Source organism: Pinus tabuliformis, chromosome 5_1, assembly GCF_031772625.1.
Source record: "Pinus tabuliformis cultivar Carrire ecotype Pingquan chromosome 5_1, CPIR1, whole genome shotgun sequence".
NCBI classification, from domain to species: domain Eukaryota; kingdom Viridiplantae; phylum Streptophyta; class Pinopsida; order Pinales; family Pinaceae; genus Pinus; species Pinus tabuliformis.
Genome location: NC_142305.1, coordinates 656,020,253 through 656,092,341, shown reverse-complemented (window position 1 = coordinate 656,092,341; position 72,089 = coordinate 656,020,253).

The following is a 72,089-nucleotide window of genomic DNA, read 5'->3' as shown; positions in this document are numbered from 1 at the left end:
CACGTTTGCATCCACATTTGCATCCTCTTTTGTGTTCAAGTTTGCATCAGATATTGTGTATGTTTTTGCATCCCCTATTGTATCCACTTTTGTTTCATCCATTTTTGCATCTACTTTTGTGTCCGTTGTTGCATCCACATTTGTTTCACCACAGTTTGTGCCAAGTTTTACACCTACCATTGGACCCATGTTTGCTTCCACTTTTGCCTTCATGTTTGCATCCAAGTTTGCATTGACAACTGCATCTAATTTTGCATCCACTTTTGTGTTAGGTTTTTCATGTTGTTGTGCATCTACTTATGTTGTATCCACTTTTCATCCAATTTTACTTCTATTGTTGCCCCCATTTCTATGTTCGCTTTTGCATCCCTTTTCCAACACTCATCATATTTTCTGCATTGATGATATTCCTTATGGCATTGACAATTATGAACAATTGATGACAATGTCAATAATATTGACAATGATGAAAATGAAGATGATGGCAATGACATGAATTGTGATTATGATGATAAAGACGATAGTGGTTACAATGACATTAGTGATAATGATGGCAATGATTATGATGATGACGATGCTAATGACCTTGGCGAATCTTCCCAATTTTAGATGTTGTCATTGTCATAATCATAAGCATTATCTTTGGTGTCATCATCATCATTTTTGTCTAGGTCATCATCAAAAACAATAATGGCATGAATGATGATGATGATTACAACAATGTTGATAGAAATTACATTAATGATGATGATGGGGATGATAAAAATGACAATGACGATGATAATGGTGGTGATGATGATGATCATCGATCATCTCTCAAAAATAGAGTTGTTATTTCTCTTACGTATATCAATGTGTCCTAAACAACCCTTTTCTAGCACTGATCACATTTTTTGGGTTGATGATATTTCTTACAACGTCTATAATTATAAACAATTGCAAACAATGTCCATAATGATGATGATGATGGAGCTGATGATGATGGCATGAATGGTGATTATGATGATAATGTAATGATGGCAATAACGATAACAAGGATGATGGTGATGATGATGACAATGATTATGATAATGAGAATGAACAATTACTAGTTTCACTACCATCTTTTGGATACATATTACTATCATACTTTTTAAATTTTCTGTCTCTCTTGAGGTATCTTATTATAATGGTGTTGTCAACACTAGAAAGATATCTTGTTGTAATGGTGGTTCTAATGTTAGCACTAGCAAAGTTTTTGTTAAATTTTTGTTAAAAAAAATCGATTTATGCAATTATTTTGACAATCTATGTAAAAAAGTAAATAACATCCAATTATTTTGACTGTAGTCCCATTGATTATCATGAATTCACCAGTCTGAAGACCATCTTCTACATACATATTATTATTAAACTTTTTGCATTATTTCCCTCTTATATCTTGTTGTAATGGCAGTATTAGCACTAAAAAAATATCTTGTTGTAATGGTGATGTTAGTATTAGCACTAAAAAAAATCACTAAATTTTGGTAAAAAAAAGTTTATCATTTATTTATTTTTAATTTGGGAAATTTTTGTTTTTATTTTTTTTGTTTTTAATTCTATTTTTATGCAGTAATATTTTTTTTGGTTGAATTTTGGTAGTAACTACTTTTTGGTCGAATCATATGTATTAACCATGTTTTTTATGCTACAAGTCTAATTGTTGGGACAAAATTGCTCTTTCAAATAAGTTGCAAAAGCTATTTTACATCCATTGTTGCACCCATGTTTACACCCACTTTGACATCCCTTTTTGCATCCTATTTTTCATCTTCATTTGCTTGTTTTTTTGCATCTATCATTACATCTACTTTTGTTGTGAAAAAAATTTGTTCCATGTTTTGCACATACTGTTGTACCCATGTTTGCTTCCAATTTTGCATCCATCTTCACATCCTCTTTTGCATAAAATATTTCATCTATTTTTGCATCCACTTTTGTGTTGGGTTTTGCATCTCATTTTGTATCTTCTTTTGCATGTACTTCCATTTCATCCATATTTTGCATCCAATTTTTTTTCTCATGTTGCACCCGTGTTTGCATCCACATTTACATCCCTTATAGCATCTTGTCTTGCATCTAAGTTTGCATTTTTTTTGTGTCTATTATTACATCCACCTTTTTTGTGCTATTATTTGTGCCATATCTTATGCCTATCATTGCAACCCACATTTTCTTCCACTATTGCATCCATATTTGCATCCTCTTTTGTGTCCAAGTTTGCATCAAATATTGTTTATGTTTTTTGCATCCCATTTCGAATTTACTTTTACATCCACTTTTGATTTATCTAGTTTTGCAACTAATTTTGTGTTCACTATTGCACCCATGTTTGGCCCATGTTTACATCCCTTTTTTCATCCAAGTTTTCCTCCTTTTTGCATTCAAGTTTGTGTCCCTTTTTTTTTACATTCATTGGAGTATCCACATTTGTTTCACCACAATTCATGCTAAGTTTTATGCCTACTATTGTGCCCATGTTTTCTTCCACTTTTTCATCCATGTTTGAGTCCTATTTTGTGTTCAAGTTTGTATGAACTATTGCATCTACTTGTTCATCCACTTTTGTTCAATTTTTCTGTCTTGTTCTGCATCTACTTATGTTGTGTCCACTCTTCATCCAAATTTACATCTATTTTTACCCCCATTTTTTTGTTTACTTTTGCATCCATTTTCCAACACACATCATATCTTTTGCATTGATTATATTTCTTATGACATTGAAAATTATGAACAACTGATGCAATGTCAATAATTATAACGATGATGATAATGAAGATGATGACGATGACATGAATTGCGATTGTTATGATAATGACAATGATGATAAAGACGATGGGAGTTACAATGACAATGATGATGATTCTAATGACCTTGGCCATTCCTCCCAATTTTTAAATTTTATCATGGTAAAAATCATAATAATTATCTTTGGCGTCATCTTCCAAGTCATCATCATCTGATCATCATTATCATTATTTTCATCTTGGTCATAATCAAGAACAATAATGGCATGAATGATGATTATGATGTTCATGATGAAGATGACAAAAATTATGATAAAACTTATATTAGTTATGATGATGGGGATGATGACAATTATAACGATGATGATAATGGTAGTGATGTTGATGATCATCAATCATTTCTAAAAAATAAAGTGGTTATTTTTCTTTCATATATCATGTGTCCTAAGGTTGGTGATATTTCTTATGATACCTATAATTATGAACAATTGACGACAATATACAAAATCATGATGATGATGATGATCATGAAGAAGACATGAATGGTGATTATGATGATAATCAAATGATGACAATAATGATCACATTGATGGTGGTGATGATGGCAATAATGAAGATGATGACCCTCCCTCTAAACTAGTGAGGTACTCATAATGAGACAAAAAAGTACTCTCAAGTTGAAATATTCATATAAGAAGGGATCTAGATTGATAAACATCAATGATGATTTACATCATCATAGCCAAAATTTTCAAAATAGTAAGGCCTTGACTAACAAGTTTATCTCTCCATTAGATCAGAGCACAATGTTGGGAGGCATAAATTTGGACACCACTGCCTTTCAAGGCACTTACCCCACCAAGATGTTTACCAGGTATGTCCTCACATGATCATTTCCTAATCCACTATCATAATATTTGACACCAGAAAATGTCAATCCTCATGACTATTCTTATCTTGGATTAATGTACTTGACTTATGGCGATTAGTCCTAGTCAATGTCCAAATTCTCAAAGAATATTGGTCCCAGATGTTTATCCAATCCACCATTATCCCTACTAGTGCCTTTACTAGGCTTACGATTGTTAATCCTAGCCATAGTACATGACACATGGATAACATGGTGTCTACCCTCACTCCCTCTCAACCAGGGAGGAAACATCCACAAGCATAAGATTTTCTCAAGAATACCCATCATTTTCGTAGAGAATAACATCATTAATTTGTTTTCATCACATGACGACTTTATGATTAACCATTCATAGATTTGTGGCAAAATATTTCCCCTTTTGTATTTGTGATGGAATACAATAAAAAAGTGAAAGCAAAAATCATTAAACATACACTATATTGATTTATCTAAGTCTAAACTCTAAGGTTGAAGTGAAAATTCATGTAAATCTTATATCTATGAGTTGTGCCAAACTTATGAAATCCTTATTCCCTAAGTCCTATATATAAGAAAATGAAAAAGAAAGAAAAATAAGGGCCAATAAATGGTAACTCATGTATTCACTCCCTCTTTGGAAAATATATGAATATATACACTCCTAGCCACACTTGATCACATGTATGTGATGGTTAAATCATGAATTCTTCTTTTCTCCTTGCATTTTCACTTCATCATTTAAGCACCTAATTGAGGATCTAAGGAATGTTTGTTTCCTAAGGCTTTCATGTATACTCTTGGTTTACTTATGTCACACTACTGTCAATTTATGTGACAGAGTGAAATACATAAGTTTGTGGAGTTATTATAGAGGTGTATTGAGTTCGTAACCACACACACACGTATTACATCTCATTGATCCACATGTGTGGGTTGGAGACTCATTCCTTGACAACTTTAATGGAGACTACTTTGTGGCTTTAATGGTATAGCTTACAAAATATCTTGTTAAACATTTCGATTCATTCTTTCTTTTCCTTGAGACACTTATAATATTGAAGTCACTCCCAACAATCCATGGAGATGGGGAGTATAAATTACTTCTGCTAGAAATAGAATTGAGAAATAGAGGTTTTCCATTTGCGATATTGGAGTCATAGACATTGGATACATGGTAGTAGTCCTCAATGTCAATTAACTAAAATTGTATTGTCATAATGCGAAAAGAGGTAAACATATTGGTAACCTTGATGTCTTAATCATTTCAAATAATAACCATTCCACCCAAGTATCTCTAAGCATCAATCACTACTACTTGGAAATTCCTCCCCCATTTTCTAATTATATGAGGTTGAACCTCACTTAATATTTTTGCTTCTTATATCAACATTATTTATGGGTTCTTTGCATACCATTTTCCTTTTAGGAGTTTGTTTTCACTTACTATTGACGCCCCTCATGTTCCAAGACTATTTTCATCAAAAATTTACATAGAAAGAAAGTATAAAGTGACTAAAAAGAAACATGTCTCAAGATTTAAGTGCTTGGACAATTCCACTTCATGACTCCTATATTTCCTTAACCTGGGACCAAATGGTGAACTTGATGGCCTTAAGGGAAATTGATCAATGAAAATCTAAAAAAGAGGTGATTTTTGACTTTATCACATACAATTTAATATACTAAAAAAAATATCCATAACAATTTCATCAATCAATGAATCATTAAAAAAAATATCCAAAACAATTTCATCAAGCAAAGAATAATTGCATTATAAAATACAATCTATAAACATTTTTGGAAAGTTTTGCTAAAACATGCTTAAAAATCAGCATATTTAATATTAATATTTAACAATAATATGGACAATAACACATTTTGATAAATTAAATAACATATTATCAAGCCTAAAAAATGTCACTGACTGAAAACTACAAAGCATGCAACTAATGGAAGTGACCACTCAAGGCCACCACAAGACAATTAATCTATTAATACCAAGATTAATGGGGACAAAGTGTTGGAAATAATACTGAGAGGGGGGTGAATCAGTATTATATAATTCTTTTAATAAATCTTCTTTATTTGTTCTTTGAATTATTTTTGCATGTCAGTACCATCAAATAATGAGCATGAACAAAAGAAAACAAATAGTCACACCAAAGAACACAAGATGTAAGGTGGAAACCTAATGTGGGTGAAAACCACCTGCTGCAATATGTCTCTATCTTCTTTCAAATTAGAAACTCCTTTTACAATGGTTTTGTACTGGTGTAGTCCTTTACCAGTACGCAGGCTACAACCTGCAGAGAGCTACAACTCTCTCTCGTTTTCCAGTCGTTTTCCAGTCTCTCCTGGAAGGGAGCTACAACCCCCTACTTCTTTTCATACAAGGACCACTTTTCATAAATTTTCAAACTGGATCCATAAGCATCAATTGATCATCAAGTGTAAGAGAATCACCCAATCAACTGTAGTAACCAGATCAACAATAATAGGACCAAACCCAGAACACAACAATGATAAACAAAGATTTTAAGAGAAGTAAGCACCCTGCTCAACTGCTTGCCTACTTACGTAAGCACGCTGCTCAACTGCTGGCCTGCTTACTGTACTCACCCTGCTCAACTGCTTGCCTGCTTACAGTACGCACCCTGCTCAACTGCTAGCCTGCGTCCCGGACGCACCCTGCTCAACTGCTAGCCTGCGTACCTCGCTCTGAGTCTATTGAACTGCCTGCGTATGTACGCACCTGCAGCCCTTCTGTGCCTGCGTACCCCGCACCTGCACCCCTTCTGTGCCTGTGTACCGGCGCACCTGAAACGCTTCGCTCCTGCGTACGTACGCACTTTTCTTTCACTGTACCTGCGTACCTTCGGGCATAGATGATTTCAAGGCTTTAGAAATAACCCAGACAGTCAGATCTACAGATCTGAACATGCGCCGAAGAGATCTCGGTCCATCAGTAGATTCGCCTTGTTTAGATCTAGACCAGATCTAGCCCTCATAAGATATTCAACCCAAAACATGCTCAAGCCAAATGATCTCCTTTGCTTTATATAGGCAAGCTCCTCCTAAAATCATGGAACAATACCACGAGCCGACACCATAATAACCCAAAACCGTCGGCTAAATACCAAGAGTAAAACATAAGAAACCCCAAGTGTGCTTTTCTCTGCCTTGAAATGTGTGCACTGGGGGGGCGCAGCTCCTGAACAGCTGGCCTGCGTATCTGGACGCGGTCCCTGCATGGTGTACCTGCGGGTACGCACCTTATGATCTGATTTCCTGCGTACTTCTATATTTTCAACAAAATGAGGGCCTTGCCACGGGAGTTGCCATCAAGTACAACATTTGTAACATATAGCCATACCAGAAACATAATGCCAACACAAAGATCTATAAAGGACAAAGGAAAACCTATTTTAACTTTATTGTTTTATTAGCCTGGTTCAAGATGAAGATTTCAAGATATCATGAAGAACATAATTAGTTTTATTGCATTAAGAAAACCCAAGCACATTCTATAACTTAGCAAGAAAGAGATGTATAACACCCATCTCAGCAACACGACACATGACATTAAGTTACTTTACTATATATAATTTAAACTCCTATCATAAAATCACAAATTTAGCATGAATGGAATGTTTAAAATCCATTTTTATAAAAACAAAATATAATTTTTCTTATAGAAAAATATACCAAAAACTAAACATATTTTCTAGAAAAAAAAATAAAAATACTAAAGCTAAATATATATTTAAAAAAGAACTAAAACATAAGCAAACTAGAATTTGAATTTGACATTCTTGGTCACTTTCGGAAACATATGGTGGAATTTAATCTCTTTATCCTCATCTTTAGCTTTTTCCTAAAAAATAAAAGCATACAAAAGTGGGAAAGAGCCATAAAGCATGGGGAAGCTTTTTCCTAAGCACAAAAGCATCTAAAAAGTGGAAAATTCCTTTTTTATATGAGGAAACATTATTCACCCAAAAGATTTTTCCCAAATTGAACTAATGAGGAATTTTGGAAATCTTCATAGCCTCCACTTTCCTATATATTAGAGGCTTGGCCATTGAAAATATGATGGGAATTTTGTATTGTCACGCTCTTGAGATCTGTCTTGAGAGGGAGAGTTTTGGAGCTATGAGTTGGGGGAGGTGATGTTGCAACTATATCTGATTGTTGTAACTTTCCTCCAACTCCTTTATTCATATAGATCAATTGTTCTTCCTTCCATATGTTTCTATTCATTCTTTACTTCTTCTATTTAACTAATGTATGCATGGTTTTTTGGTTTATATTTATTTATTCAATAATATTTATATGTTTTTTATAGTTTTGATTATTAAGATATTATGTTGTGAAGGTTGTTTTATTCTCTCTCTTATGTGTAGGACCAAGCTTTGGAGCTAGCTAGGAGCGCTTCTTGGCTATACGAAAAACTCCAAGAAGACCTGCATGCGAGGACTCACAAGAATTCATTCTCTTTTTCTTAATCTATACTCTACATCTTGATCTACTAAGAATCCTAAGCCTTAGAACAACCTTTCTCTTAATTGGTTTGTCCTAGGTTTCTAAGATAAACTGAGAGGGTTTTGTTTTCATCTAACCATGCATTAAATCCTACAACAAAATGATATTTAGAAAATTTAATATATTTCACTATGTAAATGAACTTAGTAAAATGAACCCATAGAGGTGGTCATAAATGGAAATAAAAGTAAAACTCTAAACAAGAAGCCAAAAGTGGATTTAACCATGGATGAAAAATTGGGAGTAGAATTGGATGTTAAACTAGCCATCAAAACAATATGCAAACAATGACACAAAAAGGTTTTTAAAGTAAAATTAAAAAAGGGTGCAACACTAGACACAAAGAAGGGAACAAAATAGGGCATATGAAAGGATACCGAATTGGGTGCAAACAAGGATGCAAAAATGGACACCAAGATGAGGATGCAAAGAATGGTGTAAAATTAGGATGCAAAAAGGATGTAAGAAAAGAAACAAAACAAGACGCAAAATGGGACTAAAACATGGTGAAACCAAGGATGTCAAAGATGATGCATAACTAGATGAAAAATCCAACTAAAATCTAGGTGCAAAATGAGATGCAAATGTGGACACAAAATGTGGCAGAAAAAAGGATGCAAATTTGGAAGCCAAAAAGGATGAAAAACTAGATACCAAAAAGGATGCAAATTTGGACATAAAAAATGGTGCAAAATTGGACACAAAAGAAGAAAAAATGGTGCAAAAATGGGCATAAAAATGGCTCAATTTTGGATGCAAATTGAGATGCAACATTGGATGTAAAATGATGCAACAAATCATTCAAAACTTGGTGCAAAAACAAATGCAAAAGTAGACGAAAAAATGTCTCAAAAGTGAATGTAACAATAGACACAGAATGGGATGCAAAGGTGGATGCAATATATGGTTCAACATAGGATGCAAATTTAGATGCTCAAAAGGATGAAAAATTGGATGCAAGAAATGGTGTTAAAAATGATGCTAAATTGGATGCAACAAATGATGCAAAATTAAATGCAAAATATGGTGCAAAATAGGATGCAAAAAAGGGAGATAAATAAAATGCAAAAGTGGATGCAAAAAATGGTGCAAAAATGCATGCAAAATTTGGCACTAAATCAGATTCAACATATGGTGCAAAATTGGATGGAAAAGATGGTGTAAAACAAGGCAGAAAAATTGGCACAAAAATAGATGTAAAAATAAGTACAAAATTAGAAGCAAAAGATGGCATAAGACCAGATGCAAAAATTGGCACAAATTGGATGTAAAAAAAGGCGCTAAATAAGATGTCAAAGATGGTGTAAAAATCGATGCAAATTATGACACAAAAATAGAAGCAAAGAATTCCACAAAAGAGGAAGCAAAAAATGATGCAAAAATAGATGCAAAAAAAGGCACAAAACTAGAAGCAAAACCTGTTGTAAAACCAAATGAAAATCTTGGTGCAAAATATGATGCAGAAAATGATGGAAAATTTGGCGTAAAAAAGATGAAAAATTTGGTGCAAAAAAGGACGCTTTAAAAATTGTACAATAGAGCCAGATTTAGCGCCAGGTTGCTCATCCCAATTGAGAAAAAAATGCACTAGAATCTGGTGCTAAATATGGCGCAAATTGCCTGTTTTGTTGTAGTGCATCTACTTATGTTGTGTCCACTCTTCATCCAATTTTACGTCTATTTTTACCCCCATTTTTTTTGTTCACTTTTGCATCCCTTTTCCAACGCACATCATATTTTTTGCGTTGATGATATTTCTTATGACATTGAAAATTATGAACAACTGATGACAATTTCAATAATTATGATGATGATGATAATGAAGATGATGACGATGACATGAATTGCGATTATTATGATAATGACAATGATGATAAAGATGATGGAGGTTACAATGACAATGATGATGACGATGTTAATGACCTTGGCCATTCTTCCCAATTTTTAAATGTTGTCATGGTCACAATCATAATAATTATCTTTGGTGTCATCTTCCAAATCATCATCATTTGATCATCATTATCATTATTTTCATCTTGGTCATCATCAACAACAATAATGACATGAATGATGATTATGATTTTCATGATGAAGATGACAACAATTATGATAAAAATTATAATAGTTATGATGATGGGGTTGATGACTATTATAACGATGATGATAATGGTAGTGATGATGATGATCATCGATCATCTCTAAAAAATAAAGTTGTTATTTTTCTTTCATATATCATGTGTCCTAACAACCCTTTTGGAGCACTCGTAACATTTTTTGGGTTGATGAAATTTCTTACGATACCTATAATTATGAACAATTGACGAAAATGTACATAATGATGATGATGATGATGATGATGAAGACATGAATGGTGATTATGATGATAATGAAATGATGACAATAATGGTGACGATGATGGTGTTGATGATGGCGATAATGAAGATGATGACCCTCCATCTAAACTAGGGAGGTACTCATAATGAGACAAAAAAGTACTCTCAAGTTGAAATATTCATATAAGAAAGGATCTGGATTGATAAGCATCAATGATGATTTACGTCATCATAGCCAACATTGTCAAAATCGCAAGGCCTTGACTAACAAGTTTGTCTATCCATTTGATCAGAGCACAATGTTGGGAGGCATAAATTTGGACACCAATGCCTCTCTAGGAACTTACCCCACGAGGATGTTCACCAGGTATGTCCTCACATGATCATTTTATAATCCACTATCATAATATTTGACACTAGTAAATGGCAACCGTCATGACTATTCTTATCTTAGATTAATTTACTTGACTTATGGTGGTTAGTCCTAGTCAAAGTACAAATTTTCAAAGAATATTGGTCCCAAATGTTTATCCAATCAAGCATTCTCCCTACTGGTGTCTTTACTAGGCTTATGACTATTAGTCATGTCCATAGTACATGACACGTGGATAATATGGTGTCTACCCTCACTCCCTCTCAACTAGAGAGGAGACAGCCACAAGAATAAGATTTTCTCAAGAATACACATCATTTTCATAGAGAATAACATCATTAATTTCTTTTCATCACATGACACTTTTATGATTAAGAATTCATAGATTTGTGGAAAAATATTTCCCATTTTGTCATTTGTGATGAAACAAAATCAAAAAGTGAAAGCCAAAATCATTAAAGATACGCTACAATGATTTATCTAAGTCTAAACTCTAAGGTTGAAGTGAAAATTCATGTAAATGTTATATCTATGAGTTGTGCCAAACTTGTGAAAACCTTATTCACTAAGTCCTATATATAAGAAAAAGAAAAATAAAGAAAACTAAGGCCCAATGAATGGTAACTCACGTATTCACTCCTTCTTTGGAAAATATATGAATATATACACTCTTAGTCACACTTGATCACATGTTTTTGATGGTTAAATCATGAAATCCTCTTTTCCCCTTACATTTTCACTTCATCATTTAAGCACCTAATTAAGGATCTAGGGAATGTTTGTTTCATAAGGGTTTAATGTCTACTCTTGTTTTACTTATGTCACACTACTGTCAATTTATGTGACGGAGTGAAATACATAAGTTTGTGGAGTTATTAGAATAGTGTATTAAGTTAGTCGCCAAACACACATGTATTACATCTCATTGATCCACATGTTTGTGTTGGAGACTCATTACTTGACAACTTTAATGGAGACTACTTTATGGCTTTAATGGTATAGCTTACAAAATATCTTTTTAAACATTGTGATTCATCCTTCCTTTTTCTCGAGACACTTGATAATATTGAAGTTACTCCCAATAATCAATGGAGATGGGGAGTATAAATTACTTCTGCTAGAAATAGAATTGAGAAATAGAGGTTTTCCATTTGCAATATTGGAGTCATAGACATTGGATACATGGTAGTAGTCCTCGATGTCAATTAACGAAAACTGCATTGTCATAATGCGAAATGAAGTAAACATATTGGTAACCTTGATGTCCTGATCATTTCGAATAATAACGATTCCACCCAAGTATCTTTAAGCATCAATCACTACTACTTCGAAATTCCTCCCCCATTTACTAATTATATGAGGTAGAACCTCATTTTTGTTTCTTATATCAACATTATTAATTGGTTCTTTTCATACCATTTTTCTTTTAGGAGTATTTGTTTTCCTTTACTGTTGAGGCCCCTCATGTTTTGTGAGACTATTTTCATCTAAAATTTACACAGAAAGGAAGTATAATGTGACTAAAAAAAACATGTCTCAAGATTTAAGTTCTTGGACAATTCCATTTCATGACTCCTATATTTCCCTAACCTGGGACTGAATGGTGAACATGATGGCCTTAAGGGAAATTGGCCAATGAAAATCTAAAAAAGAGGTGACTTTTGACTTTATCACCTACAATTTAATATACTAAAAAAAATATCCATAACAATTTCATCAATTAATGAATCGTTAAAAAAAATTATACAAAACAATTTCATCAAGCAATGAATCATTGCATTACAAAATACAATCTATACACCTTTTGGGAACCTTTTGCTAAACCATGCTCAAAAACAAACATATTTAATATTAATATCTAACAATAATATGGAAAATAACACATTTTGATAAATTAAATAACATATTATCAATCATAAAGAATGTCACTAATAGAAAACTATAAAGCATGCAACCAATGAAAGTGACCACTCAAGGCCACCATAAGAAAATTAATCTATTAAGACCAAGATTAATGGGGACAAAGATCTACAAAGGACAAAGGAAAACCTATTTTAACTTTATTGTTTTATTAGGTTCAAGATGAACATTTCAAGATATAATGAAGAACATAATTAGTTTTATTGCATTAAGAAAACCCAAGCACATTTTATAACTTAGCAAGGAAGAGATGTATAATACCCATCTCAGCAACACAACACATGGCATTAAGTTACCTTTTTATATATAATTTAAACTCCTATCATAAAATCACAAATTTAGCATGAATGAAATGTTTAAAATCCATTTTTATAAAAAAGAAAATATAATTTTTCTTATAGAAAAAAAATACCAAAAACTAAATATTTTTTTTTAGAAAATAAAAAAATACTAAAACTAAATATATATTAAAAAAAAAACTAAAACATAAGCAAACTAGAATTTGAATTTGACACTCTTGTTCACTTTCAAAAACTCATATGGTGGAATGTGATCTCTTTATCCTCATCTTTAGCTTTTTCCTAAAAAATAAAAGCATACAAAAGCGAGAAAGAGCCATAAAGCACGGGGAAGCTTTTTCCTAAGAACAAAAGCATCTAAAATGTGGAAAAGGCCATTTTTATATGAGGAAACATTATTCACCCAAAATATTTTGCCCAAATTGAACAAATGAGGAATTCGGGAAATCTTCATAGCCTTCACCGTCCTATATATTGGAGGCTTGGCCATTGAGAAAATGATGAGAATTCTTGTATTGTCACACTGCTGAGATCTATCTTGAGAGGGAGAGTTTCGGAGCTAGGAGGTGGGGGAGGTGCTGCTGGAACTACATTTAATTGTTGTAACTTTCGTCCAACTCCATTATTAATATAGATCAGTTGTTCTTCCTTCCATATATTTCTATTCATTCTTGACTTATTCTATTTAACTAATGAATGTATGGGATTTTGGTTTAAATTTATTTATTCAATGATATTTATATTTATTCTCTCTCTTGTGTGTAGGAGCAAGCTTTAGAGCCAGCTAGGAGCACTTCCTAGCTATAATAAAAACTCCAAGAAAGCCTGCATGTAAGGACTCACAAGAGTTCCTTCTCTTTTTCTTAATCTGTACTCTACATATTGATCTACTAAGAATCCTGAGCCTTAGAACAACCTTTCTCTTAATTGGTCTGTCCTAGGTTTCCGAGATAAACTGAGAGGGTTTTATGTTCTTCGAACCATGCATTAAATCCTACAACAAAATGATATCTAGAAACTTTAATATATTTCACTATGTAAATGAAATTAGTAAAATGAACCCATAGAGGGGGTCATAAATGGAAATAAAAGTAAAACTCTAAACAAGAAGCCAAAAGTGGATGTAGCCATGGATGCAAAATTGGGAGTAGAATTGGATGTTAAACTAGCCATCAAAACAAGATACAAACAATGACACAAAAGGGGTTTTAAAGTAAAATTAAAAAAGGGTGCAACACTAGACACAAAGAAGGGAACAAAATAAGGCATATGAAAGGATACCAAATTGGGCGCAAACAAGGATGCAAAAATTGACACCAAAATGAGGATGCAAATAATGGTGTAAAATTAGGACGCAAAATTGGGTGCAAAAAGGATGTAAGAAAAGACAAAACAAGATGCAAAATGGAACTAAAAAAGGGTGAAACCAAGGATGTAAAAAATGATGCATAACTAGATGAAAATTCAAACTGAAATATAAGTGCAAAATGAGATGCAAATGTGGACACAAAATATGGTAGAAGAAAAGGATGAAAATTTGGATACCAAAAAGGACACAAAATTAGATACCAAAAAGGATGCAAATTTGGACATAAAAATGGTGCAAAAGTGGACACAAAAGAAAAAAAAATGGTGCAACAATGGGCATAAAAATGGCTAAAGTTTGGATGCAAATTGAGATGCAACATTGGATGTAAAATGAGGTGCAATAAATCATTCAAAACTTGGTGCAAAAACAAATACAAAAGTAGACAAAAAAAATGGCTCAAAATTGAACGTAACAATAGACACAAAATGAGATGAAAAGGTGGATGCAACACATGGTTCAACATAGGATGCAAATTTAGATGCTCAAAAGGATGAAAAATTGAATGCAAGAAATGGTGTTAAAAATGATGCTAAATTTGATGCAACAAATGATGCAAAATTAGATGCAAAATATGGTGCAAAATAGGATGCAAAAAGGGAGATAAATAAAATGAAAAAAATGGTGCAAAAATGCATGCAAAATTTGGCACTAAATCAGATTCAACATATGGTGCAAAATTGGATGGAAAAAATGGTGTAAAAAAAGGCAGAAAAATTGGCGCAAAAATAGATGTAAAAATAAGTACAAAATTAGAAGCAAAAAATGGCATAAGACCAGATGCAAAAATTGGCACAAACTGGATGTAAAAAAAGGCACTAAATCAGATGACAAATATGGTGTAAAACGCGATGCAAATTATGACACAAAGCTAGAAGCAAATAATGCCACAAAAGAGGAATGGAAAATGATGGAAAAATAGATGCAAAAAATGGCACAAAACTAGAAGAAAATCTTGTTGTAAAACCAAATGAAAATCTTGACACAAAATATTATGCAAAAAATTATGGAAATTTTGGCGTTAAAAAACATGCAAAATTTGGTGCAAAAAAAGACACATTAAAAATTGTACAATAGAGCCAGATTTAGCGCCAGGCTGCTCATCCCAATTGAGAAAAAAATGCACTAAAATCTAGTGCTAAATATGATGCAAATTGCTTGTTTTGTTGTAGTGGAAGTATCTAATCATGGAGTATCATGTAAGAGGATTAACTAAACTATTTTACTTTTTAGATTTACACGTGATTAAAATAAATGAAATTATGGAAAAAAACAGTGAATGTATGACCAAAAATAGCATTTAAAAATAAAAATAGTTAAACAATTCCCTATCAAGGTTGATGAGAAGGTTCAACTAGTCATGAAAGTCACTTTAAACTACAATCTCCTCTCTGTTATTATTATTATTACTAGAGCCTCTCTATTTTTTTTATTATTATTAGAGGAAATCAATGGAAACTATTTAAGCACACAACAATGGAAGAGGATTACTCTTCCTCCTCTAGTGGCTTTGTTGTAGATGGATCAGTTGATTTCCATGGACACTCTGTTAGGAGAACTCCTAGTGGATGAAGGAAAGCATCACTATTCATAATTGTTATGAATTCATTTGAATTATATTCTTTGATACATTGAATTGTATTATAATAGCTGGTATGTTTGTTCCAAATGTTTTATCAACAACTTTATAATTATATTCTCTTATACATTGAATTAGGGGTATTCTAACTTATATATGGAATATCCCTTTTCAACAGAATTCACCAAAATTCGGCAATAAAATTTCAATATTTTTTTTGTTTAAAATATATTTTCGAATGCATAAATGGATTGAACATCTTGAAAAACCCCTTTGGCTCTTGAATTATGCATATCAAACAATTTAAACTCAAGTTTTATAAAAATATTTGTCAAATTTTGATTAAAATTAACAAGAAAAAATGTCGTGAAAAAGGCTATTTAGCCTATAAGCTAGACTATGCCCACTCCATTATATTCCAGTGGTTTTTTTTTGGCACATATGTTTTACCATCATCTTCTTGACAAGAGTGGAGATAGAAAAAATGTTAGCCTATGTAGGCATTCTTTCAAATTTGGTGACTTACCTCACAAATTTGACAACACCACTATTGCAAAGAATGTGAATGTATTGTCAGGTGTGGTCACCATGCTTCCTTTGCTTGGATATTTTGTTACAGATTCATATTTGGGTTGATATTGGACCATTTCTTTGTCTTCAGCCATCTGTTTTATGGTTAGTATTTTCTTTTCTTTTTCAAAGTGTTTCTATAAACATACCCCGAGAGGTAACTAGTTGGCCATAGCAATCTAGGATTTGCACCTAATCTAATTTCTTTGAAACATATTCTAAATAGCTAAGGTAGGAATTTCTTCCCCCTAGGTGATAGGTTTGAGAGGTAATGATTTATCTTAAACAATCTATATTTTCACCGAATTGATTACTTTGAAACTTGGACTAGATAGCTAGGCATATAGTAGTTAGACACGCGTTAGTAATTTATTTCTCACTTTTTTCTTTTCAGAAATGTCTAAGAAATGAGGAGTTTAAGAAATTTTTTCTGAAAACAACCCAATCTCAGTCTCCCATCATTACAAATTCACGCTACTCAACTAGGGAAGAGGGCAATTAAATGGAACTGGTGGACATGTTAACAGTTAGTGAACCACATCCATTAGGTGTAAAATAAATGGTGACAAAGTTTATGCTAAGGCACTTCCTATGTAAAAGTAGTCAGTTTGAAATCTCATAGATGAGCACAACACGTGAATTATCCAACCTACCACCCTAAAGACCAGTTACATGGAAGCTTATTTGATTGTCATAGGATTCAGTCAATTAAGAAAATATCACTAAAGTCAACATGGAAATGCATTCCACAAATAAATATTGAAGCACAGGTCCTTTTTTAGTGTCAAAGTTGATCACTACCTTATTATGTTGACTTTCCAATCTCTAGCACCCAACTGGCATTTTCTCTAATGTTGTAATATTATGAAATTGATAATTTTTTATCTATACAATTGATTGCCAATGAATTCGTGAAAATTTTTACAAGAAAACTTTACTATATATTTTGGGAAAATTAAACCCCTATTTAAAAGGACAGTATGGTTTGAAAATAATTGTTTGAATTATACTTTAACGTCATGAATGGAGACTGGGTAACAAACACTGCATGCAATCAGTTGTTACATCGATTAACTTTGGTCACTTTATCTTACTATTTTAGGAGTTTGAATTAGACTGGGATTTTATTTTTCTCAATATACCTGGTTGATATAGGGAAAGGAGGCCAAAATCCTGCTTTAGAAGAATTTGGTGCAAATCAGTTTGAAGAGGACGACCTAGTAGAGAAGAAGCATAAGAGTTGATTCTTCAACTATTGGAATTGTGGTATCTGCATTGGTAGTCTTATAGAAGTCACTGTAGTCTTTTATATTTAGGAAAATATCGGATGGGGCATAGGATTTGGCATTCCCATCGTGACCATGGAAATAAATTTGTTTATCTTCTTGTGTGGGACTAGATTTTACCGACATAAACTACCTAGTGGTAGTCCTCTCACTTGAATTATCCATGCTTTTGTTGCAATGTTTCACAAGTGGATTATTTCTACTTCTCATCAAGAAAAAAAAGAAATTAGTTGCCAATACAAAAAGGGAAGTTTTGAAGTTTGGGTCAAGAAGACAATATTCTCCTACTTATCAGGTTAGGTAAGCTCTCACTGGTCACAATTTCTGTGAAAATTGAATTTACTAGAGTCACATTTTATTTAACACGTGGCATGGTAATTGTTGAATAGTTGAAATAATCATACTGTAAGATGGGGTGTACTCATAATTTAGATTTTAGCGATATATCATAGAATATTTCTACATCCTTACCACAATTAAGGTTCAATGAGTCCCTAAGCCTAATTTCTAATTCATTTCAGTCTTGTTATTCTAGCTTTTGGTTTGTTGTTTTTTATAAATCATTCAAAACTCATTTTTACCTTACCTTTAAGGGATAAATTAGTGTCTCCACAAACATCTTTGTTCATATTGCTGCAATTTATTAAATGAACTTCAAAGAAAACTCTCAAGAAAATTATTTTGATATAAGTTTTGGCAAATAGAATTGAGCAAAGAGAGAAAACGGGGACATCATCATATTAAAGACAAAAGAAAGTCTCCATATAAACAATTGAAATTTGCAAAATATGGCCTCGGAGATCAATTGTAATTGAAGCAACCGCCATAATTACCAATCTAGTAGGAAAATGAAGAACCATTCCAAAGATTGTATTCATTTTCCCACATGCTATAAGTCAAGGTTGAAAAGCCATGAATAAACATGTCATTGAACAAGTTTTATGATTCATTTAGCTTTGCATGTTTTCATCAAGAAAATTTGAGAAGATACAAAATTTCCACAAGCTACAAACGTCTTAATCTGTAATGTACTATCTATGGCATGCTAGAACTTGTGCCAACAAAGATGGGGAAGAAATTTAGGGTCATTTCCTTTCAAATTTATCAAATTCACTTCAAAGAAAGCAGTCAACAAAATTATTTTGATATAATTTCAGCAAATAGAAGTGGGCAAATATAGAAAACAAGGACATCATCAAATCAAAGGCAAAAAAATACTCGACCTACAAAATTGCAATATGCAAAATCTCGAAGATCAACTGCAATTGAAGAAACTGCTATAACTGCGAATCCAGTAAGAAAAAAAGAATCATTTCAAGGATTGGACTTGTTTTCCCACATACTACAATTCAAGGTTGAAGACCCATGAATAAAGCTCATATAGAAAAATTTACAATACATCTTGTTCAAAAAATGAATATAACTTTCTCTACTTAGATAACATTACTCTACAGACTTGTTGGGTGTTCTTCAATAGATTAATAGATATTTAGAATACATATATGATTTTCCTTTATGAATCTTACATCCTGGTTTCTAGTTTATTATTAGAAGGCAAAGAACATATGTGAGGCCGATACTATCAAAAGAAAAGACATGGCTATGCAATGATACATTGATGATATTGCACAATGGAGATAAGTATTTTGAAACAAGTATCCAAATTCATTGAGCTAGGTGACCAACCACTATAAGCCAATGCACAAAGTTCAAATTTAACTCATCTAAGTCTTCTTTCACACCTTGAAAGCCTTCAATGGACATGAGTTGGTAAGATTCCAGTGACAAAACTTTGCATGTACATATGAGGTATCATAATATTATATATGAAAATTAAGAAGATACAAATTCAGAGTTCTTTGAAAATGACAAGTTTGAACACTCAATGAAAATGGTTACCAAACGGGGGAAAGTAGAACAAATATTATGAACTGTCATTTGCAGTGTCAACACTAGAATACATGCATGTGCCATAGTTCTCCCTCAATCATTACGCCCCTCATCATAATGAAACTAAGCACCCTAATCAAACATGCTAGACCATAGGTGCTTTACATAAAGCAAAACAATTAAAAGTTAACAACCACTTGCCAGCAAATCATAAACATCCCATCAGGCAAATATGTTGAAGTTTATGTGAGTCATCAAAAATTGAAAGTATGAATTGCCTTACAATCAACAACCATACAAAGTGAGGACAACACAACAACACTTTCTCTCTCACACATGCATACATTCCACCGAGAATACTATAAATGACAAAAAAGAGAGAACCAAAAAGAGAGAACCTGACACTATTGATACTCTTGTCATGCCAATGATGTAATTCTTGAGACCCCTTCTTTAACTAAGATCCAAAATTCTACTTACACCTTTTGGAAACATTTGGTGACACTTTCATTGTCATCATGGAAGAGTAACAATTTAAGGCTACTCTTTCTTACACTATTGCCTTACTGAGTTTCCTTTGCAACATCTGGTGCAATTACTAATTAAAAATATATGAATAAATAAAATACAATTTTAATCTGGACAATGTATGCAAAATCTACTAGATTTCTTTTATTAGAATCAGAAGTTTAATTTTTGCAATTTACCCAAAACAAATGTACAATTTAACCAATAAAAAACATTAATAGTAAAGAAGGACATATGTTGTGCAAAATAAAATTCAAGTTGTATAATTTAAAAGAGATTTGTAGTTCAAGAAATTTAGTCCCTCTCAATATTTGATAAACCAGTGATTAAAGTGATTGGTTATTGTGAAAATTAGCAATTTCCTTTATAATTGCTAAACTAAAAGATAAATACAGTTGTGAGGATTATTACACACTTTGTGAACATGAATTCAATATAATAGAAGTCTTTAGCATGCCTCGGTCTCATTTCTTGTATTTCAGTAACGTCGAAACATTTCAGTGAAGCATAAAAACACCCTACGCCTATCATGTTTTACAATGAAAGTTTATTTGCAGGAAATCAATTAAAGAAGCTGAGTTATCGATGTGTACGTAGCCGTCGTTAATACATACTATGTTCAATCTAAATAGCAAGAAGATGGATGGGAGGGGTTGGTTTAAATTGGAATTGCTCTTTTTTGAGTAATGACAAGAGAACTCACCACAATCAGAGTATGTGGGAAAAGATTTTACTAGCATTACATTACGATGTTACTTTATGGGGAAAATGACTAACAAAAGGAAAGAAAACACATATTAAATAATCACAAGTGAATATATTATGAAAATTTGTGTGTCTCTTCATATTCAAAAACGATATTTTATGTTAATTTTGGTTCAAATACAAAATCAATTTATGTGCTTCAAATAAGGCTCGTGAGGAGTAATGAGAACTTCAATTTCCATCCTAGTATTATTCACATAATCTCTATTAATACTTATAATTTATGCCAAGAATGTGATTTCTTCAAAATCATTAGTTAGTACGCCTATAGTTTGGTTAATTGAATTTCCCGCTTAGAATTATCTCTTTAATTTACTATATTTTACAACGATATATCTGCTCTAAATTAATTTGTTTGACTTTCGATTGCTATTGGAGATTAACCTTCAATGGTTGTTAGAGAAAACATCTTACAGAACAAGAAGATTGAAAGATGAAAATGTGCCATTACTCATTTACCATGAGATTCATTAGAGGTACAATTTGCAGTCCCAAGAACTAAATCAGTTTAACATGGTGACATTCTCAAAGCTAAAGAATCCATGGCCACCGGTAACGGTAACATCAAACCCTTATCAATCTATCAATCTTACATAGAGTAAGATTTTCGAATTTAAGGAGAAGTATCTTTGGAAGTATGATTTTTGGAATATCCGCATAAAGACAATATTTTATTACTAGGATTACGGGATCCAGTGGAAATTAGACCAAGTTTCTTAGGCTGCTGCATGGATGCAATCTTGAAGGGAGTAGTTGAAATACAACAAGGGAAAGGATTTAATGGTATTTTTTTTATATTTATTAATCCTGTTTGGAAATTGCAGGAAAGAAATATGAGATATAATTCAAAATGCATATCAAAACATGAACATGGTAAATATTGTCAAATTTCAAATGCTAAGGATAGATTTTAATCATTTATCAATGGAGTAAAAGTATGTGCATATTTTTTCATCAGTGTTATGGGGATTGTAAAAATCCAGTACGTTTTCATGAAAGAAATGATGATGAAGTACAAGATAGTTGAGAAAATATTAAGGCAACTAATTAGGTGATTTGGTGGAAAAATAATCGTGAGTGAGAATCTGAGGAACTCAATATTATTTTGTATTCAAAATCATAGGGAATCATTTCAAATACTAGCAATATATGAATAACTTTGTAAATTTTACTTCATTAAAATATCCATTTTGACCCAAATTAGCACTAATGATTTAATACGAAAAGAGAACGCCTCTTAAGGAGAATCTACATCAAATAAATCGAAAGGTATAGGAGGTTTTGGAGACGAGAGCATGTTGATACAAAGAGGCAGAAGGGGTCGTACTACTACTTATGGAAGTAATAATTTTTTTGATAAATCATATATTCAATTTCTTTATTGTAAAAAAATATGGGCATTATGAATGTTAGTGTAAGATAAAAAGATGTGAAATAAACAACGAGGGGAGGGGCTAGTTTTGATGAAGAAAATAAAGTGATTCCTTATATGTTTTTCACTTGTACTATGGCTAGACAATATTTAGAATATTTTGGGTTCCAAGAAAATAATTGCAACAACCATAAGTAACGTTATAAGGAGTAATTTCCAATCTCAATTACCACTTGGAAGCGATACTAAAATGTTACTTACAAATAGGTGAAGATCACGCTATCTAATTCATGACAAACCAATGTGAACAAAAAATTATCTTCAATTTTTATTATACATATAGTTTAAAACATAATTTCCTTGATGTTGGGTAGTTAGTTCAAAAATAACATTAAATTCTTCTTTAAAAATAACAAGTGTGTTATATGTGATAAAGTGTCAATAATGAATAATTGGTATTCTTAAAGTATTAACATTTATGTTAGAGCTAACAGCATGTAGCGACAAAGAAAACAAGGACAAAAAAACAACATATAAACTCATACACAAATGACACAGTGGTTTAACGTGGTTCACCCAACCAATCTGGGCTACATCCACCAAACATAGGCATCGGCAATCTTTATTATCAAACAGGAGATTACAAAATAATCAATTTCCTCACAAACTCTCACACACACCCCAATCTGTACAGACATCTATTTTATAGCTAAGAGAATCTAACTGACTCATAAATCCTCTTCAACAAATATAGGATGCATTAACTCTCTCCCAACAAAATAGAGCTAATATAGCAACAAAATCTTATTGTTGTCACCTATTGAGATTTTTGCCCAATTTACGAAAATCGAAAATCTCAACAATCTCCACCTTGACAATAATTAGCCTGATACCCTGTTCATTTATTATTTTATCTTTTCTGCAAGCCAAGAGAAGCCAAACACCAATGTAGCTTCTCTAACAAAACTAGTTTCGTGAACATGTCTGCACAGTTTTCTTTTGTATGCACCTTTTCAAGAGAGACTCCCCTTTCAGTGATAACTTATCTTACAAAATGGTACTTTATTGGTATATGCTTAGATTTACTATGATAGGCCGGATTTTTATCCAAATGTATTGCACTTTGACTATCACAAAGTAACTTGATGTTGTCCTGTAACCTACCAAACTCACCAAGCAAACCTTTCAGCCAAATCGCTTCTTTGCAAGCATGAGAAGCAGCAATGTATTCTGCTTCAGTAGTGGATAAAGCAACAATGTTTTGTAGCTTTGACATCCAGCTAATAGAGCCACCTGCAAGAGTGAAGACATACCCTGAAGTTGACCTTCTCTTATCCAAATCACCTGCAAAATCGGAATCAACATACCCGCAAACAAATTCACTACTCTTATTGTAAGTGATACAATAACTACTTGTGCCTCTCAAATACCGAAGCACCCATTTCATTGCTGACCAGTGTTCTTTACCCGGATTTTCCATATACCTGCTGACAACCCCAATTGCATGTGAAATATCTGGTCGAGTACAAACCATTGCATACATCAAACATCCTACTACATTGGCATATGGAATTCGAGACATATATTCCTTTTCTTCATCTGTATTAGGACATAAACTGGAAGAAAGCTTAAAATGGGAAGCTAAAGGGACTGACACAGGCTTCACATTGTTCATATCAAACCTCAAGAGTATTTTCTCAGTATACTAATGTTGTGATAGCCACAGCTTACCATTGCTCCTGTCTCTGAAAATCTCCATGCCCAAAATCTGTCTTGCTGCTCCTAGATCTTTCATATCAAATGTCCTTGCCATTTGAGTCTTTAACCTATTGATTTCTTCAATGCTTTTGCTTGCTAAAATCATATCTTCAACATACAACACTAAGATAATGAACATGCCATTACTTAATTGCTTAAAGTAAACATAATGATCATATTCACTTTTTATATATTTTTGACTCAACATGAAAGAATCAAATTTCTTGTACCACTATCGAGGCGACTGCTTCAGACCATACAATGATTTCTTGAGCCTGCAGACAAATTTCTTATTGCGATGTTGAACAAACCCTTTCGGTTGTTCCATATAAATTTCCTCATCTAAATCTCCATGTAAAAATGCAGTCTTAACATCTAGTTGCTGTAATTCTAAATCAAGCAAAGTGACTAATGCTAACACAATTCGAAATGAAACTATTTTAACAATTGGTGAAAAAATCTCATGAAAGTCAATGCCTGTTTTATGAGAAAACCCTTTTGTTACTAGCTTCGCTTTGTATCTGTCCTCTGTATCATTCACACCCCGTTTCACCTTGAAAACCCATTTACATCCCATAGGTTTCTTGCCTTTTGGAAGTTCAACCAGATCCCATGTGCCATTCTTACCTAAGGCCATCATTTCGTCCTTCATAGCTGCTTTCCATTTGTCACTTTTCGAACCTTCTATAGCTTCTTGATAGCACAGAGGTTCATCGTCATTAGCAGTAAATGCAACTGAAGTAACATAATCATCATACCTTTTCGGAGGGCATTTGATTCTTGTAGACCTCCTTTAAGGATGTTTCTGGTGCTTCCACAATTGGCTGACTACCATCTGTAGGAACTTCTTCATGATCACCATCTATGACCTGTTCGTGACCTACATCTGAACCGTGTTCATAATCTGATTCTAAAACCTGTTCATGACTAGAATCTGAACTATGGTCATCATGACTATCATTAGAAGTGCTGTCAAACTGAATGTGCTGAAAATCAGATACATCATCTTATTTCAATTTATTATCTACATCTAACTGTACAAGAGAGGATTCATCAAACTTTACATCTCTGTTGATGATGATTTTGCGGGTAGTAGGATCCCACAATCTAAATCCCTTTGTTCCATCACCATATCCAACAAAGATATACCTTTTTGATTTTGGATCTAATTTAGTTCGCTGATGTTTAGGCACTAGAGCATATGCATCACAACCAAACACGCTGAGTTTCGAATAATCACAAGGGTGACCTTTCCATACCTCTTGAGGAATCTTACAACCTATCGCTTTCGATGGTGACCGATTTATCACATAACAAGCTGTAGCCATCGCTTCTGTCCACAACTCCTTCTGCAAACCAGCGTTACTTAGCATACTCCTTGTTCTTTCCAAAAGAGTCCTATTCATGCGTTCAGCGACTCCATTTTGCTGAGGAGTATAAACAGTAGTCTTATGTCTCTCGATCCCTGCATCCTTGCAATAGTTTTCAAACTCCTTGGAGGTAAACTCACCACCATTGTCAGTTCTTAAACATTTTATAGTTCTACCAGTGATGTTTTCTACCAATGCTCTAAACTGCTTGAAAACTATAAAAACATCAGACTTCCTTTTCAGCATGTAGACCCACACATTCCTAGAAAAGTCATCAATAAACGATACAAAATATGATGAGCCACCATACGAGGTTGTAGGTGCTGGACCCCAAACATCTGAATGGATATAATCAAGTATTCCTTTACTAGTATGTTTGCCTGTTTTAAACTTTTTCTTACTTTGTTTGCCAAAAAGAGAATGTTTACAGAAATCTAACTTTCCAGACCTTAGATTAGGAAGTAACTTGCGATCAGCCAAAATCTTTAACCCTCTTTCGCTCATATGGCCCAACCTTTGATGCCATAGGCGAATGAAACTATTGTCATGCTCCGACACTGTAGACACATGAACTGACCCTGTTCTTCCTTCTAACTGAAATATATTTCCTACTTTCTTGGCTTTCATTACTAGTAAAATACCTTTGTAAATTTTCATTACTCCACCTTGAATTACAGTTTTATATCCATTGGTGTCAAGTGCTCCTAGTGAAATTAGATTTTTCCTTAAATCTGGTACATGTCTTACATCAGTTAACATTTTAGCTGTCCCATCAAACATTTGCAGCTGTATACTCCCTATTCCCACAATATTAGATGTGACATCATTACCCATGTACACGACTCCATCATTAACTGATCTATACGTCTTAAACCATTCTCTATGAATACACATGTGGTTTGATGCACTGGAATCTAACAACCAATGTTGATCATGATTTGACAAATTAACTGATAACACTTCGTCGCTCATACCTGAACCAGATGCCGAACCTGTATCGGTCGTGTTTGCTTCGTTCTTCTCAGTCGATGAAGCTTCTTTAGAATTTTGTTGTCGCTTCCAACAATCCTTCTTCAAATGCCCCGATTTGCCACAAAACCAACACTTTACTTTACTCTTCTTCCCTTTCGATTTTGAACGTGAGTCGTTGTGCTTACCAGAGCGTCTTTCTCTAGAACGACCTCTAGCCATCATTGCCTCTGATGTAGAGGTGTCAGCATTCGACCACTTCCTTGTCTCCTCGGACAACAAAGCTCCGACGACATCATCAAATTCAATGGTTTCTGATGAACTAAGACTTATAGAAGTAACAAAATGATCCCATGACTCGGGCAACGAGCACAATAAAGTTATGGCTTTATCCTCGGATTCAAATTTTACTTCTATACTTTCTAATTGCACCAGTAGAGTATTAAAAACATTCAAATGATCAGTAATCGATGTACCTTCCTTCATTCGCAAACTGTATAGCTGCTGCTTCAGGAGAATTCGATTTGTCAAGGATTTCGTCATATAGAGCTTCTCAAGCTTCGACCACAGGCCTGCAGCTGTTTTCTCCGACATGATGTTAAACAACACATCATCCGCCAAACACAGCCGAATAGCACTCACTGCTCTTTCATCCGTCTCGTCCCATTAATTATCTGTGATGTTGTATGGCTATTTGGATTTTCCCAACAATGCCTTAGCCACGCCTTGTTGTACCAACAGATCATGCATCTTTACCTTCCAGATCTCGAAATTGTTTTTGCCATTAAACTTCTCGATTTCAAACCGGGCACTCTGAGTTTTTGCCATCTTGTATCAACCAAAAACAATCTCCAATTCCAACTAGTTAATCAATTAAATAAAGATTTAATACACAATGCCTTCGCCTTCTATCAAAAAAATGCTTTGTTGTACCAAACTGCAATTATAAAATAAAAAACCAAAAAACAATTGCAGTTTTACCAATGCAGTTGGTGCGTTGGCACTATCCTACCAGTAGACAATCTGCGCCAGAGAGAAAAATGCGTAGAGTGCCGAAATTGGCGCGACTTTTCCCCTCGGAACCGCGCTCATCGGGATCTTGGCGCACTGGCGCGACTAATAAAGTCGGATCCGCGTCAATTTACTATGATGAATCTCTGGCGCGATTATGAATATCGGACCCGCGCCAATTGGCGCACCTTTGCCTTAATTATCTGCGCCAATGCGTTCTCTGCCAATGCTTGGCGCACCTGTTCAGGACTTACCCGCGCCAATAGCCAAACTTTTTGGAAAACACCACCTGTAGCGATCCGTTCACCCCAACGCAGTCTTTGGCATATGTTCTGAACAATTTAAACACCGTAAACAATGCTTCATCCACACTGATTCTCGCGCTTTATAAAACTGGGACATCAGCGTGTAGAAAACACGCGTAACTATTCACAATTGTGTGCTTGATGACACCGCGTAGGCAGTTTCAAACACTCTGCGATTTGGCATATGTAATTGTTATTTGGCGTTCATCAACGTTCTCAGCATGCGCAGAACGCTGCAACCTTTCTACATACAACCAATTCAGCGCGTTGATAAATTGGCATACGCCATTTTCATAGCCACGGTCCAACGTAGCACCAGTCAACGCTCAAACAGTCTATGCCAGACTTGAGCACGCCACTCCTCCGTTGCGCCACTCCTCCAACTTGCTCTGATACCACTTGTTAGAGCTAACAGCACACAGCGACAAAGAAAACAAGGACACAAAAACATCATATAAACTCATACACAAATGACACAATGGTTTAACGTGGTTCACCCAACCAATCTGGGCTACATCCACCAAACATAGGCATCGGCAATCTTTATTATCAAACAGGAGATTACAAAATAATCGATTTCCTCACAAACTCTCACACGCACCCCAATCTGTACAGACATCTATTTTATAGCTAAGAGAATCTAACTGACTCATAAATCCTCTTCAACAAATATACGATGTATTAACTCTCTCCCAACAAAATAGAGCTAATATAGCAACAAAATCTTATTATTGTCACCTACTGAGATTTTTGCCCAATTTACGAAAATCGAAAATCTCAACAATTTATTTATGAGGATGAGTTTTGGTTTTGGCACATGAGGTTCGCAAATGCAAAATTTCATTCTTTAAATATATTATGCAAGAATCAAATGGTGAATGGATTTTCCATAAAGAAGTCGAGAAATAAGGAATGTAAAACCTATAATCATGGAAAACATCATACATATTATTTTCTAATAGTAATATCATGGAGGAATAAGGAGCTTCTTTGGTATTTACCTTAACACTTATTCCTAAGTATTGAAATTTGTTAATGATGACAAGTATTGGCTTTCACATATGAGATTTTAAAATGTGACAGCTCATTTCTTCGATTTACGTTAGAAGATATAAATGGTGAACGTATTTGTTATATGAAATTGTTGAGATATTTGGCATGTCTAAACTATATTCTTGGAAAACAACATACATATTCTTTTCTAGTAAGAATATTATGGAGGAACAAGGTGCCTCTTAATATTATGTAGGAATGAGGCACCTCTTCATTTAGTGCATATAGATATATTCAAATTCAAAGAAAACAATGTATATAGGTACATGTAATTATTTCCTTCTCTTTACTAATAATTCTACTTGAAGGAAATGGATATTTTTTCTAACATATAAATCATAATTAGTTGGGGGTGTGAATATAGTTCCTTTGGTGCCTTTGGAAATAAATTTTAATGAAAAATTGGTTCATCTTCAGGTGGATGTGGTAGGTGACAATTAATAACAATACATAGTATGTGTGCCATTGTGGGATTTTAAAGGTGGTTGTAAGGTCATGGAAGATTGTGGATTTATGTTTAATGGGTATGGCGGTGAGGATCATCCCTCTGCCTCTGTCTGAGGCATATTCTTGCTCATAATTAATATTGGATGGTGTACTCTCTGGTGGTGTTAATTAGGTTAAAACATAAGCGATTTAAGTTGCCTAATAATTGAAGGTGTAAATTATGTGCTTCGTGGCCTCTTCAATGGGAATTCCTTCTTCTCTAGAGTGCGAATAATCTAGGACTTACAAATTTCATGAAGGAATTTGGTTGTTGGTGGTTTTTCAAGTGGTGGATACTTGGTGGTCCTCTAAGTTTAGAGACAAATTCATCTTCCTGGTGAGTACTTATTGGTCTGGTTTGAGCTCACTCTGGTAATTTTGGTTCTTAACTCATATACAAGGGTTCTAGGTTATTTGTTTTAAGTGTATGTTTGGGCCTATGAGAATCTTATATACATTTCTCTTTTTACTGAAGTTTCTTAGTCAATAATGAAAATTCCTCTTGTTCTAGGTGTTTTTGGGTTTTGGTATTCGGGTCTGGCATGGTTCGTATCTATGGTTCTGAGTAGTAATTTATAACGTCAACTCCCAATGGCATTTTTTGTGAGTTTAACCCAGGTTAGTTATCTATATCAGAGGTCGAAACCACATTTTAAGTCAATTTAGTCTTCTATGAGACTTCAAGAGTTCCAATACTATTTCTGTAGGTGTATAAATCTATAGTGTAGCATATTAAAACAAATCCTACTATTTGGGCCTTTGGAGTGGTCTTTTGATGATGGACATTTTATTTTCGGTCTCATTTTCAAGGTATCCCTTTCCATTCATTGTCCAACATTATCGATATAGGTGTGTCTTATGATTCTCCTCAATGTTTATTTGTAGTCATTGGCATGCTTCCTAGAGAGAGGATGAGCAGTTGGAGAGGGAGTGGAGGTCCCACAAGTCATAAATGAGTTCACCCTTTTGCGTATGATTCAATATTTTTTTTCCTTTGATGATGTTCATTTGGACTTGAGGAAGGAGATGCTAATTCTAGAAAATAATAAGGCAGGGGACTATCCTTATTTGTCTGATTCAAAATTAGTTGGGGAGGAGGTGAAAAAAATATAATCTCCTAAAAGATATAGAAGAAGGAGGTTACATTTTATGATTTCTCCATCCCTAAACCAACATATTTCAACCATGTTCCATTTCATTTTCAAGGATAGGCAAGTAGAAAACTACAATGTGTTTTCCTCCTTAGAAAATATCAAATAAATGCTTTGCAATATGAGTTTTTTCTTGGATAATTTTTATTCTCATATGTAGAGGATGGAAATCTACTTTGTTAATGACTCTTCTTCTGGAGATTTAACTGATCCTCCATTCGACAATATTCATAATCTTTCTCTAATATCATATAATAAAGACTTGGATGGTGGTTATAGGTAATTTGACACTTCAATATTTTGAGCTCGTAGTTTATGTGGTCTCTAACCTAGGTCATTTCATTTGTTGCATGCTATATCAAGCATAACAGATTGTGGAATTATCTCTTGGTTTTGGTTGTTTCTCGTTGGATTTTCATGAGAATAAATTCACATTGGATGATGTTACAATTTCTTTTGGTATGGAACATATTTTGTTGCATCTTTAGGTGCCAAGGTATGCCTTCTCATGCGATTTCAATGGTGGTGTACACAAATTTATCTAAGTGATTTCCCTTGGCTATTGAAGTAAAGCCTTTAAATATTACTTCATGTAATGTTTTAGTATTTTGGTGAGGGAGAATAACTGTATAGATTTTATGTTTGATGGATTTTCTTCTTCAGTTATAGTTCTAAAGGTTACATGAAGTTAGTTATAGCTGTTTATGTAACCCTCATGTTTATAAACTGACATGTGAACTTCATTGAACATGTTGGTGATAGTATTGGTATGTTGTTGTTGTTTCCATTGTAAGTCTGGTTGATTATTAAGGGGTCAGTGGTTGAGCTAAAGCCTATGCCTCTTATGTAAAACTCATTTTTTTTAAATGAAGTGGAAATATTATATGTTTACAAAAAAAATCATAATGATTCCACTTTTTAGTAGTTTAAGGGTATAAAAATAAATGTTATTTCTCTCTCTCTCTCTCTCTCTCTCTCTCTCTCTCTATATATATATATATATATATATATATATATATATATATATAGATATATATATATAGAGAGAGAGAGAGAGATAATTTACTTCTTGTGAATTTTAAGAAATTTCTAGGAGAATTGAATAAAGAGGTAGTTAACCACAAGATATACTCCTTAAAAATATTGAATAGTAGAGAAAAACACCTACAATGGTGAGGAGTGTGGGTAAATCCATGGGATTTTAAAACCATATTCTAGACAAAGTTGTACATACATTGGCTTACTTGTTTAACTTTTATCCTACAAAATGTATGAGGTGGATGGATCTAGAAGAATAATGGAGTTGAATAAAGCCATGTTTGACTCATCTTAAAGTTTTTGGATACATTTCATATTCTCGTATTCCTAAAATCATTAAAAAGCATGGATGATAAGGGTGAGAAGTATATTTTCGTTGGCTATAGTGGGAATGTAAAAGGTTATAACCTTTATAATCTAATAACAAAAGAATTAATTTTGTTTATGATGTATCCTTTATTGAAGGGGAATAATACTATAAAAAGGATGTAATAAATGAAAGTTGGATAATTGTGACACAAGTCATATCAATGCAACACCTATCCCCTTCCCATAAACTCTAGTAGCAACTTAATTTTTTTTTTATTCATATTTTTCCATGAATGATGACTATGTCAACTTCAAGTGAATGTTCAACATCATATCCATGTAAAAATTCCTTTCATTGTGTTATCTTATTTACAGAACTAGCCCTAGGAATTGTTATGTTGCACCAAGCATAGTGGGGAAATTGCAAGGGGGACAAAAGCCCCCCCTAATGAGGGGTTTTTTGGGGGATAGCAACCCCCCCACACTAGACTCGGTTGAGGGGTTTGTAGGGGGATAGAAACCCCCCTACACGAGGCTCAACATAGTTCCCCAATAATTTTTTTTTGTGCACCCAAGGATGGTTTGGTGGACCCAATGATGGGGGCAATCCTAAGGATGGTGGGTGGACCTACCAATGGTTTTGCAAATGTTTTTGGGCATAATGGCATTGCCCATGGTATTTTTTTGATCTAATCAAGGGAACTAAGATTATGTTCTAATCCAACGTTAATGGATTGAGGGATTATAAATTCTTTGGCATGTATATAATGTATTGTAGCATTGAAAGGATTGTAACAAAAAATCAATCTAGTTTTCCTAGTTTTGGGTTCTAGGAGAAAAAAATATCTATGTATATTTTAAGTTCTTGCAATTGCATATTCTTTATATTTTTTAAGAATTAATTTGTAAGTTATTTCATTACAATGTTAAAACCTTTATTTGGTATCAAAGTAGTTTTTTCTTCAAGGGGGTGCCTTTGGTAGACCCTATTATAGTGGGAGATATTTGGGATTGATTCTTGCTCTGAAAGGAGACTGAAAATAATGAAAACATAGAGATGGAGAAATCAAACGGTAAAATATTTTAGTTGTGGAAGCTCAATATGGAGGATCTATTGGTTGATAAACATTAGTGGATCACAGTGGATCTAGGTACTAAACCAACACTAATGTCAATATAAGACTAGACCAAGTTGGGTTAGAAGGAAAAGAACAAAATATAGTTGTGTGTCATAGATTTAGTTTTATCGAAGTTTTAGGAGAACCTACAACAAAGTCTTTGTAGGAGAAGCTATGGGATTTCTATTAATATAAGTCCTTGGTGAAGGAATTGTTCATGGAGAGAAAATTATATAACATCGAGATGAGGGATAGAGATTCAGTGATAGAGCATATGAATGCCTTAAATATTGTGGTAAGTTTGTTATTATTTGTTTATATTAAACTTTAGATGAACATAAGTGAATGAGTTTTTTGTGTTCTCTACCAAACTTGTGGGATAATCTAGTTGTTGCCATAGGTAGCAATACAACTACCTTGAAATTTGATGAACTAGTCTTAGCCTTATTTTTGGAGGAGATGAAGTAGAAAAATATGGAGAGCCGGAATGGAGATGCCTTATATCTAAGAGGAAGGTCCCAAAATGGAAATAGAAATAAGTCCTCAAGTGGGAGATCTAAATCTCCAGGAAAATTTTTTAAGGTATGTTAGAAATATGGAAAAGCAGGGCACTACAAAAAGGGTTGTAGATATAAAAATATTGAAAAAGGAAAGTGGTCTAATGATGCTCCTTCTACATAGGAAAAAACCACCTAAGATGAAGGTGATGATGCATACTTGGCTTCTTCTTCAAGTAGACATGTAGATCATGAGGCATGGTTGATTGAATCAGGTGTATCCTTTCATATGACTCCTCATAGGGAGAATTTCTAAAAATATGAGAAGAATGGTGGTGATGATGTATTCCTACGTGATGATAGGAAGACTATAGTTGGAGGACAAGGAAAATTAAAGTTGAATCTAATAGATGGAAGGATTAGAACACTTCCTAGTGTTCTCCATGTTCATTGATTAGCTAGAAATCTAATTTCTATAAGAATTATGGATGATGTGGGTGTAAATATAGTGTTCAATAAATATACTTGCATGATGTTCTGAGAAGCACAAGTATTGATGAGGGGAGTTTGAATTGGAGCTCTTTAGAAGCTTTCGGGTAATATTGTTCTTGATGGGTGCAAAAATTCTATCATTCTTGATAGTGAAGCAGAAAATCTTATAGTGTCTGGTAAAAGGACTATGTTATGGCATGAAATATTGGGACATATTGGAGAGAAGAGCCTTCAAATACTACATGGTAATGGTATCATAGAAGAAATGTCTAATTTATCTTTAGGTTTTGGTTTGTGTGATTATTGTGTGTATGAGAAATATAATTGAGTGAGCTTTCCCTCTCATACTAAGAGGGTAGAAGGAATATTAGATCTTCTGAACAATGATGTGTTTAGTCCTTTATTTGTTCCATCACTAGGTACATCTATGTATTGATTCTCATTTATAGATTAATTCTCAATGAATACATGGATATATTTCCTGAGGAGGAAATCTAAAGTGTTTGATGGGTTTAAATAATTTAAGGATCTGGTGGAAAATAATCAAGGTGTTTAGGATAGATAATGGTGGAAACATCCGAAAGAAAGAATTCAAAAAGTTATATAAGAACGATGGTATAACATGACACAATAATACTCCATACACTATTCAATAGAATGGATTTGTAGAAAGAATAAATGGGACACTGAGGAAAAGACAAGGAGCATGTTGTGTGGTCCTAGATTAGGCAAAGAATTTTAGGTAGACGTTTTGGATACTCCATGTTACATTTTTAATAGATCACATTCATAAGCGTTAGAGGATAAGACTCCACATGAGGAATGGAATATTATGAAACCCACTCTCTCATATCTCAGGGTATTTGGTTGTGATGCATATGTACATGTTAAAAAGGTGAAAAAAACCAACTTGTTTTGTAAATTTGAAAAGTGCATCTGGATTAGGTATAAATATGGCTTAAAATGTTACAAGATTTGGAACCCAGAAACAAGGAAGCTTTTGTATGGTCAATATGTGGTATCTAGAGAAGTGAAATATATCTTGAAAAGGGAAGACCTATCAAGGGGTAAGGAGCCATTCAAGATAGAGTTTGATCTGAAGAATGAAGACTCTAACTCCACAAAAAAAAGAATCAAAAGAAGAAGAGCCATGCACTCATGTTTTGAGCAGATCATTTGGGAAACAAGGAACTCAAGGAGGTATAGTTCATCTGATTTCTATTCAAAATTTTCTCTCCTTTTTATTGATGACGATCCAAAAAATATAAGTGAGGTAATGGATTCAGAGGATGGAAATCTTTGGAAGAAGGTTAGGGTTAAGGAAATAGAATCTTTAGAAAAAAAATATGCTCCAAATATGGTAGAGTTTCTAGTTGGAAGAGAACCCACTAGTAGAAAATGAGTGTTTAAGAAGAATATGACTGTAGAAGGAAAACTGGAGAAATATCCAGCTCAAATGGTAGTGAAGGGTTATTCCTAGGTGTTGAGAATTGATTTTGTTGATATTTTTTCTCATGTTTCCAAGTTAGCTTATATTATATTACTTTTATATGTTGTTTCTACTTTTGATTTTGATGTAAAACAGATGGGTGTGAAGATAACATTCCTAAATGGGGATCTAGAAGAAGGTATCTACATGAAGCAACTGGAAGGAATTGCAATGAATGATAAGAAGCAACTGGTGTGTAGGTTAAATAACTCTTTGTATGGGTTAAATAAATCAGCAAGGATATGGTATAAAAAATTTGATACAAATATACAAGGACTTGACTTCCCACGGAGAAAAGTGGATGATTGTTTGTATAATAAATTACTTGGTGATTGTGTTATTTAGTTGGCCTTGTATGTGGATGATATTATTTTGATCTTAAATGAAAGATAAATTATCGAAGATGTGAATACCCAATTGTCCTCTAAATTCGACATGAAGGATCTTGCTGTTGCAAACTTTATTTTGGGCATCAAAATGAAATGATATTGGGAAAAGTGGAACTTTTGGTTAAACTAGAGCAAGTATGTTGAGACAATATTACAAAGGTTTAATATGTAGGATAATAAATGAGTCAAGGTTCCTATTCTTCTAGGTGTAATGCTACCCATAGAATATTGTCCCAAGGCACATTAAGAGGAAGATGACTTGTCGTGTGTTCCATATGCGAGTGTAGTTGGTAGTTTTGTATGTTATGGTATGTACAAGACTATAAATTACACATGCATTAGGAGTATTGAGTGGGTTTATGTCAAACGTAGGGAAGCAACATTTGAAAATAGTAAATCCGGTTTTCATATAGTTGTGTGGCACTAGAGATGATGATTTGTGCTACAAAGGAAAACTACGATCAAATAGAGTGTTGGACATATGTGCTTGTGTTCATGCAGACATGGCTAGATCAGATCTCAATAAGATAAGATCTACAAGTGGGTATTTGTTTAAGCTATTTGGAGGAGCAGTTAGTTGGTTGAGAAAGAGACAATCAATAGTGGAACCTTCAACTATGGAGGTTGAATACATGGAAACCATTCATGAAAAAAGGAAAAAGTTTGGTTGCAGAGATTGTGTTTAGGTATGGGGTTTTAAGAGTGAGCTATAATGATAAATTACTACAGAAAAGTGTATTTTTATTGGTGAAGGACCTTTCTTATCATTTAAAGACAAAGCATATTGATGTTCATCGTGACTTTTTCAGGGCTATGGTTGAAGAGAAAAAAGTGTCACTAGTAAAGGTGGGTACTTTGAAGAATGTTGGAGATGCATTAAAAAACTCTATGAGCACTGAGAAGTTTCTTTGGTGTAGAGAAACAATGGGAATTTTAGCCCTGGACCGATTAGTATATACTCCTATGACCCCCTATTTGGAAAGGAAAAAAAGGGTGGGAGAATGTTTTTTATGTGTTCTATTTTTAAACGTGTAGCCTCGAGTGTTATTACATTGCATAAGGCACAATAGGGGGGGTCACAAAGAGGAGATATTCTTCATTTCCAAGGGTTTTGTAGGGGATAGTAGGTCCCCCATATAGGGTTCGGGGAAACGCTTGAAAAAAAAAAGAATTCATGCAGACAGAAAGATGGCTGAGCGCACCCAAGGATGGCGGTGGGCCCATAGATGGTGGGTAGGACTACCCATGGTTTTGTGCATTATTTTTGGCATCATGGTGTTTCCCATGGTAATTTGTGTATCTAATCAAGGGAACTATGATTATGTTCTAATGCAAGGTTAATGGATTAGGGGCTTATGAATGCCTTTGCATGTATATAATGTATTGTAACATTGAAAGGAATATAATGAGAAATTAATTTACTTTTCGCAGTTTTGGGTTCCAATAGAAAAAATATCTTTTTGTATATGTTAGGTCCTTATACTACTAGTGTAACCCCTTATTGTTATTATTCAAACCCCCTTATTATATTGTTGTTACCATGTAGTCCCCATATTGTTATTAGTGTGCCCCATAGAAGCCCAGTATTGTTATTGTTCTGCCCTTACATTATTATTGTTATGTCGGCTATGATTATATAGAAATGAGGTGTTTTAATTTGCACCATCCAAGAATTGTTCATTTGCGTAATTTAAAGGAGGTTCCCCCCTTAAAGAGGCTAATTTTTAAGTCGTTGATCTGTATTTATATTTTTTTGTGAGTTGTTTTCATAACATTTGGTATCTGAGGTTTGGATTCTAGGGTTTTGCTACCCCAAAATAGGTCATCGTGGAATTTTCACTATAACTTTTTTTTTCTACAAAGTTTCAGAATCTAAAAAAAAACCCATTTGAGACAAAATAGTAGTGATCGTCAGGTCTGAATTTTAGGTCTTCTCTCGGTATATTTTCAGAGATATGATTCAAGGAATTTAGGGTTTTGGCAGGCTCCCCAATTACATCCAAAACAGGTGACCTTGAGAAAATAGTCAAAAATTTCTCTGTGAGTATCAGATTGAAATTTCCTTAGGAGTTATAGAACGAGGATGGACTCTAATTTTCTATGCAGTATTTTTAGGTTCGATGGTTGAAACAGTGATACGTGGAACTTTTTATAAATTCTCTCTACTTAAAAAGTGTATAATCAAGTCATCTTGGGAGATTAGGCATAACGCTTTCTTGGAGAATGAAATTTTGGTTCGACTTGTGGCATTGGAAAGAGGCTCAAAGGATACAACATTTCACAATTTGAAACCTTGGAGATCTAAAACATCAAAGATAAACTAGATACAATATCAAGCTCCTACAAAGTGAAGAAAGGTGTGTAGCTCTTTTTAAATTTTGCATAAGTTTAGTTTGAAAAAATAGTTTGAAGGAATTCAAATGGCATAGTGAACCATAATTATAATTAATTGATTCCCCGAAGAAAAAATGGAAACACCTAGTAAGCAACCCAAAGTTTCTAGGATGACTCATGAAGAAGAGGAAGAAATGCAACATGATATATCAAAATCACGAGACCAAGTGCAAACAAATTCACTCTCACAAAAAGTATTAGAAGCTAAGATGAATGGTATAGAGAAGGATGTGGAAGCTAAGAGGGATGACGTGGAAGCTATGATGGATGGTTTAAAGAAAGGTGTGGAAGCTAAGATGGATGGTTTAGAAGAAAAACTTAAAGGCAACATGGAAGATTTGAAGACAGATTTGACAAAGTTTCTACAAGAAATGCTTACTAATGGCAAAAGGGTAGTAAAGGAAACTCATGATGAGAACAAAATAAATGTTAATCATGATTTCATAGACTCTAAAGTTGGATCTAAGACCTGCCATGTTACAAAGATAAATATGAGGAACAATGATGGCAAGGATCTTATAACATGGATACTACAAATGGAGAAATTTTTTGATCTACATGATGTGTGACTGTTACAAAAGGTACATATTGCATCTTTATATTTAGAACCGAATAAATTTTTATGGTATAAAGGATTTTTTTCTCGTAAAACACTTGTCACCTGGTAAATTTTCATAGAGGAAATGATAATACATTATGGGGATACAAAGAGCAACACATTCTTTAGCCAATTGATAAAACAAAAGGGTTCAATGGCAGAGCACATTGAGGACTTCCAAAAATTTAATATAAGGGTAAATGATATTCCAGAGAAGTAGAGGATTGATGTCTTCATAGGTACTTTAAAGGACAACATTCAACATGAGGTTCGTCTTTGGGAACCTGATTCATTGGAGAAGGAACTGAGGTTGGCAAGAAAAATTGAAAGCAAAATTATGACAACAAGAAATCCTACCACTCACAATTATAAATATGGAAGTGTTGTTGCTCCTATCCTTCCACATCCTACAAGGTTAACATCACAACAAATGGAAGAGAAAAGAGAAAATGAACTTTGTTACAGTTGCAATAGAAAATACATTAAAGGTCATAAGTGTGCCGAGAAGAAATTATTTTACACTGATTGTGAAGAAGAGGAAGAAAAGGATCAAGAAACGTCAAAAGAAGAGGATATACACTAGGAACCAACCCCATAAAAGGAAGAAATGAGTTCGACCATATCTTGTAATGCATTGGCAGGAATTACCACTCCTTAAACTCTCAAGATAGAAGGACACATCAAGAGGAAAAAGGATAACCTCATTTTCATGAAAAAGCGAATAAAACAACAAGGAAATCAACATTATAGTGAAAGAAGTTTTGACATATGCGACTGTGTATTTTTACGACTACAACCATACAAACAAATGTCCCTCAAGCAAGGTAAGAAGGATAATAAATTATCACCAAATTACTATGGTCCTTACAAAGTGTTGCAAAAGATTTGTACTATGGCATACAAATTGGAGCTTCCTGCATCTTCACGAGTGCCCTCATTTTTCCATGTTTCATGCTTAAAGAAGGTTATAGGTGACAAGCTCTGAGTTCAAACAATGTTTTCAGAACTTGACAAGGAAGGAAAAATTATATTGGAACATGAAGCGCTCATGGAAACAAGAACCCGATAGCTACGAAATCGAACAATTTTAGAGTATCTCATCAAGAGGAAGAACTTATCAGTTGAAAATTCCACATGGGAGGACAAGAAATTTACATAGAAGAATCCAAAACTACTCAAGCGTTTAGGACAACACTTTTTGAAGGAGGGGCATGTTAGGTCCATATACTACTAGTGTAACCCATTATTGTTATTAGTGAAACCCCCTTATTATATTGTTGTTCCCATGTAGTCCCGATATTGTTATTATTATTCCCAATAGAAGCCCACTATTCTTATTGATGTGCCCTTTCATTATTATTGTTATGTCGGCTCTGATTATATTATGACCCCTTAGACTCCTATATAGAAAGGACGTATTTTCATTTGTATCATCCAAGAATTGTTCATTTGTGTAATGTAAAGGAGGTTGCCCCCTTGAAGAGGCTGATTTTGAAGTCATTGATCTATCTTTTCTATTTTTTTGTGAGCAGGTTTCATAATAGTATATTTTTTGTCCTCACCATTGTAGATTTTTACATTTTTTAAGAATTCATTTGTAGGTAATTTTTTTATAGGGTTGAAACCTTCATAAATACTCCACTAAAGGTAAAAAATATAAAAGATATATATATATATATCTATCTATATATATATATATATATATGTATATATATATATATATATATATATATATATATATATATATATATATATATATATATATATATATATATATATATATATATATATAATATTTTTTACTTCTCTCTACTTTCTCAAGTTCAAATAGAAACTAATAATAAAAATGTAGTGAAACATATAGTTTGTTATGTACCAATAGATCTTAAAATTGATGCAATAGAGAGAAATGGAACATGGGAATAGGTTGATCATCATCAAGGTAATTATGTCATATAAGTAAATGGATGTAAAAAATAATAGCATAATGTGAATGGACAAGTTGAATGGTGTAGGGATGGACTACAAATATTACTCATAGAAACAAAGTATAGATCACAATCAAACTTTATCTCATGTTGTAAGAGTAGATAATATACAAAACACTTCATTAGAATTGATTGAGTTAAATGGTAATATTTTTTTTTTGTTAAGCTTGGCAGGACTCTCTCATTTTCAATTTTACATGTCCATTATTCACCCCACAACCCAGGGAGGGTAGTACAAGATTTCAACCCAAGACCTCCTGTTCGGTGAGACTTCATTCCATGGCCATCTCCACTTGAGCTACCTGAGGTGGACTAAATGGTAAGATTTAAATTAGCTATCGAAAAAATAATTTCAAAATTGAAAATCTAGAAAATAAGGCTTTCAAGTTGAAGAGTTATATATATGGGATTAAAAAAGCTACAACTACCTAGTACCGGATGACAAGCTACCAACATCATAAATGATGCAAATGCATTTTTTCAAGAAAACATGAACTAGGAGGCCTTCCAAGATTTACTAAATAGAGTGGGCTCCCTTAATTTAATTTAAGTCAATTTAATATAATTGAAGGTAGAGATTTATATTTCTAAATGAACTAGGGATCGACTAGAGAAATGAAGGATTATGTCCTAATCAAGATGTAATATACTATTTGAGGTAATTTGTAGGAGTTAGATGTTTTAGGAAAATTCTAGAGATTTTCAAAGTATGGATGGTTCCATCCAACTAATGTGGATGTGATACCCATAGTGAAATTATTCCTGAATAATTTATTATTTTATGCTCTTGTAAATATTGAAGTGGAAATGTGAAGTTTCCTATTTTTCCTAGTATATTTTTGTCACTCTTATAAAGGGTGATTTTTGACGAGTTATGTATGGCATATTGGTCACTTAATTAGAGAACAATGTCTTATATACATATTTATATTTCCTCTTATGTGTGTAGTATCTTTGATAATGTGTATTGGATGGTTTTTATTAAGTAAATGTTATACATATGTTTCTATTTTTGCGTCCAACTAATGACATGGGTGGTGATCTAGGATTGAGACACATAGATCCATGGATGATCATTGTTATGTGGAACATATGGTTAATTATGATTTATTGATGATACATGATTTGTATGATTATATATGTCTAATATTGTTATGAGAAGGATGTGGTAGGGGACTTGATCATTTTCCAAAAAGAATGTTCAATTATGAATGATTGCAGAAGTCATTTATTCAAAACCAAAATGACTACAGAAATCATGCACAATTCTTGGTAAAATGTGTTTAAGTTAATTTCATTATGAAATTAATTTGATGCCTCAGATCTATAATATTTTTATGTCCACATGTGTTGGAAGAATTCCTTACTAACAAACTAGTAGATGGGTAAAAGCTCACAATTAATACCATAACGAAAAATATAAAGTTTCAAAGCATAGTAGACGAGAAGGCATAGAAATTAGGTCGCAGAGTCCTAGATTCAAGAATGATAAAGATGAGGAGTCTTGTATCTTTACGGTGCAAAGTACTGAATAATTAAAATATCAAGGTGTGGAATCTTGGATCTTTGGAGTAAGTCAGGGCGAAGAGTCCTCAATCTACTATGGCACGAAGATGCATGTTATAGGGGTGTGGAATCCCTATTCCTCAAAATATAAATACCACTCATGGGAAACCGAGGGATGAATTTCCAAAATAAAACCTCATTTCTAAAAATCATAGAGTGACTTTCTTAGAATAGAAGGTCATGTGTAGCATCTGAAGCATGAATTTCCAAAAATAGTATATGAGCTTGCATAAATTGATAATCAAGTGTAGTTGAGGGAAAATCACTTAAATTATCATTAATTAATGATAATAGTTCAATTTCAACTTAATCCTCGATATTATTAATACTATTATTGTCTTTTATGAGACTATAATATTAAAATTCATCACCTCAATAACTGCACACATCTCTCATTGATGACTCTCATGGTTCTATATAACTCTCTTTCTATTTTAATGATACATTACACTCTTTCTTTTTGATTCATGAAAGAATGAAATATTCATCTTACACTCATTAAATACATGTCATAAAGATTCCTCTTACGATCTCCATAATCCACATGTTACACTCTCCTTAACTAGGGCATGCATACCTCTCCTTAATGGAATGAGTTACACTCATCAAAATGGAATATGTTACTCTTCCTCAAGACATGCCTATTACTCCTCCTTTATTACAATAATTGGTTGTTCCTTCTATATATGTGTCTCATCTCTTCTCAGTTGGGAAGGGAGGTGCATTTTGATGCCAAGAGTTGGAGGGACTTGAGGAATATTGTGAGAGGGAGAGACCTTGAGAGTAGCCAAATTATATCAAAATGAATTTGAAATTCTTAAATTAAATTAATAAGTAACTCTAGCTAGTTGAGTTGAATATGAGTGCTATTGTGAGGAAGTGAAAACTATCTTCCTTAGTTTGCCTTATATATCTCTCTATTGTTGTATTTGGTACTCGTTGTGAGCTTTTATAGATCAGGGGTTCCAGGGGGAGAAGTTCTTCCTGGATATGGATGGGAGGAAAATCGGATGGTTTACAATGAGTTGGTAAGGATATTGGAGCTGGAGCATGCTCTCATCTAGTACATTAGAGTTGGAGCATACTCTCATCTTTTGGAGTTGTATATATACATTGTCAAGTATATTCATAAATATTCTTAAAATTTTAGTTTATTATTAGTTTAAAGTGTTGTAGAGATTTCATTTTATTGGAAATCGTTAGTTGTGAATGTTTATGATATATTTAGAGAGTTAATTATGAGCTAACCAATAATGAATGACAACTATAGATGGGAATGTGCATGCAGGGGATTAAAACAATAATGTTTTACCAAAGTTTTCAATTTCAGTTATGATGATGTTTTGTCCATAGAAGGCCATATCTATTATCTAAATTCAATATTCTATGTTTTATAGCATGGTTTTTGCTTACTTTGAATTGGGTTGTTAGTTGAAAACTTACATGTATATAAAATGTTTCCCACTGAATGTTTGAAGAAATTCTGCAATAGCTATAGTTCATTTTATGTAAGTTTTATTTTGTAAAGCTTTGTCGCGAACTAATTGACAAAAGGTCTTAATAGCTAGAGCACTCAGGTAGCCATGCATTTTATGAAGATATCATATTAGCATAAATTTGGGTTTTCTTTCTGCATGTATAGTTGTAGATGACGTTTTCATACTAAGTGTTTGATAAAAGTGGTAAATGAGATAATAGGAAGTTTTTTGTTGTTGTTTTAAAGAAGTGAATCCATGGGCATTTTTGTTGTGATTCAACTCAACATCATGGGGTATCTGTACCTTTAGGACATGTAACCCCTAGATTGATTCCAAAAAACAAGTTTTTAGACTCTTATTCTCTAATCTAGTTGATTATGAAGATTTGTTGTTTCCTTGTATCGATTGCCTATTGTTTAGTTTCACATAAATTTTTCCATATTGGATTTACCTAGTGATCTATATTGATGACACTAACGTTGTTCATGCACTTTGGAATTTTTGTTTTAAACTCTTAATGGTTGATACCTTGATAGTTTAAAAAACTTATACCAACTTATTTTATGACCACTAATTGTTTGTCAAAAAACTCTAATTCTTGTAGCTTACATGGCTGCAAGAAATTTGGAAAATTTTCCAAATGTTCGTAGTCATTCATGTTCCTAAAGTGTTGGTATAAATTCATCAATGAAGATGGATGATATTTTTACTTGTGTGTTAAGTTCGATTCAAGAATTATTGGCATTACTAACAATGAAAAATGAAGTTATGTAATTTGATATTTGCGTTAGCTAATTATTGTGAAATTTCCTTAAGGGATTATGGTTGTCAAGTATTTGAAAAGATGCATCAATGGTTGCACTTTCCATCATTGAAAATTGTTTTTCATAATGCTTCAATGGTTGTAGCTAATCACATTTATGAATTTTCTATAAAATTTCCTCAGTGAAATTAGGATTTGTAGCCAAGGTGTTTATGGAAATGTGACAATGAATTTGTGTGAGAATTTTATTGACTTTAATATCATGTTGATGAAGTAAAATTGACATAAGTGAATTGTTGTAATCTTATGTTGCATATCAATTCATAACTATTGGATACCGCTCCTTTAGAAGTTGAATTCTCCTTTTAAGCAAAGAATTCATACGACTGTTATTTAAAATAAAATAAAATTAGTCACTCTTGAACATATTTAATTGCAACAGAATTAACAATCATCTTGTTGGAAATTGTTGTTTGTAAAGTTGAATATTTAATCATCTCACTAAAGGCTCTTTCATGTAAAGGTGATTTTTGAGCTTGAGAAGTAAGTATTATGGTTGTAATTTTCGCATCTTGATGAAACCATGATCCTTGTAGCTTTGATGAGAATATTAAAATTATCATGGGTTAGTTACTAGAATTTAGTGAGTAGTATTAATGATACCAATGAGGAAATATGGCCCTGCTTTAACTTTTATGTCTTGAAAAAAGAATATATATATATATATATATATATATATATATATATATATATATATATATATATATAACACATTAAGAGTCTTAGTGTTCAATTTTCCTTTATAACAATGGTGGTTGGTAAGGTGAGATCTTACATATGGTATCAGAGCCAACTTAAAACTCTATGGCCTAGGGCTTGCCTGCTAATAATTAAAGCCAATTAATTTTATGTAGTTACTTACCTGAATTTTCCTTGTTCGAGTTAAGTAATCATGGAGAGATCATCAATACAAAGGAGTAGGAGGGAGGTCTCACCTCCACCTCCCCAAGCTAAATAATCTGATAAAATATCCACCAGGGAAGTAAGGTATATGATGTGATCTTTCATAAAGATGACTGAAGTCTTGATTAGTAGGGTTGGGGGAAATCCTTCGGTGCCTGGTTCCTCATCCCAAGAAGAAGGGAAAGAAGTACCATTTGATGGAGAGGTACATAGAGAGTTTGAAAAACTTAAGATTCCTATATCCAAGGGTAGAACACTAGGGGCATTAGCAGAAGCTTGGATGGAAAACATGCACCTATGTTTTGAGTTGTTGAATTATTCTATAAACCAAAACACAAAGATGGATATATACCAACTTAAGGAGAGTGCACTATCATGGTGAAGGAACTTAGAATCCAAATTTAGATACTGCATGTCTTCCTTGACATGGTAATGATTTGAAGAAGAATTTCAAGTAAACTACCTTTCCGTTGAATACTTAGAGAGGAAGATGAATGAATTCCGTGATATTAAGAAAAGAACCAAGACAATCCTTGAATATGAGGCACAATTCATGGAATTAAATGGATATGATACCCATATAAACAATGAAGATCTCAAGATAAACAAGTTTTTGTATGGGTTGAATCCTATTGTAAAGGGAAAGGTGTGCATTTTGAGGCCTACTGTGTTGCATGAGACAATACAAAAGGAAATTATAGTTGAGGAAGAATTTATGGGGAGAAAAGGTGGGCATAAAACCCCAAATATATAATTCCATAGGAAACTTACTCGAAGGGTAGGCTAATATAATTCAGGTGGTTCGCATCATCATGGATTTCAAAAGAACCATACTTTTAAGAACCAAAGAAATAATCCAAGGAAACATCTTCAGCAAAGTAATGATCGCACTTAACAATCACCTCATAAAACGTTCAAATTGATAAAAAAATTCTCCCAATAATGGATGTTGAACTTGTAGAGGACCTCATTATGAGCAAGACTTACATGAAAAGAAGACTGGAGCACAATCAGATAATTAACAAGCCATTATTATATATATGGCTGGAGCCCATAGGATTCAGGTAGTTGTGCAAAATTGACAGGACAAGCATCAGTCTATAGTGTTTGAAGAATTTGGTAAGATGAATAATATGGCTATTACTATTTTGATTGATCTTGGTGCAACTAAAAGTTTTATTTCTCCTAATATTTTATTAAAATTTAAATTGGTGGAAATAGAGAAAAGTTATTTTGATCAAGTAGAGATGGCCTCTGGACGATCTCAAAATTTTGAATGCTTAGTGCAAGAATTCCCTTTAGACTTTGGAGTGTGTGTCACACATGTGAATATTTACATTATGCCACTTGTTCATTATGATATGATAATTTGGATAGACTAGTTTGAAGCAGACTAGTTTGTGCTTAATTGTCAAAAACAAAACCCTTTAGTCTTTTAGCGATGAGAGCCAATATATGGTTCTCCATGGGGAAAGGAGACTTGTTTCTTTAACACTTATCTCATTCTTGCAAATGAAGAAAAATCTTGGGAAAATATTCCAAATGTATGTTCTTATCAGTCTAAATGAGGGATAGATTTCATCCTTTGAACAATATCTTGTCCTTTCAGAATTATTTGATCTCTTTCTAGATGAGTTGCTTGGTTTACCTCCCAAATGGGAGATTGACTTCTCCATTGAGCTAAAGCTTGTTACCAATTCTATATCCAATATGCCTAGAAAATGTCTATTATTGAACTTCATGAGTTTCAAGTGAAACTTCAAGGGTTATTGGACTAGGGTATGATTAGACCTAGTGCTTCACCTTAGGGAGCTCCTGTGATATTTGTAAATAAGAAGGATGGATCTCTTTAGCTCTATGTCAATCACAAAAAATTTAATCAAGTAACTATTTGAAATCAATATCCTTTGCCTTGCATTCATGATATATTTTATCGAATAGAGGGAGCCACCATATTCTCCAAGATTGATCTTTGATCTGGATATCATCAACTTAGATTTAAAGAAGTGCATATTCCAAAAACTACTTTTTGAACTCGTTTTGGTCATGATTAATTCATGGTTGTTCCTTTTGGGTTGTCTAATGTGCTAGAAGTGTTTATGAGTCTGATAAATGGTGTATTTTAGAAGTACTTGGACAATTTTGTACATGTATTCCTTGATGACATCCTAATCTATTCAAAGTTAATAGAAGAGCATGAGAAAGACCTATGATTGGTCTTGCAAGGCTTGAGAGAAAATATTTTTTTTGCTAAAATGTCGAAACTTTCTTTTTTACAATAAGAAATCCATTATCTTGGACAAATTATCTCTAGGGAAAGAATTGTTATTGACACAGTAAATATTGGTGCAATTTTAGAATGGCCAACAACCTCTAATGTGAATGAAATGTGTAGTTTCATGGGTATGGAAGGGTACTATTAGATATTTATGGAAGGAATTTCAAAAATATCCAATCCAATCATGTCATGCTTAGGAATGGAGCACAATTTAATTGGAAAACTGAGTGTGAGTAGGATTTTTCTAAGCTCAAGCAATGTTTGACTACAAATCCGATACAAAAGGTTCGAGATATGGATAAACCATTTGTACTATTGACTGATGCATCAAAATATGGATTAGGTGCAATATTATCATAAGATGGTAGAGTGATTGCATATGCCTCTAGGAAGCTAAGGTTGCATGAAGAAAACAGTGCAGCCCATGATTTGGAACTGAGAGTTATAGTCCATGTCTTGCGGATTTGGCAACATTATCTGGTGTGAAAGAAATTTGAATTGAAAATAAATCATAGAGGTTTAAAGCATATATTTACTTAAAATGATATTAATTCTAGGAACATATAGTGGTTAGAACTCCTCAGTGAATATGATTTCAATATAACCTACATCGAGCATACATTGAAAAAAGTCGTTGATGCACTCAGTCGAAGACCACACATACTTTTCAGTAATTCCATTGAATATTAAACTAAGGGAGTACATATTGAGGGCATAATATGTATAGGAATAGTGTAATGAATTTAAATTTTCTCTTTCTGGGAAAGAGGCTAATATAAGAAAAGTCGAAGGGTATTCTTGTGATGATGATGGTATGGTGAGATTTATGAAAAAATATTGTGGTTTCAGATCGATATGGTCTTTTTGAGTTCATTTTGAAAGATTCTCACCATGCAGTATATATGGCTCAGTCGGGTAGCCAAAGATTTATATAGATTTAAAGAAAAAAATATTTTGGGTTAGAATGAAGAAGGATGTAGAAACGTTTGTGGAAAAGTGTTTTGAATGTCAGTTAGTTAAGGAAAAATATGGTCATCCAACAGGATTGTTGTAGCTGCATAACACTCTTATGTCCAAATGGGAAGAAATATCTATGGACTTTATTGTTGAATTACCTAAAACAAGTAAAAGGTATAGCTCCATTTTCGTGGTGTTAAACAATCTTACTAAGAGTGCCCATTTTACACCTATTAAAGATACTTACAAATCATCTGAAATAGAACAAGTATTTATCAGGGATATTGTTAGGCTACATGGTTTTCCTAAGAAAATCATATCAGACAAGGCCTTTGTTTTCACAAGAACATTTTGCAATAGTTTCTAGGGATCCCTTCAAACTCAGTTAAATTTTAGTACATCGGATCATTTGAAAACCAATGGTTAAACTGAAAGTGTAAATCAAATGTTGGATGACATGCTTAGAATTTACGTAATGGATCAATAGTCTAATTGTGAATATTATCTTCCTCTAGTGGAGTTTCCATACAACAACATTTATCACTTCTCTCTTGGTATGGGGCCTTATGATTTATTATATGGAAGACCATGTAGAACACCTTTAGGTTGAGATAGGTTGGTGTTAGGTAAACTTGACTTGGGTTTAGAGTCAAGGTTGACTCAGTTAAACAATATGGTTTTGGGGCACATGGTATTGTTTACCCATGGTATTTCACGTAATAGAGCCTATAAATGGCTGGGAGGACTTCTTTGTAATATAGGTCTGGGAGGTGAGATGTGAAAGCTCACTTGGCCATCTTGGCCAGGGTTTTGGCTAAGGCTAATGAAATTTCATTGGGTTGGGTTTTTCCTTGGATTTGGGGGTTTCCAAAATAAAATTTTATGTTTATGGTTTATTAATTTTGTTAGCGATTGCTAATCTCAGTAAATCTTGGGAAATAATTTATCTCTCTACATTAAATTCTTAACAACTGGTAGCAAAGACGAAGGTCTATTTTGCTGATAAACTCACAGGAGAGAAGGGTTCCTAGCTTGAGTGGAGAAATGGAAGATGATTGTAGGTTTAGGGTTGAAAATTTAAATAGCCAAAACTATCTGTTGTGGAAGATCTGGATGGAAGATTACTTGTATCAGAAAGGTTTGTACCTAACATTGAGTAGAAAAATAAAGAAGTTGACGAGTATGACACACACAAAATGGGAGATTATCAATTGAAAGGCTCTTGGAAAATTACAGTTGTTCCTGGTGGTGTGGGTAGCTTTTAATATTTAAAAGGAAATGACAACATTGGCCAAAATATATGAAAATCCCTTGGCCTCAAACAACGTATTTCTTAGGAATCATTTATTTAATATGAATATGTCAGAAGGCAGATCTATAGCTAATCATTTAAATGAATTTAGGGCTCTATTATTTCTATCCTCATTTCAAAAATTTTGGAATGGCTTAGTTATAGCCATTAGTAACTCTATCTCTAGATCTAGCACTTTAAAGTTTGATGATGTAGTTGGTGCTATCCTTAGAAAGGAAATGTGATGGAAAAGATATGGTGACACATTAGGTAATGCTTTGACTGCAGTGATTAGGGGTAGAAAAATGGAAAGAGGAAAGGGCCTAGGATATCAAAGTAAATCAAGGAAAGGAAGATCCAATTCCATATCAGGGATAGTGTGCTAGAAATGCAGCAAGAAAGAAAACATGAAGAAAGACTGTAAGTCTCGGAAGGGAAAAGAAGGAGATGCACAACAAGAGAACAATCATAAAGAAAATGTACTAGGTGATCTTGCATGATGATTTGATTCTTTCATTAGAAAATATGATTGATTCCTAGGTTGTAGATTCATGGGCATCATTCCATGCCACAGATGATATGAAACATTTCCATGATTACACTCTAGGATATTTTGGATAGGTTCGTCTCGGTGATGATAAACCCTGTAAAATTATTAGAATGGGTAAGGCTTTTATAAAACAATAGAATGGAAACTAATGGATATTAAATGAGATAAGACATGTTCCAGATCTAAAGAAAAATATAATTTCAACAGGACAGTAAGATGGTGAAGGTTGTGTGACTACTTTAATAGATAAAACTTGGAAGGTCACTAAAGTAGCCCTGGTAATATGAAAAGGAGAAAATGATGGTACATTGTATTTATGCAATGGTATTTCTAATTTTGTTAATTATTTAACCTCCATAGGAGTAGATACAACATTGTGGTGTCATAGGCTCGGGCACATGAGTGAGAATGAGATGCGAATATTCACTCAAGAAATTTGTTGCCAGATTTGAAGCATATTGATTCAGATTTCTATGAGAATCGTATTTTTGGAAAACATAAGAGAGTTAGATTTCTCAGAGGTTGGAAATAAAAGTGAAAAATTAGAGCTTGTGAATATAGATGTATGGGGACTTGCTAAGCTATCATATGTCAGTGGTTATAGATATTATGTTACTTTTATTGATGATGTAACTAGGAAAACCTAGATTTGTTGTATTCATAATAACTCTGATGTGTTTTATACTTTCAAGAAATGGAAAGCTTTGGTTGAAAATTAGACAGGAAATAAGTGGAAGTGTCTTAGATTAGACAATGGAGGAGTATATTGCAGAAAATAGTTTGATAAGTATTGTTCAGAGCATGGAACTCATAGAGAGAAGCTAGTTCCAAGAACATCATAGGAAAATGGCATGTCTGAAAGGATGAATAGGATAATCATGGAGCGTGCAAGTTGCATGAGATTGCATGAAGGATTTCCTTTGCAATTTTGGGGACAGGTTGTAGATAATTTTTTTATCTAATAAATAGAGGGCGTTCAATTTATTTCGATGGTGGTATTCCAGAGGAGTCATGGACATGTAAAAAGGTAAACTACTCATTTTTAATGACTTTCGGTTTTGAAGCCTTTATCCACATTAATAAAGAAAATAGAAAAAAGCTTATGGTGAAATCAAAGAAATGTACCTTTATTGGCTATGGTGTTAATGATTTTGGTTATCGCTTATATGATTATGAAAATCACAAAATAATTAGGAGCAGAGATGTCATATTCAATGAAAATGTCTTGTATAAGGATCATATGTAGGAAAAGAAACATTAAAAATAAAACAAAGAATACACAGTGCTTGATGAGATCACAGAAAAATTAAAGGTGTCTGAGAATCATAATGATTAACATCCACAACAACAACAACAACCAAAACAACAATAGGAACCTCAAACACCTAAAAGTTGTGTTAGAAGATCTACCAGGGTAAGTAGACCCCCTTAATCATATTCTCCTTCATTATCTTATGTACTATTGATTGATTCTCGTGAACCAAAATGTTATGAAGAAGAAATGTAGGTAGGCACCAAGAAGACGTGGGAGCTAGCCATGAAACAAAAGATGGACTCCTAGGTACATAAAAAATCTTGGGACTTAGTGAGGTTTCCTAAAGGTAAAACAACATTGTAGAATAAATGGGTCATGAGAAATTCATGAGATATGAGAAGATGATAACATAAAGAAAACAACAATGGTAAACAAAAAAAAAATATTAATTATTATAATGGAGTTACTTATTTCATGTAAATGGGCATATTGTTGTACGAACCGATAACACATGCATACCCCTGGGTAATCACCGGTACAGTCTAGGTTAGACCTAGGTGATAAGGGGGATGTCAAGTAACATATACCATAGTATAAATTTGTGGGGGGTAAGGGCTAGAATGAGCAGGGTTATCTTACTTAGCAGTTTTGGCTAGATTTAGTTAAGGAACCCCAAGTCAACTTTAAGGGGGGGATTGTTAGGTAATCTTTACTTGGGATTAGAGTCAAGGTTGACCAGGTTAAGAAATCATGGTTTTTGGGCACATGGCATTGTGTACCCATGATATTGCATGTAATGGAGCCTATAAAAGGTTGGGAGGACCTCATTGTAATATTGGCCTGGTAGGTGAGCAGTGAAGGCTCACTTGGCCATCTTGGCTAGGATTTTGGTCAAGGCTAATGAAATTTCATTGAGTTGCAATTTTCCTAGGATTTGGGGTTTTACTGGATAAATGTTTTTACTTGCGGTTTATGATTGTTTCTGGTTATTGTTCATCTTAGTAGATATTAGTAAGTAATTTATCTCTCTGCAATAAATTATTAACAGTTGAAGGATATAACCTCGGTAGTTCATAAAATGCCTTAAGAATTGGAAGAACAAGTGTGTTGTATAAGAAAAAAATTAAAGGAGGCACAAGATAGAAAGAAAAGATACACTGATACACATAGAGTGAATCATAGTTTTAAATATGTGGGATTCCTTTTTCTTCGAGTAGAACCTCAGAAAATTCCTATTAGATTTGGGAAAGGATCTAAGCTCTTTTCTTGATTTGTTGGGCCTTTTTAGGTAATCGAAAGGGTTGGACCTATGGAATATTCTCTTGATCTATGACTGGTTTTTCGTTGTATGAATGATGTATTTCATATTTCTGTATTGTGAAAGTATGTTCATGATACTTTCTCATATTTTACATTAACATCAATTATGGGTAATAGACGAGGGGGATCTGAAGGTAGATCCAATTTTCATTTTACACCATCACACTCGAAAACTTAGATGTCACATTGTCGACCAAGTAAAGGTCCAATGGGAGCTATATAGTCCTAATTTCACCACTTGGGAAATTATGCATCTTCAGTTTCCTTTTTTTTCAACTCAAAATTTGGGCCAAGTTTACTCCAAGACGGGGAGTATTTAGTGTCCTATTTTCCTAGTATATTTTTGTCACTCTTATCAAGGGTGATTTTTGACAAGTTATGTATGGATGATTGATCACTTGATTAGGGAAAAATGTTTTATATGAATAGTTATATTTCCTATTATGTGTGTGTATCTTTGATTATGTGTATTAGATGGTTTTTGGTTAAGTAAATGGTATACATATGTTTTTCTTTTTGCATCTAACTTATAACGTAGGTGTATGATATGGATGGTGATCCAGGATTGAGACACATAAATCCATGGATGATCATGGTTATATGGAGCATATGGTTAATTATGATTTATGAATGATTCCTATACTGAGTAGGATGTGGTAGGGGACCTAGTGATTTTCCAACAAGGATATTCAATTATGAATGGTTGTGGAAGTCATTTATTCAAACCCAAAATAACTTTGGAAGTTATGAACAATTATTGGTAAAATGTGAATATGTTAATTTCATTATGAAATTCGTTTGATTCCTTTGATATATGAGACTTTGATGCATGCAAGTCATGGAACAAGGCCTTCCCAATGAATCATTCGATGGGTAAAATATCGCAATTAGTACCATAAGGAGAAAAATGGAGTTTCAAAGCATACCAGATGAGAAGGAATGGATATTATAGCATGGAGTACTAAACCCAAGAAAGATAAAGTCATGGAGTCTTGTATATTTAGGGTGTGGAGTGCTCAATCTAAAAATGTCAGTGTGTCGAATCTTGGATCTTTGGAGTAGTTCAGGGAACGAAGTCCTCAATCTACTAGGGCATGGAGATGCATGCTATACGGGTGCAAAATCCCTATTCTCTGAAATAAAAATACCACTCATGGGCAGCCCATCAATGACTTTCCTTAATAAACACTAATTTCTAACAATCATAAAGTGACTCTAAAAATAGAAATTCATGTCTAGAATCCTAAACATGACTTTCCAAAAATAGTAAATCACATCGCACAAATTGGTAATCAAGTGTAGTTGAGGGAAAATCACACTTAACTTATCATTAATCAATCCTAGTACTTCAATTTCAACTTAATACTCAATATTATTAGTATTATTATTATATTTTATGAGACTATGATATTATTATGAAAAAGGAAGTACAAGTCACATTCATCACCTCAATCACTTCACATCTCTCTCCTTGATGACTCTCATGGCTCTATGTAACTCTATTTCTATTTCAATGATACATTTCAATCTATCTTATGCACTAATCAAATATTGGCATATTCCTCTTACACTCATTAAATGCATGTCATAAAATATTCCTCTTATGCTCTGTTTTGTGCACATGTTAGACTCTCCTTAATTAAGCCATGCATACCTCTCCTTAGTGGCATGAGTTACACTCCTCAAAATGGAATGCATTACTCTTCCTCAAGGCATGCGTATTACTCCTCTTTGATGATAAGAATTGGTTTCTCCTCCTATACATTTGTCTCATCTCTTCTCACTTGGGAAGGGGGTTGCATTGTGATTCCAAGAGTTGGAGACACTTGAGGAAGATTGTGAGAGGGAGACATATAGAGTAGCCAAATGCTGTCAAAATGAATATGAAATTATTAAACTAAATTACTAAGTAGCTCTAGCTAGTGGAGTTGAACATGAGTGGTATTGTGAGGAAGTGAAAATTATCTTCCTTAGTTTTCCTTATATATATCTCTACTATTGTATTTGGTACTTCTTGTAATATTTTATAGTTCAGGGGTGCCAGGAGGAGAATATCTTCCTAGATATGGTTAGGAGGATAATCGGATAGCTCACAATGAGTTTCTAAGGAGATTGGAGCTAGAGCATACTCTTATCAAGGACATTGGAGTTGGAGCATGCTATCATATTTTGGAGGTGTATATATACACTTTCAAGTATAGTCATAAATATTCTTTAAAATTTAGTTTAAAGTGTTGTAGAATTTATTTTTTTATTGGAAATTTCTAGTTGTGAATGATTAGGAGATATTTAGAGATTTAATTATGAGCTAACTAGTCATGAATGGAATCTATAGATGAGAATTTACATGTAGGAGATTCAAACAAGAATGTGTTGCAAAAGTTTTCAAGTTCAGTTTATAAAGATTTTTTTCCATAGCAGGCCATATCTATTATCTAAATTCAATATTCTATGTTTTATAACTTGTTTTTTGCTCACTGTGAATTAGGCTGTTAGCTAGAAACATAACTGTATATAAAATTTCCCACACTAAATGTTTGAAGAAATTCCACAATAGTTGTAGTTCATTTTATGTAAGATTTCTTTTGTACAGTTTTGTTGTAAACTAATTGATAGAAGGTATTAATGGTTGAAGCATTCAAGTTTCCATGAGCTTGATGAAAATATCATATTAGCACAAATTTGATTTTTCTTTGTGCATGTACAGTATTATATGAATTTTGCATACTAAGTGCTTCAAAAAAGTGCTAAATGAGATACTAGGAATTTTTGTTGTTGATGTTTTAAATAATCAAATCCATGGACATTTTTGTTTCTATTCAGCTCAATATCAGGAGGTATCCATATCATTTGACCATGTAACCCCCACTTTGATTCCAGAAAACAAGTTTTCAAACTCCAATTCTCTAATTTGGTCGATTTTACAGATCTGTTGCTTCGTTGTATGGATTCCCTATTGTTTGATTTTGCATTTTGCATAAAAAAATTCATCATTGATTCATCCTTGGGAAAGTGTTTCCATGGACTTTGTTGGAGGACTGCCTAAATCTAGGAAAGGTCATGATTATCTGTATGTTGTTGTGGATAGGTTCAACAAAATGTGTATTTTGATACCCTGTAATAAACAGATTACAACTGAACAAATTGCAAAACTATTCTTTCAACATGTATTGGTTCATTTTGGATTACCCACTTCCATTATATCTGATCGAGACACTCGATTTGTGGGAAAGTTTTGGTCAAGTATGTGGGAAATGATGGACACCAAACTGAAGAAAAGCACAACTTTCCATCCACAAACTGATGGCCAGATAGAAGTATTCAACATGATAGTGATCTAGTTGCTCAGAGGATATTGTAGTAAGCATCCTAAGCTTTGGGATGAACATTTGTGTTATGTGCAGCATGCTTACAACCAAGCCAAACATTCTTCTACACAAAGTTCTCCTTTTCAGACCTGTTTTCATTTCACAACAAGGTCTCCTTTGGATTTTGTCTTTGGTAAGGACACAAAAGTTAAGGGACACAACGATGTGGACAAGGCAACTAGGTTCATTAAACAAATCCAAGAGATTCACCAGGTAGTACAGGAACAACTGGAAAACAGCCACACCAAATACAAGGCAAGGCATGAAAAGCATTGGATGGAGCATAGTGTCCAAGTTGGTGATCAATTCTGGCTGTATATCAGTAAGGACAGGATGCAAGGTGAAGGTAAAAAGCTAAAGCCTATCAGGTATAGACCTTTCAATATACTTGAGAAAATTGGTGAGAATGCTTTTCGACTTGATCTACTAGTTTATATGCACATCTACTCAGTCGTAAATGAAAACAACTTGAGACTATTTGAACCTTCGTTAATTGAAGATCCTAAAGACGAGTGTCAATTACATTCTATTGATGACCTACTACCTTAATATCTTAATGAATTGTAGGAAGACACAGTTATGGACAGGAAGGTGAGAACGACGCATAGGGGAAATGTTGAGTATCTTAGAGTTGGGCTCAGGGGTTCAAAGCCAAGCAGTCCAAAGTGGATAGAGATTGGACAAGTGGGACAATTGTACCCTCACTTAGTCGATGCTTGAAAACCAACTTTTGGTGGTCCTAAATATTTTCAGTGGGAAGGCCATGATCCAAATTGGATCCATGAAAATTATCAGAGTTCTATGACTGTTTCAAATAATGACAGACTCTAAAATCTTGTAAACAACGAGCTATTAGAAATAACTTCTGTATAATGGTAAATTGTAGCCAGCACGGGGCAACGAGGACCTTCAGTCAAATGATGTTGACTGTTGGCCCATGGGGACTGTGCGTGGCACAAAAATGGCTGTTGGGAAGCTCAAACCTAGAGACAGACGTTGTTTCTGATGTGTGATTAATGCCTAATCATGCATCGCTAGGAAAAACCCCTTGAGAAGGAAAATCCTCGAGTGCTCTATCACAAGGGAAGCCAAGAAACCATGGGAAAAGCACTAAAACCAACAGGCAGGTCCTGTGCTCCAAACTGGTGGAATATCGAAGGCATCTCAGGCAGTAAGTAGGTTTGTCAGAGGACCAAGTGATTCCATATGTTGAATGACGCGTGTCTGGCAGATGAGAGAGAAAACTGCCCTTCATCACAGGCTAACAGTCAAGCAAGTCAACCATGCGATAAGAGCGATAACCATAGGATCTGGAGGCCCCAGATCTAATGGTGGAGATTGCACCCGATGGGAAATTGGATTTGGAGGGAGGAATAAACTACGACACATAAACTTTTGAAGTCCGATTTGACCGCTGAGCTGGCGGATGAGTCATTTCACAAAGTAACCAAAATAACGAACTGTTCGTGGAAGATTTGGCGCTTAGTTCATGAGAGGACAAGTGGCCACCTCCTGTGAAATGTTACACAGTGGTGATGGCACAAAAGTAGGGAATTCCAAGTGAACAGAGGTAGGTGAACTGAAGGGACAGAAGAGGAAGCGAAAAGTCAAGGGGCATATTAGCTTTAAGCCATGAACAGATAGAGAACAAAAAAAAGGAGATAGGGGACAAAAGAGACATAATAGAGAGTGAAGAAATAAGTAGAGAACAGAAGAAGTCGAGCTGACCTGCAGGAGCTAAGGCAACATTGAGCAGACAGAACTAAGAAGTCTTGAGAGGTTCAAGCAATCCTTGTGAGGATATCTGTCGGGAACTATGTACCGAATTTGAATCGTCCTATTAAGACCAGTTGAGGTCAAGACTTGGTATGGGGGAGTTTGTGTACACTAGTGGCTTAGGGAATCCAAGCGCCACCCTACTAAGCATCATCTGTTACAGGAGACTCAAAATGAGCTCCTCATTGTAAAAAATCTACTTAAAGGCACAATAAAAAAAGGCCACCACTGAGAGCTGGAGCAGGAGACGTAGCCCAGGAGGATTGGGTGAACTCCTTATTAATTTGTTGTGTTTTTGCATTTGCTTCCTCTGTTTCTCTTACTGTTTTCCAATTGTCTATGTATTTCGCAATCTTATCTGTCTGTTGCTTAAAATAACATAGGCATATCACCAACACATGAGTTTGTAATACCTACATTAATTAAATGAGATCACTCACAAGTGAATTTTAGATCATCAACACAAGCTGTTATAGGGTGATCCGAGTTGACTCAACTCCAGGATTCAACCAAGATCTTTTACTTTAGTTATGTTGTTACAATTGCATTTAAATTAGCATAAGTGAACATATATGCATGTTGTAACGAAAAAGGAACATAACAAGAATCAGCAACATAAAGTAACAAGACATTGATAACAGAGTTCGTCCAGGAGGGAGTACATCTCTGGGTGCCGATGTCAAGATGGTGTAGGCTACTGCATTAAGTGTTATCAATAGTGATGACATACATAGGTGGTAACGTCGCTATCATACGACGAAAATTCCCTCATGCAAGAGTGGCTCCACGAGATGTTCCGCTACAGGAGCTCTTAGGAAAAAAGGACTCCTATCAATATGACATAAACTCATGCATGATGATAATGAGCATCCTACCAACATGGCATCAAAGGGATCTCAATGCAAACATACATGGCGACACATGAGTATCCTGTCAACATGATGACAAAGGGATCTCAAACAAAACATGATGTATCATGAAAACAAGTACATCACATAAATGATTCCGCGTCACATCAAGTAGGAATCATGAAAAAAGTAAGAAAACAAGATCTCACGTCAAACAACAAACATGGATCTATGTAGCACAATGCATCTCATAGCAAAAACAAGTACATGAACACACTGCATATACCTCACATCCTAGGGCCATCTGAAGAAAAGGATGTCAAACTGCTAAAGCTGGTCATACCATCAATATTGCAGCATCAAATCTCATGGAAATGACTCCTCGCCCATGAATGTTGACATCTGCACTTCACTTTGAAAAGTAGCCGAAAAATGAAATGATCAAATGGAAAATATGATTGTGCCATCAGATTAGTGGTGTTGAAAAGTGTAAAATCGACTATCAAATTTCTAAATTCTGATAAAGTGAAAATCTAGGGCTTAAGGAATCTTTTAAATTCCTCCTAGATTCCTCAAAGATTCCCTCCTCCGGGTCATCTAAAGATCTATTGCTGATACCAAAATTCTAACTGCGCCATCAAGTTTGTGTCGTTGAGAGTCGTAAGGTTGACATAAAATTTGTCCAATTTGGACACTGCAAAAATTTGGCTCAATCATGGTTCCGCTTGTGTTTTCTCTGGGCTCATGGTTCCACCTGCACATTAATAAAAAATATAATATGTCTGGAAAAACATGCTCCCCTCTCTTGGGCACTTTGATGAAATGAGGGTTTTATAATAAATTTTGTGAGTGGAAATTACAAGTAATTGGTTGTAGATGGATTGGTAAAAAATACGAGTTATAAGGAGGAAGTCGGGTGGTCAAACCCCGATGCCTCCATATTAACAAACATTCCATTTTTAAAATCACATTAATATACTTTTTGGGGTTCGGGTTTACATTGGGCGGCCCACCCCTTAACCTCCACTTCATGATATAAAATGGTGGTTGGTTGGCATATATTTAACGTTGGTTGGGCAACCCGTGGTGTGGACCGGCCACATGGCCGGGCGGGTTCGATTCCCACCAACCCATTGTTATATATTCCATATGCTTTGCGTTTTTTTGGGGTGTGGGCTGGGTCCACCAGAGGTGTCCCGCCCACACCTTTAATATTGTGGAACGCCTATGGTGGTGACGGGAGGGTTCGGTGGGGTCATGGCCATCGACCCAAAATTTGACATTTGTTTTTTTGTTATGTGGTTGGTTGGGGGCCGATGGGGGTCATGGCCCATTGGCCATTTTTTAAAATAATTTTTGTTATGTGTTGGTCCAATGGGGGTGGCAAGGGTCATGACTCGCCACCCAAATATATATATATATATATATATATATATATATATATATATATATATATATATATATATATATATATATTATAATAACAACACATTAGTTTCGAATTTGTCTAATATAGGGGATATTATACAAATTAACGATCCAACAAATTCACCTGCTTTCAGAAGATAGGTTTCATGTCTTGTGGTCGGTCAAATTGTACGACAGTTAAACCTGGCCCACAACCCAACTTTGACCAAAAATTTGACTGGCTCCTTCTCCCTCATACGAGCTCGGATTGACGAGCCGTTCACACTATTGTGATCAGGATGACAAGATATACGCTCTAGTCCTGGTTTGAAAGCATTCTAGTCATTTTTATTTTTGAGCTTCCATAAGCCCTCTATCCCGTGTGTGTCCCTGGAGCCACCTGGATCAATCCTCCCCACTGAGGAGATTTCGGTCCTCCAAAAGAATGAAAAATAATCTACAACTTCTCTATACCTTGTCTACATCACAAGCATCCTAAAAAGGTCTTGCTTCCATCTCTTTCACCTTTGTTCTTCGGAGCGTTAAGTGATGATCCGACACCTACAACCTCTACAACCTGTAGTACATTGTTTTCCAAATTATATGCTTGACTTTCATGACCAACTAATGACCCAAGCATCCCATACTTGCCTCAAGTTTATAATGCACACTTGGCGGTCATGTTTACATCAAAATGGAAACAATAGCCCAGTTACGAAAACAAGGCCAACATATGATTGTTGCTTCAACAAGTGATGGAAAACACATAATCACTAAAACACATGATTTATAACAATAAGGTCAAAAACTATTTTTACCTTGACAAGTGAGGGAAACATGAGAACACTTTCACAGTTTATCATGCAACACAAAAAAAGACCAGACATCATTGTTGCTTAACAAGTGATGGAAAAGACATCATCACTTTTACATTTTAAAATGCAAAAAATGATTTACAAAAGCACAACCATGACAAGCTAACTTATCTAAAAACCATTTTTCACTTATCGTTGTGAATGGGTCATCCCCCTGTAGTGGTTTTGCTTGTCGAATAATTGCTTCGCCTGGTTCATGCACTGACACTTTGTCTTTAAGTCTCTGCTCTAGATGGAGCCTCCAACATGTGGCCCTTTGGTGACCACTTCTATTGCAATGACTACAATACGTCTTCTTCCTCTAGATTTTCTTTACATGTTTCTTTACCTGTTGTTGAGAGAGTCTTTCATGCCTCCTCCTTTTTGGTGTTTCTATCCTTTTCCAACACTTAGAAAATGTATGGTTATGTAATCCACAAAAGTTACATGTTTTTTGATGCCATGTTTTACGTTCATCATTAAGAACATGATTATAATCGAAAGGAACATTCACATTTCGAAGTTGGTTATACCTTTCCTTTTTGTCTCTGGTGTAAGTATGGCTATGAGAGCTTTCCTCAGCTCTTTCCCTATAATGGGCTCTACCATGGGATGATGGGGATGTGTTCCCATCATTCTCTTTCCTCAAAAATTTCTATGATATCCATGAAGATTCTGACACCTTCAAACATTCTCCTTCGGTGTATCCCAAGCCTGAAAATTGAAGTCTCTGCACAACCTCCAATGGTTGAGTTATTCCTTGGTTATTAACACCACGTTATGATCCTTCCTTTCACCTCATCCTGGTAAGGAGACTCTTGCTTTTCCCTGTGATTGGTATCTCCACATCTCCAATAGAAATCAGACAATGTCAAGATGAAACTGAAGGGAAATCAACATATTTTACCTTCCCTATCGAGTTGGAAAAAAATGATGAGGGCCTCTCACCATCTGTTGTTGGTGGTTCACTCATTGTCTTGGTGGATTCCCTAACCTCCTTTTCAACATACCCAAGTCCTGTGTGATGGGGTAATTCCTCTACTCTGATGGGGTTGACAATATCTTGGCCATTAATGCCCAAGCCTTTTCCTTCATACCCCATTTTCTTCAATATTTTGGAGCCAATTCCTTTGGTATGATTTTCAAAAATAGTGAAATCATCATCAGGACACATGAATTCAGAGAACTACTTTTTAGCTCACATGGGTCATGCTGCAACGTTTCCAAGGCCTCATCCTTAACTTGCAAATGTTGTAGCGAACTCTATTTTTCCTCTTTCGCTTCATGTAGAAGCATATTAAATTCATCGTTCTTTGTTTGAAGATTTTGTTTGTTGTGCTTCAGTTCTTCCAGGGCCTCTTCCATGGCCCGCAACTGAAGCTGCAATCACTCGTTTTCCTCTGTCTCTTTTTGTACAACTTCATACATTATTTCCACCCTTTTGGAAATTTTGAGCATGGTCTCGTACATCGCTTTTTCATCCTCTGTCATTGCACGTTCCATTGTTTATGCTTGCAATACACATCCACGCAAAGACCACTCTGATACCAAACTTGATCCAAGTTGAATCAACTCCTAGATTTAACCAAGATCTTTTAGTATCATGATGTTGTTAGAATTGCATTTAAAATAGCATAAGTGAACATATATGCATGTTGTAATGAAAAAGAAACATGACAAGCACCAGCAACATAAAATAACAAGACATTGATAACAGAGTTCATCCAGGATGTACTATGTCTATGGGCCTGGTGTCAAGATGGTGTAGGCCACTACATTAAGTGTTTTCAATAGTGATGATGTACATCTGTGGCGAAGTCACTATCATACATGGAAAATGCCCTCACGCATGAATGGCTCCACAAGATGTTCCACTATAGGAACTCTCAGTAAAAAAGGAATCCTATCAGTATGACATAAACTCATGCATGATGATAATGAGCATCTTGCCAACATGGCATCAAATGGATCTCAATGTAAACATACATGGAGACACATGAGTATCCTGTCAACATGATGACAAAGGGATCTCAAGAAAAACATGACGAATCATGACAACAAGTACATCCCACAAATGATTTTGTGTCACATCAAGCAGGAATCATGAAACAAGTAATAAAAAAATATCCTGCATCAAACATCAAACAAGGATCTGTGTAGTATAGTGCATCTCATAGAAAAAAGAAGTACATGAACACACTGGATATAGCTCACATCCTGGGGCCATCTAAAGAAAATGATGTCAAACTGCTGAAGTTGGTTGTAGCATCAATCTCGTGCCATTGAATCTCATGGAAACGACTATTTGCCCATGAATGTTGACATCTGCACTCCACATTAAAAAGTGGACGAAAAATGAAATGATCAAATGGAAAATTTGATTGCACCATCAGATTTGTGGCATCGAATAGTGTAAAATTGACTGTCAAATTTCTAAATTATGATAACGTGAAAATCTGGGGCTTAAGGAATTTTTTAGATTCCCCCTAGATTCCTCAAAGATTCCCTCCTCTGGTTCATCTAAGGATCTATTGCTCAGATCAAAATTCTAACTATTCCATCAAGTTCGTGTTGTTGAGAGGTGTAAGATCGACATAAAATTTGTCCAATCTAGACACTGCAAAAATTTCGCCCTCATGAGAATTTGGCTCAATCATGATTATGCCTGTGTTTTCTCTGCGCTCATGTTCCACCTGCACATTAATAAAAAAATGAGATGTATCAAAAAATGTTCTCTCCTCTTCTAGGTGCACCGATGAAATGAGGGTTTTATACTAAAGATTGTGAGCGGAAACTACAAGGAATTGCTTGTAGATGGATTGGTAAAAAGGCCAAGTTATAAGGAGGAGGTCGAGTGGTCAAACCCTGACCCCTCCATATTAACACACATTCCATTTTGAAAACCAGATTAATATATTTTTTGGGGGTCAGATCTGCATTGGGTGGCCCACCCCTTAACCTCCACTGCATGATCCGAAATGATGGTTGGTTGGCGTATATTTAATGTTGGTTGCGCTACCCATGGTGTGGACCCCACATGTTGCCGAGTGGGTTCGATTCCCACTGGCCCATTTTTCTATATGACATATGCTTTGTGTGGTGTTGGGGTGTTGGCCGGGTCCACTAGAGGTGGCCCGTGCACCCCTTTCATATTCTGGAACGTATATGGTGGTGACGGAGGGTTTGGCGGGGTCATGGTTGCCAACCCAAAATTTGACCTTTGTTTTTTGTTATGCGGTTGGTTGGGGGCTGGTGGGGGTCATGGCTCGTCGGCCATTTTTTTAAATAATTTTTGTTATGTGTTGGTCTGATGGGGGTGGCAGGTGTCATGGCCCACCACCGAAACATATATATTTTTTGATTTTATAATAACAACACATTTTTTTCGAATTTGTCTAATATAGGGGATATTAGACAAATTAACGATCCAACAAATTCACCTGCTTTCGCGAGCTAGGTTTCATGCCGCGGGGTCAGTCAAATTGTAGGATACTTAAACCTAGCCCATAACCCAACTTTGACAAAAACTTTGACTAGTTCGCTCTCCCTCATACGAGCTTCGATTGACGAACCATTCACACCGTTTCAATCAGGACGACAAGATCTATGCTCTGGTCCTAGTTTGAAAGCATGCTGATCAATTTGATTTTTGAGCTTCCATAAGCCCTCTTTGTCCTATGTGTGTCCCTGGAGCCACCTGGATCACAGGGCTTCCAAATATTTTTTTCCAACTAGGGCTTCTAGGACTAGTAACTCAACCCAAGCTATAGAAACATTAAAACCAACCAAAACAAGAAAAAAAAGTAAACCCACAATCACCATGGCTATCCAGGAAATGGAAAGGCCAAGAAATCCACTGTTAATCGTGACCATGCCCCATGTCAATGTTATATCATGAAACAAAATCCACATGCATATGCCATGCTTGACAAAAATAGTAAAGGAAACATACATGAAACTCAGTACCTCCAAGAAAATCGGATGTAGTTTCTAATCTTGATGCCTTCTAGCACTTTCCTATAGTTCCTTTTCCTTCTTGCTCTAAGAATCCAGGTATGCCACACCCTCAAGGAGTTCTCCAAGAAATCTCTAACTCTCCAAGAGTATGTGAGAGAGCTCCTAAACTGAAGTAACAAAAGGTTACCAACTGATTCTCAGAAGCCTTTTTGTGAATGAGGCCTCTATTTTCTTCATTTTCCATTATTTTCCTTCACTTTCATCCTCACATGAAACCTGTGGCCTTTCACCTACATTTTCTCCTAATTTCCATTATTTTCATAAATAAATGTGCCAAAAATACCATTTTTCCTTCCCAAATCCTTAGCCATTGCCTTTGTCAATTTCCTTAACCATAAACAATCACAAGTGATTCCCATCACTAGGATTTTTCCTAATATTCAACTTGGAATAAGTGTCCCATCATCCGTGGTTATTATTTTACCTTTATTTAATTTTATTAAATGGAATTTTCATTATGGTTGTTACACTCTCCCCATCTCTTCTAAATTACTCCTTGATGCTATGTAGGTGTGGAATTCAAAAAAATTCAAGCAGTCTCAGTGGTGAAATAGTGGCATAAAATGTGGTCAAACAATGGCATAGTGCTTGTTAATAATGAGGAAGAAGGGTGCTTAAATTGATATCAACCAACTATTTTCTTTTATCTTAACCACAACAACTTTCAAAGGGATCTTCTATTGATCATTTGACTGCTATAGGCTCTTAATTTCAAGTAGACTTCTCATTAAATTGGGTGTCGAAACAAAGGAGGGTATCACATACTTCTTATCAGTGCAATTCTGGATGTACATGAAGGTTTTGAGACAATATTGAGCTATTATGACTCCTTTTCCTCCTCTCAACTCCTCCTTTAGGTCCTCTCGACCCTCCTGTAGAAATTACTGGCATGCCTGTAGCACTATACATGCAAGCTTCAAAACTCCTTGGTCACACTTTAGGTTGCTCAATGAACTATCCCATGCTTCCTCTTCCTGTTTTTGGATTCAATAATAGTGCAAATGAAGTCGAGCCAACATGTAATATCTTTTTTCGGTTAAAATATTGGAGCGCTATAGTGACTTGTCATTAACACGAGTTTCCTCTTTTTGTCCATTGTCCCAACTAGTTGTAATCATCTCTCCCACCTCGTGATTATCACCCCACTATTTGAGGAAACTACTTCATTTTGAGATGAAATTTCCTGGTTGCATGGGTGAATTAACTCACACTTGGGTTTACTAGTCAAGGGTGGTCAAGATCACTGGCCACCTCCAACCTATTAAAACACCTTTTGTCACTTAAAACTAATTTTTGTCATTTTTATGCAGGTGGAGGAGGTTAGTGTTTCCATACCTGAGCCTACCTGTGGATCAAACTAATGCAGAGACTTGCATGTTGTAGCTAGACCATACATCATTATGATGAAGAAAGTTGACCTTTGACTTATTTCCTATACATGTCTTCATTTTCTTATGCTACCTTGACTAATGATGTTGCCTTGTTTTTGCAGGTTCCTCTTCTGATATCCAATCTATTGCTGCTAGTGGAAAGTCTCTATGAGAGCGAGTTGTCTCTTCATAATTGTAAAAAATGCTTAATCATTCCTTTTGGCGGTGTAAAATAAATAATATCAATGATTGTTGTGTGGGTGCATAGGCTGTTGAGAAGGAGTTTCTTCCTGTAGTGGTGTTTTGTTCTCCCCTTTAAGTCTTTAGTTCTCATGAGGGAGATGATGATGATATATGAGGATAGGGCTACAGTCACGGAGGAGTAGTGTAGACACTATAGAGATAGAAAATTGTAGCTTTTGCAGTTTGTCTTAAGGTAGGACAGAGTGGAGAATTTTGAGCAAATTTTTGGTGAAATGAGTGGATGGATGATGGATGGGTGATGGAGAAGTCATAGGAGGACCATATTTATCATTTCTCATATTCAAGATGGTATTCTGGATTATTTTCCTCCTCAGATATCCCTCATGTAGCAACACAGTCTCCTCCTATAGCAATACAATACCTTCCTATAACAATACAGGTCCTTCCTATAGCATCACAAATAGGAGGTGAAATTTGGATTTCTTAATCATGGGATGGCAGAGAGAGATAGTAATATGAATGGAGAGGATGCATATTAGGTGTATGGGTAGAGTAATGTATGATAGCTTGTAGGTATTGGCCTATAGCCATCAAATCTGCCACTATGTACATTTATGCAAAACAAAAGAAAGGGTAGAAAATATGATATAAGCATCTTCCTTGTTATATAATTTTTTTTCTCTTTTTCTTGAGACACACAGGTTACCTCATAGGAGGTTTTCGACCTTCACGCCCACCCTTGGTGCCTCAAGGGAGGTTTTCGCCTAGGGATCTTTATTATTTTTTTCTCTTTTTTTTTGCTCTTGGGCTACCTCGAAGAGGTTTTCAATCCTGGAGTTGGCCTCAGATGCCTCATAGAGGTTTTCATTTAGGCCTTTTATTTTTATTTTTATTTTGTACTGGAAGCTAAGAAACTCCCAATCACATTAAATCCTTTACTAACTGAACTGGTAAATTCCTCCTCGCACAAAGGTCTTCTATTTAACTTCAACCTATAATAATTAACAAGCAAGGGAATGCCTTCCTCATCAATAGTTTTTGTATGGATAGATCCATTTTCATGACACTTTTCCACTAGGTATGCACACAACCATCTTGTCATTAGCTTCCCTTTAAAATATTTTAACCTGAAATCATATAATAGGGCCCAATCCCCTTCTTGAAAAGTATTTTCCTTGATATGCCTGTCATGTCAAACCTTCCTTTACAATTGTATGACTTCAATGTGTAAGAGAGATTGAATTCTAAACTCATCTAAGGCATTCAGTTGTAGTAGCCTTTCTTGTTGTGTTGTCGTGACATCTAATTCCAATTGGTCTACCATTACCAAAGTGTTATATTCAAAACCAATAGAAATCATAGATTTCTTCCCATAAACGAAATCATATGGAGTTAATCTAGTGGTGGTTTTCCAATTGTTATTATTCACCCAAGTGGCCTCTATGATTCTTTCTGCCCAATATTTCCCACTGCTGCTAACAACCTTGTTGAGGATTCTCTCCAGTGCCTTATTTGTGACCTCTACTTTCTGATTTGCTTGAGGATGATAGGAAGTGGATGCCTTGTGCTTGATATGGTGCTCTGTCATGAGATATTCAGTCAAATTGGATGTGAATTGTGATATTTTATCAGTGACTACCTCCCATGGATATGCAAACTTGTAGAAAATGTTTTCTCTAAAAAAAATTAACACATTCTACTTAGTTGCTACTTTTACTACCTTTCTCTTAGCCCACTTTGTCAAGTAATCAGTGGACATAATGGTGTACCTTTTCTGCCCTAATGGTTGATCAATTGGCCTAATCAAGTCCATGCACTACGTTTCAAATGGATCTAATGCCACTTGAGGTTGTAGGGGCATTTCATCCCTGGGTGTGGGTTTTCCCATCATTTGGCATTGATCACATCTAGTAACACATATGTCATTAAATTTTGAAGTGTTCAGTGGATCTAGAATTTAGAACATTAACTAGATTAAATTTTTTCAAAATGAGGAATTATAAAGTCACTTAGTTCTCTAATTTTAATGTAGATATTCACCATTTTATGTGTAAAAATTATAATGATAAGCTTTATAAAACAAATTTATATAAACTTGCTAAAGCAAATCTTTCACATTTTAATCTTCGATTCCTTACATTATCTATTTTAATTTTTTTATGGTTTATAGTAAAAGATAAATTTGTTAAGGTTATTTTATGAAAACAATGATGTCTATGTTACTATTATTGACTCGTTTAATTATAATCTGATATAGTAAATATAATGTATGTGTTAAGTTACGATTATTACTAAGACAGTGTTGGCACAATTTAAAAGTCTATCACCTTTTCAAAACTAGTAATATTGTTGAAGATTAAAAACTCTCATAGATCCAAGTTTATACTCATATTGTAATTAAAGATCAAAATATTTGTGATGCTACTAACCTTCTTGATTGTTTAACTAAACAAAATTATGATGATCTTGAAACACTTCCTTTAATTCTTTTTGAGCATAACAATAAAATTCGAAATAACTTTTAGTAATATCTTTTTACCTTCTTATTTACCATATTTGGTCTTAGTGGATGATAATCATCATTATCACCATCATAATTACATACTATTGTAGGAAGTTTGCACCATTTTAGAGTTGAGAAGAAAAATAAATTTAGGATCAAATTAAATGTTGAATGTGAGTAGTAGCATAATTTATTTTTATTTATTATTTGTACCTTTGTGTTAATAAATAAGTTGATTGAGGCTCGCTTTATGAATAATAGATCAATATGCAAGATATATATTAAGTATAAAGTTATTTAATGACAAATGATCTTAGTAATGTGTCCAATATATGCCATTATTTAGAACTTTAACTACATAAAGTTTTTTCAAAATGAGGAATTAGAAAGTCACTTAGTTCACTAATTTTAATGTAGATATTCACCATTTTTTGTGTAAAAATTATCATGATAAACTTTATAAAACAAATTTATATAAACTTGAAAAAGAAAATATTTCACATCTTAATCTTGGATTCCTTACATTATCTACTTTAATATTTTTTTATGGTTTATATTAAAAGATAAGTTTGTTAAGGTTATTTTGATGAAAATAATGATATGTATGTAACTATTATTAGCCCATTTTTATCATGTATATGTTAAGTTAGGATTATTTATAAGACAATGTTGGCACAATTTAAAATATTGGAATTAAATTTCAAAATATTTGTGATGCTACCAACATTCTTAATTGTTTAACTAAACAAAATTATGATGATTCTAAAACACTTCTTTCAATGCTTTTTTAGCATAACAACAAAATTCGAAATAACTTTTAGTAATATTTTTTCACCTTCTTATATACCATATTTGGTCTTAGTGGATGATAATCATCATTATCACCATCATCATTACATACTATTGTAGGAAGTTTGCACCATTTTAGAGTTAAGGAGAAAATATTTTTTAGGATCAAATTAAATGTTGAATGTGAGTATTAGCATAATTTATTTTTGTTTATTATTTGTACTTTTATGTTAAAAATGAAGTTGGTTGAGGATTACTTAAAGAATAATAGATTAATATGCAAGCTATATATAAAGTATAAATTTATTTAATGACAAATGATCATAGTAATGTGTCGAATATATACCATCATAGATCTATTTTAAGTGCAAATGTACGGATCAAATTTCTTCACATGAAAACATTTTTAGAGTGGAAGATACAATGTGTTATTTTTAATTGTTGAAACTATATTTTTGAATGGTAAATAGAGTATATATACGACCAAATAAAAATTTTAACCATCATATATATATATATATATATATATATGGAGTTGATATTGACATAAATTAGTTAACATAAATCTTCAAATAGTTTCTATGTATCTGTAGCTGAAATATTTTTCAAAAGTATAAGATTTAAACATCTAATTCACATTTTTTTTACTTCTAATTACATTACGAAATATTCATTTTTATATTTTTCCATTTAGAATGTAATTGTTATTTTGAAGGGGCACATACCGAAAAACTTACACATCCCCCCATATTGGGCTATAAAGTGAGCCTCTCATCTTAATTGCTAATCATTTTAATGATAAAAATCAATCATAAATTAGAATAGTAACAAAGTAGTACAATTTGATTATTTCCAAATACAACAAGAAAGAGAGAAAATTGACTAAGATATTTGTTACAAATGTTTAGCTTTTATTCCTGTAATGTTTAAGGATATTATATTGAAAAGAACATATTAACATTCATCTAAAACTTAGATTCCTTACATTATTTCTATTATCATTAACATTTATATTTATGTATTAAATTTTACTCGTGAATACTAGATTGTGTAAAAAAATCTTACCTATAAATTTATTTGACAATATATTAATATTGTTTTTCTTACTATATTGACCATTTTAAATTGACACTAACTACTTTTCCTAAGTTGAGTACAAATTAATTATACTAGTACAATGTTGGCACCACCTCAAAATCTATAAGAGGAAATATTTTATAATTCTAGTTGTGTTGTTCAATGATCAAAATATTTTTTTTTATAAATTATAGTGCAAAAAAATAGTGAATTTGATTTATATCAATTATAATAAGGAACATTAAAAAAAACTCACTTCAAACATTATAACAAGTGTCTAACATTTATTCATTAAGTGTTTAAATGGTTTATATTAAATAGATTACTAATTCGGTACTCCACTGTTGTTTTAATAAACCAAGTTTAGAAGATGTTTTTAGGTGGATTATTGAATTTGGTTATGCATATTTGGTATGGTGAGAAGTTAGTTGGTCAAATAAAGCTTTGAAAACTTAAATATTTTATGGCATTGTCATGTAATTTGTATAACACATGATTACATTGAAATATTAAATAATATAAAACACCTTCGAAAAGAATATGAAGAGAATATTTGATAT